Raw genomic sequence first — 72,089 nt, forward strand, 5'->3', positions numbered from 1 at the left:
GTTTACTGCCACTCTGATTCTGCTGGGAACAGTAGTACACCGCTCGCTCAGCCAGACTATATACCATTGTTTACTGACACTATATAGCAGACTATATAGCATTGTGTGTACACCGCTCAGCCAGACTATATACCATTGTTTACTGACACTCTGTGTACACCGCTCAGCCAGACTATATACCATTGTTTACTGCCACTCTGATTCTGCTGGGAACAGTAGTACACCGCTCGCTCAGCCAGACTATATACCATTGTTTACTGACACTCTGTGTACACCGCTCAGCCAGACTATATACCATTGTTTACTGACACTATATAGCAGACTATATAGCATTGTGTGTACACCGCTCAGCCAGACTATATACCATTGTTTACTGACACTCTGTGTACACCGCTCAGCCAGACTATATACCATTGTTTACTGCCACTCTGATTCTGCTGGGAACAGTAGTACACCGCTCGCTCAGCCAGACTATATACCATTGTTTACTGACACTCTATGTACACCGCTCAGCCAGACTATATACCATTGTTTACTGCCACTCTGATTCTGCTGGGAACAGTAGTACACCGCTCGCTCAGCCAGACTATATACCATTGTTTACTGACACTCTATGTACACCGCTCAGCCAGACTATATACCATTGTTTACTGCCACTCTGATTCTGCTGGGAACAGTAGTACACCGCTCGCTCAGCCAGACTATATAGCATTGTGTTTACTGCCACTCTGTGTACACCGCTCAGCCACACTATATAGCATTGCGTACTCTGCCAGTCAGTGTGTATATTGCTGGGATCAGTAATACTCCACTCACCGTCAACCACTATATGAGCTCAACATGAGTTCCCCAGAGACCTCCGCTGTGAGCAGCACTCCCAACAACAGCAACAGCCAACGCCCCACGCAAGCTATAACATCCACCCCAGCAGCCAGTGGTCAGCAGCAGCCCTCCCCGGAGGAGAACGTTGTGTCCATCAGTCCGTCGCCAGAGCGATTAATGAGGGCTGCCATTGAGGAGATGATGGGGCCTGATGTGGAGGAGGAGGTCTGGCTCAGGCCAGCATCCCAAGTTAATGTTGAGGACGATGAGGGGTCTGTGTCTGGGGATGTTGGGGTGGCAGAGGTGGTGGGTGGGTCAGACTCAGGAGAAGAGTTGTATGATGAGGATGATGATCGGGACCATCTGTATGTGCCTCAGAGTCCGACCCCGGAAAACATGTTGTATCGTGTGTTTAGGTACTAAAATCTGCGTTCCCTCCCAGTAGTGTTGGGCGAACAGTGTTTGCCACTGTTCGGGTTCTGCAGAACATCACCCTGTTCGGGGTGACTATATAGCAGACTATATAGCATTGTGTTTAATGCCACTCTGTGTACACGGCTCAGCCACACTATATAGCATTGTGTTTACTTCCACTCTGTGTCTGCTGGGAACAGTAGTACACCGCTCACCCGCCACTGTATAGCATTGTGCTCTGTGTCACTGCTGACAATAGTGGTACACCGCTCACCCACCACTGTATAGCATTTCTGTACTGCCACTGTACTGCTGCCAGTCAGCGTGTACTTTAAGGATAAGTGAAATGAGGAAGAAATCCGGTGAAAGAGGGAGGGGCAAGGGAAGAGGTGTTTCCCCTGACGGTTCACGTACAGGCCACAGGGGAGCACCCAAGAAAACCCACTCAATACTGCCCATGTTGTCCAGGACAACAACCCTCACAGATCCAAAAGAACAGGACCAGATAATTACTTGGATGACCTCTCAAGCGTCCAGCAGTGGGTTAAGCAGCACCAGCACATCACGCACGAGGTCCGAGTCCTCAGCCAGTTAAAGTCTGGGCTTTCTTTGAAGACTGCACTGAGGATGTTACCATGGCGATTTGCAAGGTGTGCAAGACCCGCCTGAGCAGGGGGAAAAGTATTAACAACCTCTCCACCACCAGCATGAGCCGCCACATTCTATCCAAACATCCCACTCTGTGGGCAAACGCGGCAGGACAGGGTACCACCAGCAACACTGCCTCCCTTGGGTTCACCAGACTCACCACCAGACCCGCCTCAGCAGCAGCAGTAGCCCAGCCATTGCGTGGTTCACAACATTCACAAACATCAGACGATGCTGACACTGTCACTTTCCGGACTAGTGCTCTTGAGGTCTCCCAGTGTTCATCAAACACAACAACCAACAGCCCTTCGGTGTGCAGCGCTACGGTTGAGTTGTCTGTTTCTGAGATGTTTGAGCACAAGAGGAAATTGCCAGCAAATGACCCCCGGGCCGTGGCAGTAACAGCCAGCCAGCATAGCCAAGCTTCTGGCCTGCGAAATGCTGCCATATCGAGTGGTGGAGACAAACAGCTTCAAGGGCATGATGTCAGTGGCCATCCCACGTTACGTGGTTCCCAGCCGCTACCACTTTGCGCGCTCTGCAGTGCCTGAGTTGCATGAGCACGTGGTCAGCTAAATAACCCGAAGCTTGAAGAATGCCGTTGCCTGCAAGGTTCACCTCACCACTGACACCTGGACGAGTGCGTTCGGCCAGGGTCGATACATCTCCCTTACCGCGCACTGGGTGAACCTTGTGGAGCCTGGCAGCGATTCCTCACCTGCTACGGCGCGGGTGTTGCCCACGCCGCAAACAGCTGGATAACAACAGCAGCACCTACCTCTCTGACTCCTTCTCCTCCAACGCATCTCAAAGCTGTACCTCATCCGGAAATGCTAACCCAGCACCAGCAGCAGTAGGATCGTGGAAGCAGTGCAGCACAGCTGTTGGCATGCGTCAGCAAGCGTTGCTGAAGCTGATCTGCCTTGGGGATAAGCAGCACACAGGGGAGGAAATTTGGAGGGGAATAAAGGAACAGACGGATTTGTGGCTGGCACCGCTGGACCTGAAACCGGGCATGAAGCTAGACACCTGGCACGAACTGGCAATGTACGCAATAGAGGTGCTGGCTTGCCCGGCAGCCAGCGTTATGTCGGAACGCTGTTTCAGTGCTGCCGGAGGCATCATCACAGATCGGCGTATCCGCCTCTCCACAGAAAATGCAGACCGTCTGACTCAAATTAAAATGAATCAATCCTGGATTGGAAACGACTACGCAACACTCCTGGACCCCAACCAAGTAACATGACCGATGAACATCTGGGATGGTTTAGCGTTTCCGGTCCCTGTTTATTGAACCTCTCATCTGTATTACATTTATGACTGCATGGCGGCAAAAAGCATTGCTGCTATATCCGCACGCTTTTTGTCCTCATGCAAGGCCTGGGTTGTTGTGTCTCACAAAGCGTGGCCTTCTCCTCCTGCGCCTCCTCCTGTTCCATCACGTGTGCTGCTGCTGCTGCTGGGTTACCGTTGCCGCGTGGTCCCTGTTTATTGAACCTCTTATCTTTATTACATTTATGACTACATGGCGGTACAAAGCATGCTATCCGCACGCTTTTTGTCCTCATGCAAGGCCTGGGTTGTTGTGTCTCACAAAGCGTGGCCTTCTCCTCCTGCGCCTCCTCCTGTTCCATCACGTGTGCTGCTGCTGCTGCTGCTGGGTTACCGTTGCCGCGTGGTCCCTGTTTATTGAACCTCTTATCTTTATTACATTTATGACTACATGGCGGTACAAAGCATGCTATCCGCACGCTTTTTGTCCTCATGCAAGGCCTGGGTTGTTGTGTCTCACAAAGCGTGGCCTTCTCCTCCTGCGCCTCCTCCTGTTCCATCACGTGTGCTGCTGCTGCTGCTGCTGCTGCTGGGTTACCGTTGCCGCGTGGTCCCTGTTTATTGAACCTCTTATCTTTATTACATTTATGACTACATGGCGGTACAAAGCATGCTATCCGCACGCTTTTTGTCCTCATGCAAGGCCTGGGTTGTTGTGTCTCACAAAGCGTGGCCTTCTCCTCCTGCGCCTCCTCCTGTTCCATCACGTGTGCTGCTGCTGCTGCTGGGTTACCGTTGCCGCGTGGTCACTGTTTATTGAACCTCTTATCTTTATTACATTTATGACTACATGGCGGTACAAAGCATGCTATCCGCACGCTTTTTGTCCTCATGCAAGGCCTGGGTTGTTGTGTCTCACAAAGCGTGGCCTTCTCCTCCTGCGCCTCCTCCTGTTCCATCACGTGTGCTGCTGCTGCTGCTGCTGCTGGGTTAGCGTTGCCGCGTGGTCCCTGTTTATTGAACCTCTTATCTTTATTACATTTATGACTACATGGCGGTACAAAGCATGCTATCCGCACGCTTTTTGTCCTCATGCAAGGCCTGGGTTGTTGTGTCTCACAAAGCGTGGCCTTCTCCTCCTGCGCCTCCTCCTGTTCCATCACGTGTGCTGCTGCTGGGTTAGCGTTGCCGCGTGGTCCCTGTTTATTGAACCACTTATCTTTATTACATTTATGACTGCATGGTGGTACAAAGCATGCTATCCGCACGCTTCTTGTCCTCATGCAAGGCCTGGGTTGTTGTGTCTCAAAGCGTGGCCTTCTCCTCCTGCGCCACCCTCCTCCTGTTCCATCACGTGTGCTGCTGCTGGGTTAGCATTACCGGTCCCTTTTCCTGGAACCTCTTATATGTATTACATTTATGACTGCATGCCGACAAAAAGCATGTTACCTGTGCAAAGAAAACAGACATTTCCCGCATTTAAAAGACAGTTTTCCCTTTGAAACTTTAAAATCGATTTTCTCAAAAACTATAAGCTCTTTTTGCTAAATTTTTTTTTCCTCTTGTACCCACTCCCAAGGTGCACATACCCTGTAAATTTGGGGTATGTAGCATATAAGGAGGCTTTACAAAGCACAAAAGTTCGGGTCCCCATTGACTTCCATTATGTTCGGAGTTCGGGTCGAACACCCGAACATCGCGGCCATGTTCGGCCTGTTCGGCCCGAACCCGAACATCTAGATGTTCGCCCAACACTATTGGTGAGGTGACTGAGTGAGTGTCCCCTAGTACAGTAAGTAAGTAGTAACAGTCAGGAAGTACAACTAGCAGTTACAATAATCAGTAGTAATCACAAGTAAATTTAGTGTGTGTACACTCAGACAGTGAGTGCACGCACGCAGGAGCTAGTAGCCTATGAACACAGTGACTGAGTGTCCTAGACTCCTAGTACAGTAAGAGTAAGTAGTAACAGTAAGTAGAACTAACTAATTACAATAATCAATCAGCGATCAGAAGGAAATGGAGTGTGGGTGTGTGTACACTCAGACAGTGAGTGCACGCACGCAGGAGCTAGTAGCCTATGAACACAGTGACTGAGTGTCCTAGACTCCTAGTACAGTAAGAGTAAGTAGTAACAGTAAGTACAACTAACTAATTACGATAATCAATCAGCGATCAGAAGGAAATAGAGTGTGGGTGGTGTGTGTACACTCAGACAGTGAGTGCACGCACGCAGGAGCTAGTAGCCTATGAACACAGTGACTGAGTGTCCTAGACTCCTAGTACAGTAAGAGTAAGTAGTAACAGTAAGTAGAACTAACTAATTACAATAATCAATCAGCGATCAGAAGGAAATGGAGTGTGGGTGTGTGTACACTCAGACAGTGAGTGCACGCACGCAGGAGCTAGTAGCCTATGAACACAGTGACTGAGTGTCCTAGACTCCTAGTACAGTAAGAGTAAGTAGTAACAGTAAGTAGAACTAACTAATTACAATAATCAATCAGCGATCAGAAGGAAATGGAGTGTGGGTGTGTGTACACTCAGACAGTGAGTGCACGCACGCAGGAGCTAGTAGCCTATGAACACAGTGACTGAGTGTCCTAGACTCCTAGTACAGTAAGAGTAAGTAGTAACAGTAAGTAGAACTAACTAATTACAATAATCAATCAGCGATCAGAAGGAAATAGAGTGTGGGTGGTGTGTGTACACTCAGACAGTGAGTGCACGCACGCAGGAGCTAGTAGCCTATGAACACAGTGACTGAGTGTCCTAGACTCCTAGTACAGTAAGAGTAAATAGTAACAGTAAGTAGAACTAACTAATTACAATAATCAATCAGCGATCAGAAGGAAATGGAGTGTGGGTGTGTGTACACTCAGACAGTGAGTGCACGCACGCAGGAGCTAGTAGCCTATGAACACAGTGACTGAGTGTCCTAGACTCCTAGTACAGTAAGAGTAAGTAGTAACAGTAAGTAGAACTAACTAATTACAATAATCAATCAGCGATCAGAAGGAAATGGAGTGTGGGTGTGTGTACACTCAGACAGTGAGTGCACGCACGCAGGAGCTAGTAGCCTATGAACACAGTGACTGAGTGTCCTAGACTCCTAGTACAGTAAGAGTAAGTAGTAACAGTAAGTAGAACTAACTAATTACAATAATCAATCAGCGATCAGAAGGAAATGGAGTGTGGGTGTGTGTACACTCAGACAGTGAGTGACCGCACGCAGGAGCTAGTAGCCTATGAACACAGTGACTGAGTGTCCTAGACTCCTAGTACAGTAAGAGTAAGTAGTAACAGTAAGTAGAACTAACTAATTACAATAATCAATCAGCGATCAGAAGGAAATGGAGTGTGGGTGGTGTGTGTACACTCAGACAGTGAGTGACCGCACGCAGGAGCTAGTAGCCTATGGACAGTGACTGAGTGTCCTAGACTCCTAGTACAGTAAGAGTAAGTAGTAACAGTAAGTAGAACTAACTAATTACGATAATCAATCAGCGATCAGAAGGAAATGGAGTGTGGGTGTGTGTACACTCAGACAGTGAGTGCACGCACGCAGGAGCTAGTAGCCTATGGACAGTGACTGAGTGTCCTAGACTCCTAGTACAGTAAGAGTAAGTAGTAACAGTAAGTAGAACTAACTAATTACGATAATCAATCAGCGATCAGAAGGAAATAGAGTGTGTGTTGTGTGTGTACACTCAGACAGTGAGTGCAGTGCGCACACGCAGGAGCTAGTAGCCTATATGAACAGTGACAGTGAGTGTCCCTACGGGTACAGTAAGAGTAAGTAGTAAGTAAGTACAACTAACTAACAATAATCTATCAGTAATCAGAAGGAAATAGAGTGTGTGTACACACAGACAGTGAGTGAGTGCACACACGCAGGAGCTAGCTAGTAGCCTATAAACAGTGACAGTCAGTGAGTGTCCTACTCCTAGTACAGTATAACTACAATACTATTAGTAAAGGACAGCAGAAATACTGGTATAGATGAGAGAAATAAACAGAGGACAGCTGCCCACAGAGGCAAGGCCCCCCTGAGGCCTAAACCTGTAAGCTTGCAGCAGCTGCCTGTCTCTAATGTAACACACAAGCTACTAACTAAAATACAATGTCTATCTAACTAACAACAATATAGGTGTATATGGCAGGTGTAGGTGAGCAAAAACGCTAGGTAAATGATCACAATAGAGCACTTGCTAAGCCAAAGCACAAAGGAGCAACTCTCTCTCTGTACAAGTCTCAGGCAAGCATGGAGAAACGGAACATGGCGGCCGCTATTTATAGGGTAGGGGCTGGCCAGGGTCCCCCTCTGTGATTGGCTGCCGTCAGAGGGCCTGGGAGCCCTCTGATTGGCTCTAAGGACATCAATCTGGGCTATGACGCTATTCGAGCTCGGTACCGAGCTCGAATAGCGCCGGGTTGCTCGAATAGCTCGAATAGTGAATGGGCTATTCGAGTGTACTCGGATAGCCCATTCGAATAGCTCCAGCTATTCGGAGCTCGAATACCGAGCTCGAATAGCTGAAAAAGAGCTCGAATATTCGAGCTACTCGAATATTCGAGCTCTGCTGAGCACCACTGGTGAAGTCCTAGGTTTCAACACCTGGGATCTAATCTAAGGTCTGAGCTGTGGCGAACATTACGGAAAGTGGTGTGCAATCGCCAACGATTTTCATATGGTCCTGCACAATTACTGTCAGTCCTGTGTAGAATAACACAAATACCTTTCTTTTGCTCTTCTTACTGAGAGCAACAGCCCCTCACCCTCACATCCTGTGTCAGGTTGGAAAAGAATTTCACACCAGGTCAACCCCCCTGGGTAAAGCCATTTGGCTACACAGCTCATCTCCCCCAAGCCAGCTCAAACTGGCTGAGATAAAAGTTCCCTCCAAGCTCATAGACTCAAACAAAGAGAACTTTAATTTATTAATAATTCAAAATAGCCTTGGCACAGCAAGACAAAAATGACATTTCCTGATGCCTAGAAATCAGTTCTATCATTCACCTGAAGTGCAATTTTCTGGCTATTAGGAATCAGTAGAGAAACCACTTTATCCGGCCTGTGTAGAGCTTCGTTTAATAAATATAGTCTGCTTATAAATATAGTCTCGGATTTGCGATGCGCCAATCTGGGGCGGAGTCACACAGATTATTAATAATTGGTACATTTTTTGCTGTGAGTCTGGGGGGCGGCAACCTGCTGATTAAGAGGTAACCCCGCCTTAAACACACCTACTTTCCAGGTAGGGACAGCCCAAAACTCAGGTCCTATAAGAGTGGGGCGGGACCAAACCCACCCAATTCTCCAAATTCCATCGACCAGGAACGTCCATGCAGGCGTTTAAGGAGAGCCAGCGCCTGCTGTGTTCAAGGACTCTTAACCTGAATGCCTACTTTTAAACTGGACTCTTTTTCTTCATTCTTCAAATGGACTGCTCAGCTAACTAAATAAGAATTTTCTGATTTTATTCCTTTTTGTTTTTAAGCTCTGTGTGTATATGTTAATTGGTGTATATAACTGTATGTAATGCAATTTTGTTATTAAACGTTTTAAAAATCGTTTAGTGGTTATGACCTGTTGCTGAACATACACAATCGTACCTATTCTCCTGAAATCACTACCCTGTGCTCAGGTATACATTTATAACCCGTATGCGTGATTCCGGCTCAGATAGTCCGATCTGACCCAGATTCCTGCATACCACAAAGGGTTAACAGAGCATTCTCAAAGTCCTAGTATAATTACAGTAGCGGGCTGTGTGACTTGCTTGGTGGCAGATCTTTGAACTGTATGTGTGAGGTGAATCCGTTGGCATCCGAACGCTCCCTCCGCGAGTCGGTTCATCAAATTGCGAACTCAGGTTACCCTTCATGATGAACAAAATGACCGTGTGAGAGGATTTCTGACGCTGACCGATTGACCCCATCCGCAGACAGGCCTTGCGGTCTGTGACATGAGCGCTAACACAGGAGGCATTCACGACACCAGACAACGCCAGACTGAAGCCCGGAGGCTTAAGAAGCAGAGGAGACCTCACTGGCACGCCCCCTGCAATCAGCCAATCCTGGGCGCCGTGAGTCTCCTCTGAGGTCAGCTGATCCGTCAGTCAGCTGACCAGCCTCCTTCCAGCATAAAGGTCCCGTCTGTACGCGCGCCCGCGCGAGACTGGGACCCCATTACCTAAGTGACGACCCGACTTCGGCGTCCTAGACGCCGGAGGGACGGGTGCGGGAATGGAGGCAGCCGCGGCGGTGGTGCTGTTCGCCGCGGCTGCCTCTTCAGTTGTCACAGTGCCACCCCTCTAGGCATGGACCCCGAACACGCACCACCCGGCCTATCAGGATTCAACCTATGAAACTCCTCCCTGAGTTCCTCCACATGCATGCGAGAGAGTGGTACCCACGATCTTTCTTCTGGCCCATACCCTCGCCAGTGGACCAGATACTGCAAGGAATTACGCACCCGTCGCGAATCCAAGATCTGCTCTATTTCGTACTCGGGTTCTCCATTGACTACCACAGGGGGGGAGGAGAGGAATCCACATACACAGCAGGTTTCAAAAGTGACACGTGAAACGTCCTACCACCCCTGAAACTGGGTGGAAGCGACACCATGTAGGTAACATTATTCACTTTCTTAGAAACAGGATAGGGCCCTATAAATTTGGGACCCAATTTAACAGAGGGCTGCCTTAAGGACAGGTGCCGAGTGGAAATCCACACCAAATCTCCCAGTGCGAATCTCCATTCCACAGAACGTCTTTTGTCGGCTTGCCTTTTCTGGACCGAAAAAGCTTTTCTTAAATTACCTTTCACCTTTTTCCAGATGTTTCCCATGGTCTCTGACCAGTGTTCCAGAGCTGAAAATGGTGATGCCACCACTGGCAGTGGTGAAAATTTGGGTGATCTCCCCGTAACAATCTGGAACGGAGAGAACCCTGATGATGCAGACCTCAAGTTATTGTGGGCAAACTCGGCATAGGGTAAAAACTTAACCCAATCAGTCTGGGTATCAGCCACATAACACCTGAGGAACTGCTCAAGGGCCTGGTTTACTCTCTCGGTCTGACCGTTGGTCTGTGGGTGGTAGCCGGAGGAAATTGATAACTTCATCCCCATTTGATGACAAAACGCTTTCCAAAAGCGAGAAGTGAACTGGACTCCCCTATCTGACACCACATCCTGGGGAATCCCATGCAGCCTGAAGATGTGGAGTACGAACAGCTCTGCCAATTCCTGTGCAGAGGGGAGTCTGTTCAAGGGGATGAAGTGTGCCATCTTACTAAACCTGTCGACCACCACCCATATGACCGTTTTACCCTCAGAGAGAGGCAGTTCACCCACGAAATCCATGGACACATGGGTCCAAGGTTCCTCGGGCACTGGAAGAGGCTGTAAGGTGCCGGCAGGCGCTCGCCTATACAGCCTTGCTCCTGGCACAAACGGCGCAGCTTCCCACGAACTCTTTACAATCAGAACTGATTGAGGGCCACCACACACTTCGACTTAATAATTCCTGAGTGCGAGCCACTCCCGGGTGACCGTGCTGGGCATGAAATGCTTGCAAGACCTTAAATCTGAACTGGAGGGGAACAAAAAGAGCCCCCTCTGGTTTGCCTTCAGGAATCTCCTGTTGAAAAGGGCCCAGCTCTGATGCCCAATCCAACTCAACCTCTTCCCCAGAGGGTTCTAAATCCTGCTCAATGGTTTCCTCTACTTGCGCTTCAGTAGCGGCGAGGGGAATCTGCTCTAAACAGTGTACATGGCAGTATGGTGACCAGCTTATTAACTGTCTGGTACTCCAATCAATGTCCGGGGAGTGTTTCTTTAACCACGGCATCCCCAGGATGAATGTGGATGTGGACATCTCTAACACCAAAAACTGCATTTGTTCTCTGTGCAGGGCCCCAATCTTGCATAACAATACAGGAGTCTGAGTGATGGTGAGTGGCAGTAGAGAATCATCCACAGCAGTAATTTTAATCTGTTCCCCAACAGGAATCAAAGGAAACACAAATTGGTTAGCGAATTTTCTTGACATGACATTTACAGCGAAACCTGAGTCTATAAAAGCCTGAGTAGTGTGAACCTGACCCTCCCAGGTGATAGTACATGGAAGCAACACACGTTTATTATTTAGAGGTAACTCTGGATCGCCTAGGGTAGTACCTCCAGCTACTCCTAGGCGATAGAGTTTTCCGCCTTTTTAGGACAGGCAGAAACCATGTGCCCTTTGTCGGCGCAATACAAACATAGTTTCTCTACACGCCTTCTATTTTTCTCAACTTCTGAGAGCTTGGCCTGTCCAATCTGCATTGGCTCGTCAGCAGGTGGAGAGGAAGGCGTAGGAGCTGAGAAAGTGCAAGAAGAGAAGCTTCTTGAGGGCTTAGACCGAGTTTGCTTTTGATAGCGAACTCGCCTATCAATCTTGATGGCCAAAGATATGGCCTCATCCAGGGTCTTGGGCTCTGGATGACCCAACATGAGATCAGCCACGGCATCAGACAATCCCGATAGAAAGCAATCTAAAAGTGCGTACTGCCCCCACCTGGCTGACACCGCCCATCTCCTGAACTCAGCAGCATAAACCTCAACTGGACTGTGTCAGTGCCTGAGGGTTTTTAACTTCCTTTCAGAGGTTACTGCCAAATCAGGATCGACGTAGATCACGGCCATAGCCTTAAAGAATTCTTCTACTGAGACCAAAGCCTCATGCCCAGTAGGAAGACTATAAGCCCAAGATTGCGAATCTCCAGACAACAATGTTTTAATAAAGGTGACCTTCTGACCCTCTGTACCAGAAGAGACGGGTCGTAATTTAAAATACGACAAACATCTATGCTTAAAATTACGAAAATCCGAGCGTTGCCCTGAGAACTTCTCAGGTGGGGGCACCCTCGGTTCGATCACAGAAGGGGGTGACACTCGAGTATTAGGGTCCAGTAAGCAGTTAACTGACTCAGTTAGTTGTTCAATCTGAGTCTGTTGCGCGTTAACTGTTTTAATAAGTTCATTAACAGTGGTGGCTAATACATCGACCCGACTGCAGAGCGTCTCCATATTTTTCTGGTCTGGTGTTCTGTAACGGTTGGGTGTCGCAGCTCAGATATCTGATTATTTGGTGATCTGCAGAATCACCAATAATGCAGACGCTATACCTGATTATGTGTGATCTGCAGAATCACCAATAATACCAGTATAGCAGCACAAGGATCTGAGTATGTAGTGCTTGGTGCAACCGTGACTAATAATTTGACAAGGCCTCACCAGAGGGGCTGGTGAGGTACTAACAATACACTGACCATGTAATAGAGTTCAGAACTTGAATAGAATAACAAGGCCTCACCAGAGGGGCTGGTGAGGTACTATCGGCTCACTGACCGTGTGAGGGAGTACGATAACTTTAATAGTTTAGCGAGACCTCACCAGAGAGACTGGTGAGATACTATCGGCGTACTGCCCGTATAATAAAGTACAAACCCCAGCACGCTGGGGATACTGGAACTGAAGAGATAGAATCTCCCGAGGAGCGGGTGATTCAGAAAGTACTGCAACCCAGTGATCGGCGATTACAACAATACTGCAATTACAAATCACCTGAGGAGCAGGCGATTAAGGCTGTACTGCAGCCTAGAGGACACCTGAGGAGCAGGCGTTACAAATAACACTGCAATTTCTGATCACCTGAGGAGCAGGCGATTAAGGCTATACTGCAGCCTAGTAGAGCAACTTCACCAGAGGAGCTGGTTAAGCTAACACCTCACCAGTGGCGAGGGCCCACTGGTGAGCAGAATGGTCAAACAGGCAAGGGTCATCAACAGAGAAGACAGTATCAGAGCAGAATCGTAAGGCAGAAGAGTAAACGGAAATCGGGCAGAGGTTCAGCAACTTGAGGCAGATAGGCAGAGGTACAGAATCAGTAAGCGAGATCAGAGTCAGAGTTTAGCCAGAGTCATACACAGGAATTAATAACAATATAAACAATATCCTAGACTAGGTGTAAACTCCTTGGTTTCAACACCTGGGATCTAATCTAAGGTCTGAGCGCTAACACACGAGGCATTCACGACACCAGACAGCGCCAGACTGAAGACCAGAGACTTAAGAAGCAGAGGAGACCTCACTGGCATGCCCCCCTGCAATCAGCCAATCCTGGGTGCCGTGAGTCTCCTCTGAGGTCAGCTGATCCGCTGGTCAGCTGACCAGCCTCCTTCCAGCATAAAGGTCCCGTCTGTGCGCGCGGCCGTGTGAGACTGGGACCCCATTACCTAAGTGACGACCCGACCTCGGCGTCCTAGACGCCGGAGGGACGGGTGCGGGAATGGAGGCTGCCACGACGGCGGTGCTGTTTGCCGCGGCTGCCTCTTCAGTTGTCACACATGGATGTGCTAAACAGTTAGCACGTGAAGTGCCGTTCGCAGACTTTTGCGCACGCAAAGTGCCGCAATTCGCACGATCGCGGACTTTTGCTTGCGCCATTTGCCGTGATAATTGCGCGCGCAAAAGTCCGCGATCGCACAAATCGCGGCACTTTGCGCGCACAAAAGTCTGCGAACGGCACTTCACGTGCTAACTGTTTAGCACACCCGTGCTAAACAGTTTGCACGGCTTTGTGAGTCAAGCCCAAAGTGTGATAACTTGACACTCATCACAGCAACAGCACCAGAGATAGAACTGCTTAGACGTCTTCAAATGTTAAGGTGTTTATTCAGAAAACAGATATACAGATGTGATCAGCAATCTTCGTTACCTCAGCAAAACAATCGGTTTGTAGAATCTTATGCATTCCATGCAGACTTGGGCCATCCCTGGTGAATGGTCCAGGCTTTATCTTATAATCTAGGATACGTTGCACTTAGCGTATATACAGCATACAGATAATGTAAGTTACAAGAAGGAAAGTAGAAAGTCAGCAGTCAGAAGTGGCTCTCTGGAGCCCGACGGCTGTTTTATACTAGCCTCTAAAGAGTTAAACGTGACATCATCCAGCAGGGACGGCCCAGTCCCCATTGCATGCAATTGACTGATAACAGCAGGTGATAGAGGACACGGTCCGCACCTGCTCAGGTGGGACAAGCCAAATATGGCATTCCCTCTCCTATTACCCCGTAAATGAGGTAATATGTCCCTAAGACTATTGTTTAATGCACTTGTGAGCATGTTTTCATAACATTGGCTCATGTTTATCCTGCTGCAGCCTGGAGGTCTGTACATCTGGGCCTGATAAGCCCTCCGGCCGCATTCATACGAAAATGGCGCCTATGAATAATGGCGCACGGCATTGCCGTTAACCCGTATGCGCTTATTGTTATTTACTGTTAAAGACCTTCCTTTCTATCCGGCATGCGCTTATCGTTATTTACCGTTAAAGAACTAACACATAGCCGGGATGCGCTTATCGTTATTTACTGTTAAATATTTTAAACTTATCCTACATGCGCTTATTGTTATTTACCGTTAAAGAACTTACACAGGCGGGATGCGCTTATCGTTGTTTAATGTTAAATATTTTAAACCCCCTATCCTACATGCGCTTATTGTTATTTACCGTTAAAGAACTTACACAGGCGGGATGCGCTTATCGTTATTTACTGTTAAATGACTGCAACTTAGCCGACATGCGCTTATCGTTATTTACCGTTAAAAAAACCTACATTTATCCCGTATGCGCTTATCTTTATGTAACGTTTACCTATTTACATTACATGTAGGCACTTATTGTTGTTTACCTATTTGCTACTTCCTTAACAGGAACATGCTGATCCTTATTTACCGTTAAGGTAAACCTGTATATTATAAAATAATTTTTTTAAATTAAAAAATGTCATAATCAGATTTATTATAAGTTCATTTCTTTCCTGATACCTATTTTCATTGAACATTATCTAACAATATTATCCTTAATAAAAATTTAATTTTAGAAATTATTTAATTAATTGATTAAAGTTATATAATAGTATGATTATATATACTTCCCTTTTCATTTCTTTATTTCTGTTAGTTTGTACTATGAAGCTGCTCCATCCACTTTGTTAAAATTTATACAGTTCTGCATGTTACTCATCTTTATTTTATTATTAAGATTTATAATAAATAATTGTTTCAATTCAGTAGTCAGCATAAGGATAAGCTATAAAATAAAGCATTTTTTAAATGTATGTTTTGTAAAACTATTCCATTGCATTTGCTATGTTTTGTTTTCACACGATTTCACACCCTTTGTTTTTAGATCCTGATAATTAATTTACTCAACACTGTAACATTTTTTTGTTGCATTTATTCAATAATCATTTTTTTATTCCCATACACTTCGGCATACACTTCGGCATATACTGCACTTCATCATACCTACCTACCTACCACCCCAATATCCCTCCTGCACTCTATTTAACCAAACAATGCTGGCATAGGCCGCACTGCATCATACCTACCAACCCACTGTCACTCCTGCACTCTATTTAACCACACAATGCTGGCATAGGCCGCACTGCATCATACCTACCAACCCACTGTCACTCCTGCACTCCATTTAACCACACAATGCTGGCATAGGCCGCACTGCATCATACCTACCAACCCACTGTCACTCCTGCACTCCATTTAACCACACAATGCTGGCATAGGCCGCACTGCATCATACCTACCAACCCACTGTCACTCCTGCACTCTATTTAACCACACAATGCTGGCATAGGCCGCACTGCATCATACCTACCAACCCACTGTCACTCCTGCACTCTATTTAATCACACAATGCTGGCATAGGCCGCACTGCATCATACCTACCAACCCACTGTCACTCCTGCACTCCATTCAACCCCACAATGCTGGCATAGGCCGCACTGCATCATACCTACCAACCCACTGTTATTCCTGCACTCCATTTATCCACACAATGCTGGCATAGGCCGCACTGCATCATACCTACCAACCCACTGTCACTCCTGCACTCCATTCAACCCCACAATGCTGGCATAGGCCGCACTGCATCATATCTACCAACCCACTGTCACTCCTGCACTCCATTCAACCCCACAATGCTGGCATAGGCTGCACTGCATCATACCTACCAACCCACTGTTACTCCTGCACTCTATTTAACCCCACAATGCTGGCATAGGCCGCACTGCATCATACCTACCAACCCACTGTCACTCCTGCACTCCATTCAACCCCACAATGCTGGCATAGGCCGCACTGCATCATACCTACCAACCCACTGTCACTCCTGCACTCCATTTATCCACACAATGCTGGCATAGGCCGCACTGCATCATACCTACCAACCCACTGTCACTCCTGCACTCCATTTATCCACACAATGCTGGCATAGGCCGCACTGCATCATACCTACCAACCCACTGTCACTCCGGCACTCTATTTATCCACACAATGCTGGCATAGGCCGCACTGCATTATACCTACCAACCCACTGTCACTCCTGCACTCCATTTATCCACACAATGTTGGCATAGGCCGCACTGCATCATACCTACCAACCCACTGTCACTCCTGCACTCCATTCAACCCCACAATGCTGGCATAGGCCGCACTGCATCATACCTACCAACCCACTGTTATTCCTGCACTCTATTTAATCACACAATGCTGGCATAGGCCGCACTGCATCATACCTACTTAACACTCAACTGTCACTCCTGCACTCCATTCAAATGTTAAAGAGTGGAACCAAGAACAGGTAACAGGTCCTATGTAATGTAAATTTGATTAAATGAATGAATGAATTATGTATGGGTACGATGCAGGTTAATATTTGAAAATTATACTCTATTTTACATTCTTAGAGCACAATTGAAAAAGGATTCAGGCCTTAGCATTAATAATTTTGCTATATGTAACAGTGATGTGCATGTACTCACAAAGAAAATTATTCAATTCCACCTTTACTACACGTTGGTTCAAGCTCACTGGAAAATAGTTTTATGTGTGATAGATAAGACCTCTGTCTTCAATGTGCACAACATTGTTAGTGGATTACCTGGAGCTGTTAGGCATGGGCATACTAGAGTATAGTAGTGCTGTGTAAGAAAGTGAACCTAATAAGTTCCTCAATGTCCTCCTCTACTACCTTGAGATTTATGTAAAAGTCAAGGTATTTCAATCTGTCTTGAGAATTGTGCATGTACACACAATGTCTCCTTGGGGTACTACACATGCGCACCACTACGGCGCATGTGTACAATCTTAATGCTTGTGTAAGTGGCACGGTGGAAGGATACCACTGACTGGCTTAATTAGCAGGACTCATAGTACAATTTGTATGTGGTGGATTGGGACAGCGATGGACTAATTGACATGAATGTGCATGGGAGAAGACACATGATTTATTATATTACTTGGTTCATAGATAAACAAGGTGCATTATATAACCCATTGTACTGTTTCTCAAACAGCAGCTTATATTTATGTTACAGCAAGTGTTAGTTACTTATTGATAGCCAAATAAAATTGAAAGGGCCTTTTTCCACTACACACAGAATGGATGCAGATAAACTGACTACAATAAATACCTTTGTGAAAATATGAATAAGAAAAATTGCATTTCATGGAATCAGGCCAATACAGTTTGATTTGAGTCAAATTTTCAACATCCATTCGTCATCTAATCAGCATGCAGTGTAAACTAGCCCTAATAGATAGAATTACATAAATGCAATGAAGTACCTGATGACCAACTGAAACATTATTTTAGAAAAAATAGTCATCAAACACTTCACTGTGAAATCTTGTCAAATACATATTTAAAAACAGTGAATGTTAACTTTTAATTTGTACAATAAAAATCGATTGCAATACTATTTTCATCCAAAGAACTAGTGTTTATTGAAAATTACACAATTTTAACATTAGTAATTGTATTGTTCACTGTATTTTCAAACATTTTACCAATGCTCATAATATTGCGTAATTGAAAACAATGCACATGGCCATATTTAGTAATTTACAACATATCCACATCTTGGTGTAACAGGTTTAATATGTATTAACAATGTTTCAATATAAACAATCTTTAACGTTTACAATGCAAAAGGCATAAAAGTAACGCAATGGCCGTAAGGTACATTTAAACACACAACGACGTACAGTTTTTAATACAGCATTTTGCTTAAAATACGAAATTTAAGCCATCCTCTCCAATAAGCATCAGTGTCTGAAATTAGTGAACCTTGCTTCTAAATAGTGTATTTATTGTTAACATGTACTACATAATTTGAGACACAAATATATGTCTTTCGGTTAACTTACGCTACGTCATGAATCGTCTCAAACTTGTCTTATCCTGTACATGCCCTTATATGTAATGTATCCCCACTAACAAAAAAAAAAAATTAAACTTACTCACCTAAGGAGAGGGAATGCTCCGAGTACTAATGAGCCTACCCTCTCCTCTCCCGTTGTCCAGTGCACCCTTTATCCACTTGAGGACCCACCCTTTACCCCCCCCTTAAGGACCAGCGCTGTTTGTTGGGATCTGTGCTGGGTGGGCTCTGCAGCCCCCAGCACAGATCAGCGGGCACGCAGAGCGATCAGATCGCCCCCCTTTTTTCCCCCCTATGGGGATGATGTGCAGGGGGGGTCTGATCGCTCTGGTGGGCAGGCTTGTTGCGAGGGGGGGCACCTCAAAGCCCCCCTCCGCGGCGAAATTCCCCCCTCCCTCTCCTACCTGCTTATCCCCGGTGATCGGGGCTGCACAGGACGCTATCCGTCCTGTGCAGCCAGTGACAGGACGTCCCCTGTCACATGGCGGCGATCCCCGGCCGCTGATTGGCCGGGGATCGCCGATCTGCCTTACGGCGCTGCTGCGCAGCAGCGCCGTACTATGTAAACAAAGCGGATTATTTCCGCTTGTGTTTACATTTAGCCTGCGAGCCGCCATCGGCGGCCCGCAGGCTATTCACGGAGCCCCCCGCCGTGAATTGACAGGAAGCAGCCGCTCGCGCGAGCGGCTGCTTCCTGATTAATTAGCCTGCAGCCGGCGACGCAGAACTACGTCGCTGGTCCTGCAGCTGCCACTTTGCCGACGCACGGTATAAGCGTGCGGTCGGCAAGTGGTTAAGCAAATCCACGGTCGTGGGCACTTCTGAAGTTTTATGAAGCACTTGGGCTCATGAAGGCCGTCTGCTCGATACTGCACATGCGCAATAACGTTACATAGATGCGCCAGCGCATCATAGAGGGCACTCGCACATGTCCAGTATGCGGCGTCACGTCATCATTTGCCAGAGTGCTCCATTCTGTTTTCATTTTAATATAGTCCAAAACTTAAACATGTGGTTCAAATTCAATCAAAACTCTAGCACTTATGCTACATACACACTTGAGATAAAATTATTTGGAAAAGGAAAGACCACAGACCTATTTTAACACATTCCATACAGTATGAGAGCCATACCTACACAGTAGATTATATGGAGCTGAACTCCACATCAGATAAACACTTTCCACGATGCTGCACACACAGATGCCCGTACACATTCTAAAGATCATTATCTGCAATACACCTGTTAATGCAAAAGATCCATTCCAGCAATATGCAGTAATTGTCTATGAGATCTGCAGATCCTCATACACACCTTGATTAACAGATAATCATCTGGAGAACGGATCCACCAGGATGTATTTTCAGATCTGCAGATGAAGTCTGTTAAACAGCGTGTGTATGATGATCTGCAGATCTCATAGACTATGATTGAATTTAGCAGGAATGGATCTTTGGCAGGAACAGATCTTTTGAATTAGTACGGGCATCTTCGTGTGCAGCATCTTGCAAAGGTTGTATCTGTTGGTGGAGTGCAGCTCCATATTATATACTGTGTAGGTATGGCTGTGATACAACATGGAATGTGTTAAAATTGATCTGCGATCTTGCATTTGCCAAAGACTTTTATCTCAAGTGTGTATGCAGCATAACTTTTAAAATTAGTAATTCTTTGCAGTTTTTATTTAACATAAGTAGGTAGAAATAAAATTCCATGCTGGTGTATTTGTCAATGTAAACTACAAATAAAAAGTTCCTTTCTTTTACATTTAAACTGAATTAATAGGTATACATAGTCTGCCAAGTTTACTTTATTCACATCAATAACAGTTGTCGTACATAAAATGTGTTATATTTTAGGCATTATATTCAAATGAACATCACAAATAAGCATGTAGCTAGTCTGGTATGATCGTACTTTAAAGTATGAAATGCAGGATCCGCTGCATGCTTGTTCAGTGCCTATGGATAATATTAGAGGCAGAGGATCTGCAGGCCTACCAGCCAACTGTTATTGTTTACAAGGAAATAAACTTGGGCGTCTCCATATACCTATTTCCTCAGTGCCACTGTAAAGTAAAATGTTTTATACTTTATCGATGGATGAAGTTAAAATTACACTATTAATAGTAAACTCTAAAGCAACTGAACAATTACTGTTTGACAAGGACACTACTCTGAACACAATGAAACACAGATTACTGTGTTCACCCAATGTTGTCTATCAGATTATGGTGAAGGTTTGCGCTTCCCATCCAGAATTGTATTCTGCCTTTGTAAAATCTCAAGCTGATTTTCATGGACATACTTTAGATTTTCTAAGAGTAGACTCATAAGCTCATATATGTTTTTGGAAAGATTTAACATACGGTCCATATGTAAAGTAGTGTTTTTTTGTAACATTGCATCACTAATGTCTTGACTAATACTTTTGGAAACTGGCTCAGTTTCTTTATTGGAATCACTGTTTTCTATACTTTCTACACATTCTTCCTCGACTTCAGATTCTTCAACCACACATCCTGTCTTGTCCTTATTTTTGCCCTGCACTTCTATCTCTTTGGAGGGTGTATCATTACCCAATTTGTCATCGTCATTGGAAGACACCTCATATTCAACTATCCCTGAAACTAAGTTTTCTTTAACCTCTTTCTTTTTTCTTTCAAGACTGTAAACACAAGCATCGTAAACGTATTCATTGCACTTTGTGTAGTTTTTGGTTGCCGAGCGCTTTGGTCTTGTAGAAATTTGGTTGTTTTCTCACTAGCTACTAATTTATTAACCTCTTTTTTTTGTTTCTAATACCTTGTGCATGTCAACAGTAACTGTGATTTTTTTTTTTTTGGATGATTCATTCCCATTTCCAGGGTCTATGTTGTCACACACGTTAGAGTTTCCTTCACTTATGTATTCATCATGAGCATGATTTTCCTCCTCTTTTCTTTTTCTTTCCATGGGTGTCACGGACTCCTGGTTTTCCAGAGTCTGTTTTCCAATTTTTGTACCACTGGTGTTATCTTTCTCTATTTTTCCTTCTTTTCCATTTCCAATTTTATTTTTCTTCTTGTTTTTCGCAGGTAAACACACTTCTTTGCTTTCATGTTCTGTACAAGAAATTTTAGTTAAATTGTTATTGTATAGAACTTATTAACACATTTCATATATATTGATACACTTCAACTCAGAACTGTGTATTCAGACTATGGGCCATATGCAATTCACTTTTTCAAACAACTTTCCTCACAGGAGATAATTTTTAATCTTCTATTTACATAATTTTTCAGCACTTTAAAAAGAAAACAAGTACAAAAAAGTAGTTAAAAGGGTACTATCACAATTTTTTTTTAGTATTTTGTTGTTCTCTGGTGTCTTAAAAGGCATTTTATTGAAAAGTTTCAAAACTTCACCTAGGAGAAAACTCTGTAGAAAAATTAAATTGCATATGGCCCAATGAATCATACTCAAGAACTCGGATTTTGGGAAATCTTCTAAACCATGATTACGATTCAAAATAGTTATTTTCATACACTGATGATTTGTAGTCTAATTAATTTTATACAAAATAAACATAACTGTTAAATATTTAAATAATTAGTGGAAGTAGAGGAGACTAAGTAGTCGAACTACAGGTTTTTGAATTGGATCCATTTTGGGTCACCCTAGTTGGATTTTTTGTCTGAATACTGTTTTTATAAAGTAAGTCGTGACAGTAATACTGAACATTTTTACTAGTGTCCAGTACGTAAAGGTATTAAGGGTAGCGCTGGATGTCATGATATCAATCTGTGCATAAGCTTGTGGGCTACATACAAAGTATGTATAATAGCATAAGAGTACAATATACACGATCAACCAAAATACAAATTTTCAAGTTCTCACACAGGCGAAATGAAGAGAAAGGTCTATGGAGGCTTTCATATTTTTTTAATTTAAGTGTAAAAATTTTTACAGGCAACCATGCTTAGCCACTGTCTACAATATTATAAAAGGTATTACACCTATACTAGCATGAACCAGATACGGATTTGTATTATTAAAAATCATATATTGTATTAATAGCTGCGTTTTTGTCTCATGGGTTATTCTCAGGCTACTGAAGACAAATAGAGCAGCATTGATGCCAGGCAACTGAAATACATTTAAAGCAATTAAACATGGAAGCCTCCATATACCTCTTACTACAGTGGACCTTTAAGTTTCATGCAAGATAACAAATATCACAGACAGCAAGGCAGAAGCCATACTAACTTACAGCTTGTTAAATAAGCCTGATTAATTGTGTGTTCATTCCATTTAAATGAATTTATATCCAATGTGTAAACAAATAATCTTGCTTGTCAAGGCTTAGGTACTCTATTTTGACTATGAGATGCTAGGGATATTGAACTACCAATGAACTGGGCCGAACAGGGTCATGGGTGTACCATTTCATTTTGCGGAGGAACGGAAGTAAGATAAAAATGCTACATATAACATTAGCTATCAAAATTGTAATATTTTAATAGTGCAGCCACTCAAAGTTGTGCTGATTGAACTGGTTTGTTTACTTATTAAACCAATATTGATTTTTGTGTGAACATGAGTAAGACATACAACTAGCTATATTTTACTCTCATTCCATATGTTTTATAACACAATACTACACATTAGACATTATTTAAAAATTTTCTTAAGATTATTATTACATTAAGGGCGTTATCTGTTAATACACAGTGTACTATATAGACTTGTTTCTTACTTTTTTGGTTAAATACACGAGGTCACGATTTCATTATTGCTATTCTTGTTATGGGCATTAGAACAGAGCTACTGTCATTAAATTCTATTTAAATAAAAAAAAGGGCAAAGTAATGATACAAGACGTAAAAATTTGTTTAAATTAATAGGGAACAGACCATCAACTTAGAAGAAGAATGATTTATGTCTCATTATTCCACCCAAAAAAATTTGCTACGTGTTATTTGTACAACTGTCATAATTTTTAAACGTTGTTCTTTTCATTTCCATCACATGATGGAGTCATGTCTGCTTATTGCCAGAAATTTAGAAAAAAAAATTAGAATCAAGTATAAAATTATTGTTACTATATTCACACTGCACTATTGGAATGAGATTAAACTGTACAAAAAAATATGCTTATTGATATGTTAACTATAACATATAGATTGTGATAAATATTAACCTTCTTCATCCAAACTCTCCAAAACTTTGGATGTGGACACCACATTCTCAATACTTTCATTTTCCAAACCTGCTTCATTTTCTGTACTAAGTGCTCTCTTATACACTATCTTCTTTGCTGAGGATTTCTTCTTTCTTTTTGTTCCTATAAAAATAAAAATTTTAGATAAAAAAATTGAACACTGTACACTATGTGTTAATAGTATTTGATACTATATTGAATTTCACAATGACAGTTGATTTAAAAAAATATTTATCAATATAATAAATATTTTCATACCAAAAAAAGGTTTTTTTTTATCCTTCCAGAAATAATTAGGGATTATTATTTTTTTTTTAAAAAACAGTCTGAAAAAATATCAGGGCTGTGGTGTCGGAGTCGTGGAGTCGGAGTCGGAGCAATTTTGGGTGCCTGGAGTCGGAGTTGTAGTTGGGAAATAATGCACCGACTCCGACTCCTAATGAATTTTAAACTGGAATTAAAATAGAAAATATGGTACAATGTTCTATTTCTCAGATAATAGTCATAAAAATAATGTATATATACAGTCAAAATACAGTAATAGCTGTGCTCAGTCCACAAAAATTAAATAAGGCAATCAAAATTAGTTACTTGTGCTGCTTCAATAAAGCAGTCCCCATATTTTTTAAGTCAGATATACGTATCTGATTTTGACTGTACAGTATATATGATGTGTACACAGGAACATCTTATATATATACTACATAACATCTATGCTGTAAGTATAAAGCCTGATGTGTAGCCGTGCCATTAACAGATGGTCAATGAGATGGAAATAATTCAGCATGGATGCTGGTTTATGCAAATGTATGCGCTCTCTTTGCTCATGAAATAAAAAAATTTGATATGTTGTTAAAATTTGGTTTGGTGACTACAAATTACAGGGTACCTGAGACGGATGAAAATTAATTTTTTTTATACACACCTGGGGCTTCCTACAGCCACCTTCAGGCCAATCAGTCCCTCGCTGTCCTCCTCCACCACCTTGATCTTCTGCTATGAGTCCTGGTATTTCAGCCAGTCAGCGCAGTCCAGCCACGTGCCGCTCCCACAGCCAGGAACATTCTGCACCTGTGCAATAGTGCTGCGCAGGTGTAGTACGCTTCAGGCGGCGGAGTGTGTGCATGCGCACTATGACAGACTGGCTCAAGTACCTGGACTCATAGCAGAAGATGCAAGTGGTGGAGGAGGACAGCGAGGGACTGATTAGCCTGAAGGGGGCTTGAGGAAGCCACAGGTAGGTAGAAAACTTTAATTTCATCTGTCTCAGGTTTACTTTGTTACACAGCAGTACTATACTCTACATATGCACTCCCCACAGAGCTGGAGGGAATCCACTGAGAATGTTGTGCACATTGAACACAGAGGTGTTGTCTATCACCCATAAACCTGGTTCAGATTGTGCATGAAGAATGTGTAATAGAGGAAGAATCTCCTCATTCACCTGCAGCGTACCTGCACATCACTCTTACATGTACCCACAGTTACATTGCCTAAGGCCTGATCCATGTTCAGATTGTACATGAATAATGTGTAATAGATGAAGAATCTACTTGTTCCCCTGCAGAGTATCTGCACATAATTCTTACATGTACCCACAGTTACATTGCCTAGGGGCTGATAGATGTTCTTTGTTATGGTCTGTACCTTTTACAAGTTCTCTTACCAAGGACTAGTTTTATTACAAAGTGAATAAATATAGTAGTCTACATATCCTTCACACTTCAGTTGTCTCGTTAAATTCCTAAGCATTGCCAGTTAATAGACGAATTTCACGTTACATACTGTTAATCAACAAAATTGTAATATGCAAATTAAAGGAGTCTGAGTCGTCGAGTAGTTGGAGTTTGTGGAATCCTAAACTGAGGAGTCGGAGTCGGTGGATTTTTGGACCTACTCCACAGCCCTGAAAAATTTTGACCTACATACCCAGGTTATGTTAATATTTTACTCACACTTTACATAACATGTGCAGTAACCACATAACGCCTTGGACATAAGCTTTAAAAATAGATAACTGGTGGCCCAATTTTTGCTGCATGTGCAAATTTATTGCTACGGAACAGTTAGGCAGACACTATAGAAATTGTATATTTACAGCCATCAACATCAGTACAGCAGGAAAATAAAGATGCAATAAACAGGTAAGTTCGAAATATCTTTTATTCCCTGTGCTCGGTTTCATTGTGTACTGCTCAACCTCATCAATCAAAACTATGATAAAATAAATACTTGAGCAGTCAATGTGCCTTCTCACATCCATCGACATAGGTCAGTCTTTGTTAAAAAAATGTACATTCTTACCCAAGCCTGCCCCCATGTGGTTATATTCATGAATTTTTTCAACTTTTGCAATACATAACATTGATAAAGAATACTCAATAATTGAAATTTTAAAACACAACTAGAATAAAAAAATAAAAAAATTTTTATAAAAAATTACAATTTTAGAGAATTACACGCACTTATTTTATGGTCTCCCAGTTATCGGGTAGTCCAAGAGTATCACCTGCTTTTAAAATCCATGATGAGATAGTCTTCAACAAATCCAACGCACTTTGCTGTCTTATGACTGCTAAAGGGGCCCATACACCTAATGATTTTACCAATGATATACAGCCGATCCTATCACAGTGATGAAATCGGCCGTGAAATCGCCGTGCATAACGCTGATAGACCAATCATTGTTCCAGTGACATCAGATGTTCACGTTGAACCATCCGTGAGGAAGAGTTTTATCGATCGCTGGCGGGTCGTGAGTGCATGGCTAGCGTTGGGCAAATTCACAAAGACCAACACAATGCAGCGGATATACATTTTCTGTTCCGCCACTAGCATGTTCACCACTGTATTGCATACGCTCCGAAATATGGACCTTTTCACCAGCTACACAGAACTTTAAAGAGACTCTGTAACAATTTTTTCAGCCTTAGTTCTTCTATCCTATAAGTTCCTATGCCTGTTCTAATCTGCTCTGGCTTACTGCAGTCTTTCCTAACTGCACTGTCTCTGTAATAAATCAATGTATCTTTCCTCTGTCCTGTTTGTCGGGCTAAAGCTTGATTGTGTGGAATGTGCAGGGCTGCTTGTGATTGGTAGAAGCGATACACACCCTCTGCAGGCCCCCTGCATACTCTGAATGACTCATACACTATGCTTAGCTGAGCCTATTAGAAGCTGGTTAGTTTGTTTGTAAACACTGCCTAAAACTGTTAATTACAAGCCAGGATTGCAGCAGAGAGTGGCAGAAACAGCACAGAGGGGCACAGGAGAAAATAATGAATAGAATGGTATGCTTTTTATTGTAAGAATATTAGAGTACAGATTCTCTTTAAGTCCAGGCAGGAAGGGTAAACAGTACAGCGCCATCCACAGTTTAAATTTACCCTAGCCCGGTAGTTCGGTAGCTGAAGGAACGGTCCACATCAGGGAGCGTACAAGAAAACAGCGGGGACCTGGTTAGTTGCGCCGGTGGAACAGGTAATGTATGCGTGTGAAGGGTGCAGCAACTGCAGCAGCTTCACATATTGTGATCTGTTTCAGAATTAAATCCAATCACAATCTGTTTGCAGTAAAGGCAGTCATACGATCTGGATATCAAACAGCATGTCACGGATGTCGGCTAAGCATCTCTCCCTGTCACACGAGTCATGCAGTGACAGTGATGCGTCAATGCAAATACTTTGCCTTTTACGTACACTATCTATAGCCATTATCAAAGTGTCACTCACAGGACAATGTACTGCACTACAGCAGAGGCACAGGTGTGACAAAGTAGGCAGGTAAAGCACGCAATTATGCTTGTGCATCCGCCGTCAGTTTTGTACATTACAAATTTTTTTATTTTTTTTTATTTTTAATGTAAAACAAAATAAAAAATTACCTTTCCTACGGCCTAGAGTTGGATTTCGAAGGATAGCTTCGCGAAGTTTTCTCTCCCATTTATTGTACTGAACTGTAGTGTACTTTTCACGAGATATCTTGTCTTGTACTTTGGACTTGCAGTCCTGAAACCTGCGACAACAGCTGAACGGTCAATTTGTGAAACTGAAGATACCTAAAAAAAAAAAGTCATACATACATTACTTTACGTAATTCTTATAAAAATACAGGTGAAATTAACTGTAAATAGATTAGTTCCCCAAAATAACTGTATAAAGATATGATGCGTTTTCTTGGTGAACTTTACACGTACAGTGAACAATTTCTTTGTATCTGTTTTAGGTATTGACAAGATCGTGGGAGGGGGCAACAAATTGGGCTTGTTATATGCAGCTTCAACGCCTGAATAGCTTCTGGTATAGAAACATTCACTTTAGAATAGCTAGATATGTTTTCAATAAATATGTAAAAGCGTAATAATCCGCACCACCTTCATGCATGTATCTTCATTTATTGGTAGAAAAAGACAAACATATTAAAAAGAACTGCAGGGCAAAACAGTCCGCTGTTTCGGGCTACCTGCCCATCTTCAAGTTGCCCAGTTCTGATTAAAACACATATCAATGCACACATATATATACATCTCATCCAATCGTAGGAGGTATACAAATTAGAGAACCTGATGGAGAACTGATCATTTGCATATATTGACCACACCTATAAGGCCACAAAGTGAGCTGATTGGCTAAAACCGATTTTCAAATTCCCAGTACAATGTAAATACAATAAAGATCGTTCCATATCTCACAGTAATCAGATCTCTCATGATCTATATAATTATATAGATCATGAGAGATCTGATTACTGTGAGATATGCTGATAACGATCTTTATTGTATTTACATTGTACTGGGAATTTGAAACTCGGTTTTAGCCAATCAGCTCACTTTGTGGCCTTATAGGTGTGGTCAATATATGTAAATGATCAGTTCTCCATCAGGTTCTCTAATTTGTATACCTCCTACAATTGGATGAGATGTATATATATGTGTGCATTGATATGTGTTTTAATCAGAACTGGGCAACTTGAAGATGGGCAGGTAGCCCGAAACAGCGGACTGTTTTGCCCTGCAGTTCTTTTTAATATGTTTGTCTTTTTCTACCAATAAATGAAGATACATGCATGAAGATGGTGCGGATTATTACGCTTTTACACTATTGAATCCTGTGGTGTCCGGGATTTTTCTCCAGCACACCTACCATTCCTGACTGGATGGCGTGCCAGTGAGTGCTACTCCATACATAGAACTTCAATAAATATGTATTCGCTTCGTTTTGCTAGATGTTCATGTATAACATTTATTTAAAATCCCCCCCCCCCCCATGAGGTGCAAATGCAAGCCAATTAAGCAACAGGAAGTGCAATTAAGCAGTACATGAGCAAAGGGAATTAGTGCCGGTGTTGTGTTTCTGATTACGCTTCCTGTGGATTTGCACTGCACCGCATGCGCACTAGTAGACTGTGCGGTGGCTTTTACTATTTCATAATGCTGCTGATGGTAACATTATAATTATCTCTGCTTACAAACATCCTACACTCCTAAAATTTTAAAGGTAGGAAGGGGGACCCCAAACTACATCTATAAAAAATTGCAGCCCCCGAGCCCCACTGCCTCCAAAGTTTCATTTCAAGAATCTATCTCCTGAACCACTGGTGCTCGGTGGATGCAATATGGCATACAGTTGGTTCGGGGGATCCATTCCCTTCTATGAAAATTTGAATAGTCTACTATATATGGAAGCATAGATATTTATTATGTTAACATCAGCATCAAAATTATCTTCACACTGTGCATGTGTACTACTCTATGTGGTGGGGAGCTTCAAGTTAGTGCAATCATACATTACACCAGTATTGTGTCCTAGTAGGCTGCCTGTTGATTTGCGCTTCCACACATGTGCAGTTGTAGACTAAGTCCACTATTCCGATAGCATGATGATGCTGGTGTTAAAAAATTGTCCAAAAAAAAATTGCACCAGGAGATATTACACTAATCATATTTTGAGGGTAAGGAGTGAACACCTGAAATACATTAAAAAAAAAAGAGATTGCAGCCTCCCTGATCCCTGCTATTCAAGGAGATAGATTAGTGAAAAGTTTCTTATGAAACATTTGGTCTCTGGTGCAGAAATTGTGTAGAATGTAGTTTGGGCTGTTTCCTCCCTACAATAAATAATATTGTAGTGTAAGAATTGTGGAAGCGTAGTTATGTACAATTAAACCACCAGAAGAAAAATTAAACTCACAGTAAGCATGCATGATACTCGTTATGTAAGGGAGCTTTCGGCCAGGTGTAAAGATTGATAGCACCGGTCGTAAGCTTCCTTAAAAACTACAAAACTTTTCCTACTGTAAATATCTACGCCTATACAACTATTACACTCAGATTATTTTGTGGGTAGAAAGGGGACACCACCATAACTACATTAAAACTATCTTCAGCACCCTAGACCCATTGCTTCCGGAGATTGATTATAGAAACCTATATAGGGAACCAGCTCTGCTCTGCAGCAGAAATTTGCCAGAAAGGTAGTGAGTGGTGTCACTTCCATGCCCTTAATTTGTGGAGTTTAAAAGGTTTTGGAGTGTAGATAGGTTGCTATTTGTAACATCATTAGCATCATTCTAAGTTACATGTGTCCACACATTCTGCTAATGCGCATGCGGCCAGCAAAAATCAGTATTCAGCGTACTTAGACACAACAAAGAAATATTACAATTTATCCATTATAATTCTTCAAATCAACATTACAAGATGTAAAACCTTGAGTGAAGGAAATAATGTGAACACCTGTCAATATCTCTAACTGACATAATAATGTAGTACTGGAAACTTGAATTCTGTAATGTAAATAGTATTGTACACTCAAATACTACTTACTCATACTACTTAAAACTCATATCCCTGCCTACCAAAGCTGTGTCAAACTTCAACTTGCTAAAAGGTTCATTGGCTACTTATGTAGGATAAGGACAACATGAGGTATTAGTATGCAAAATTTCAATCTCCACGCAACGCTGAAGCTAGAGAAAAATTATTTAAAAATATATAGGGAAGCAGTAGGGCATGTGTGGTGGAATTATGCATATAGGTAGTTTGCTCACTCAAAATCATAAATGGAAATGTTGAGTAATGCATTATGTAATTATGCAAACAATTTGATAAGTTAAACACAGAAAAAATTAATGACGTACTTAATGTTCAAGCACAGTATACTACTGGGCATGCGTGGCATATCAACTTAACATGCATCTTAATAGGACACAACACCAGCTTCTAAGACATGACAATATTCACTTTACTATGCATTGCTCTGTATGGATGATTGTAACATTTCTGTGGGTTCTTCGCAACCTAAGCCACACAACAGTGGAGGAAAGAGCAAAGATTTAAATTAATACGAATGCTATTAGTGTAATGATGAATTTGATCCACACTCGTGCACTATGCATTTAGGTACAATATTTAATGTACATAATTGAAAATCCAGTCCGATGCTAGCAAAAAATATATTATTTGTATTTATTCATTAAAAGAAATCTTCTAAATTTTAACATGCAAACATTTTAAATAAATTAATAACTACTAAGTACCTGATTGTAGAAATAAGTATTTGATTTCAATGATGTAGCAGAAACGGTGTAGTGTCAGAACGGGCAGCCCCGCAGGTTGGGCCGCTCTGTTGCTTCTGCGCATGGGGCTATGGGACGTGCGTGCTACGTCATCCTCCACCGCTGCAGTTTTGTGTAGTGTGATGAATGTGTATATTTCAGTGCTGCTCTGCTTTATCACTATACTACACCCCTTGTTCGCCACTGTTATGTCATAATAGGCAGCCCGAGAGCAGCCCAGCTCGCTGCAGAGGAAACGTCATCGCGTACTACAGCATCGGGATACACGTCTTCAGCAGAACAGCGCATGCCCGTTTTTCTGCTGCTCATTTGTATATAAACGTTGTGGCCGCCTCCATCCACCACCGCAGAAGGGGCGGCGAGCAAGGGGTGTACTATAATGATAAAGCAGAGCAGCACTGAAATATACACATTCATCACACTACACAAAACTGCATTGTTGGAGGACGACGTAGCACGTACGTCCCATAACCGCATGCGCAGAAGCAATAGAGCGGCCCAACCTGCGGGGCTGCCCATTCTCACACTACACCTGCACTATCACTCAGCAGAACCAGTCAGTATGCACTCATAACTACGAAGTTATTATACACTATCTACTTCCGTTCATAAGCCACTTCCGCTCATTCTCAACTGTTGGAATCGCCCTCTTACACGCCCCTCTCAGTGTGGTATCACTTGTAGGGGCGTGAATAGGAGGAGTTTCTTTGGCGAATAAGTGAAAAAAGGAATCTCATTTATTAAAACAGCTTAAGAAGAACACAATGCAGTAAACACCGTGTGAACCTTGTGTCCATTTTGTTATTTTAATAAAGTTTTGTATTTAATAGCGCTAGCAGCGGTGTAAATATTCTTACTGTAATACATCAAAGCATATAAAATCTAAATAACATAATTATTTATTATATTATAAACCTCTACAACCCTTTTTTTGGGTAAAAATTAAATAAAAAAATCACATTGTACTCAAATTCTAGTCCAAAAAAAAAAAAAAAAAAAAGTACCGTATATACTCGCCTATGGCCTCGATTCATAAACAGCAGTGCGATAACAAAAATCTTGTCGGGAAAATACTGCACTCGGTATTTTCCCGGTCTGTGTGCTAATTCATAAAGATTTCCCCAGCTGCCCTTGGAGGTCGGTAAATTACCGCAGCCCATTAAGCGGTAGAGTAGAGCAGTGTCCCGATTCCCTCTTTGCCCTGCAGAAATGAATCACACAGACGGCTCTCTCTGGCTCTCCCACTGATGACTCAGACAGATGAGTCACACAGTCTTTCCCTGCCTGCAGAAATTACTCTCACAGCCGGCTCTTTCCACTGATGACTCAGACAGATGAGTCACACAGTCTTTCCCTGCCTGCTGAAATGATTCACACAGACGGCTCTCCTGCTCTCTCCACAGATGAATCAAACAGACTTTCGGATCTCTGCACTTTGCATTAATCAGAGCTGTCAGAGCTGTCGGTAACTTGTTAAGACCTCACCAGAGGTGTCGGTAACTACCGCCAGGCTTACCGCATGTTCAAGGCTTTATGAATTGACATTTGCTGACAATTTACTGACATGTGTTGTCGGTAACTGCAGCCAAGTCGGTAATTTAGCTCCCTGGTCGGTAATGTCAGCTTTTCATGCGGTAACAGCCTTTATGAATTGACATTTTGCTAAGTGGTCGGTAAAGTCTGCTGTTTTCAGCATTACCGCATGAGGTAATGCTTTATGAATCGAGGCCTATAAGTCGAGAAATTTAGGACTGACTCAAACTATAAAAGTGGGGGAGTCGCCTTATACTTGAGTAGTCCTAAATTTCACAACTTATAGCAGAGAATTGTAGGGGAGCCTCTTTCTCTCCCCTTACTCAGTCCTAACGCTGGCAGCTTTCCAGAAATCCCCCCTCCCTCCCATCACCACGTAAAGGATGGTCTTCTCCCCCTCTCTCCCCCCTCTGCCGCAGTCATCTAATGGTCAGCGCTGAAGTGGAAACTCACTGATTACACAACGAGACATCCTCCCTTGTCCCTCTGCTCACGCTGGTCTGTTTACAATACCACAGCTACGGCTCCGATGACACATGAAATCACATGACATCGGAGCCGTAGCTGTGGTATTCTAAACTAACAGACCAGAACGAGCAGAGGGACAACAGAGGATGTCGCGCTGTGTAGTCAGTGAGTTACGTTTCCACTTCAGCGCTGATGCTGCATTGATGACACAGAGGGCTGAGCGAGAGGGAGAAGAAGCCATCCTTTGCGTGGTGACCGGAGGGAGGGGGGCTTTGTGGAGAGCTTCTGGGGAGGGAGTGAGTGAGACGGGGCCCTTTCCTTGGTGGTGGGAGGGAGGGGGGAATTTCAGCAAGCTGTGTGCTGTAGCACTTTGGGGAAGGGGAGACAGATGCTGGCTGCTGCAGCTCCTGTAAAACAGGGAACACACAGCTAGGGGACATAGGGGCCACACAGCCAGAGGGACATGGGCCACATAGCTACAGGGGCCACACAGCCAAGGGGACACTGTGGCCACAAAGCTAGAGGGGCCACACAGCCTGGCGGACACAGGGGCCACACAGAGGGGTCACAGTGACCACACTGAGACATCCTGGTGCCAAGTGCAGTCTTTAACTTTCCTGGGTAGACTTGTACTTGAGTAAATAAAAAAAATCCAGCTTAAGAGGGTCAAATATTGGGGTCGACTAATACACGAGGTCGACTTGTATCCGAGTATATACGGTAAGTCGGATTTCCTAGCCCACATACACAATGCAAACTCATTAATGAGTCTGACGTTCCCCATACGTATTCAACTAGAGAGCAATTAATTTCATATTACACTGTAAAATAATTGATTGTCATTGACAAATACTTATATAAATAAAGTAAAACCACTTGACATAACATATGGAATGTACGATGTCATACCTAATTCGTTACTTTACAAGTTTTTAAAAAGTATTTTTTTTTTGTTAAATATATTTTTAAATAAAGCATTAAAACATATCTGAAAATGGTTTTTCTTAATATATAAATAAAACATTTTTACCTGTATAGCGATGTCCTCCCAGACTTTCTCCTTCTTTCGCAATTCTTCAGCATTTTGTTCTCTGGTGAATATGTACTTAAAACAAGGGCACAAGTGCGAGCATAACTCTAAATTCTCTTCTTCAGTGAATTTGAATGCTCTTTTTCTATTAGTTCCCATAAGCAATGATTGCTCTTTATCACTTTTTTCCTCATCTTCCATTAATAGTACGCTTGATCCAGAATGGATTCACTGCTTGATTCTTCTGTTTGAAATACTTGGTTATCTCTGTACTGTGTTAGATCAAGGACTTTAGTCTGGACATTCTTAGCCATGTTTGTATTCTGGTCTTCTTTGGAATTTTTGTTATCTTTTGGCTTCTTGATAAACTTTTCATCATCATCCTTCAATTTTTCTTGCACTGCTGTACTTTTTCCAGGTTTCTCTTCGGCTTTTTTCATTTGCGATCGGGTGTGTCTTTCAGTGGCACCGGATTTCTCGACATTAAATGTATCTGCACGAACAGTTGTCTTCTTGTCCTTCATTGACACGGATTGTGGATGCTCGGTTTGTCTTCCTTTATCGTTCTTTTTCGTCTGGCCACCGCCCTGCGACTTTAGTCGTCGTTTGATCTTCGGTAGCTGCTGTCTTCGCTTAACGCAAGCTGCGTGTAACAATGAGCGAAGTCAACCACCCCCCCAGACCACAGCCCCTGTGTACTGTATGCATCTATCCCCCCTGATCACCTGTCAATCAGCTGTCAATCAGCCGTCAATCACCCAACAATCACCCCCTGTCACTGCCACCCATCAATCAGCCCCTAACCTGCACCTTGCGGGCAATCTGATCACCAACCCACACCAATAGATCGCCCGCAGATCCAAAGTCAAATCACCTACCAAGTGCATTGTTTACATCTGTTCTCTACCCTAAACACCCAACAATTACACATTAATCACCCATCAATCAACCCCTATCACCACCTGTCACTGTTACCCATCAGATTAAACCATAATCTGCACCTTGCGGGCACCCAATCAAACACCCACATGCACAGATTGCCCTCCGACCCCCCCCCTTATCAATTCACCAGTGCATCTTTTACATCTGTTTTTCCATGTAATAACCCAATGATCACCAGTCAATCACCTGTCAATCACCCCCTGTCACTGCCACCCAACAATCAGTCCCTAGCCTGCCCCTTGCGGGCAATCTGATAACCCACCCACCCACACCAATAGATTGCACGCATATCTGACGTCAGATCTCCTCCCAATTGTATTGTATACATCTGTTCTCTGCTCTAAACACCCAATAATTATCCATCAATCACCCCCTGTCATCACCTGTCACTGCCACCCATCAGATTAGACCCTTATCCGCACCTAGGGCACCCAATCGCCAGCTCATACCCTCAGAACGTCCTCAGACCCCAGTCCTAATAATCACCTCGCCAGTGCATCGCTTGCATCTATTCCCCATACTAATCACACCTTGAGACACCCATCAATCAGCTCCGGTAACCACCTGTCACCACCTAGCACACCTACCCATCAGATCCTACCCTAATTAGCACCATGTCTGCTCCTGATCACTGGACCAAACCCTCAGATCCCCCTCAGACCCCCTTCCGATCACCTCCACAGTGCATTGCTTGCATGTATTTTCCACTCTAACCACCCCCTGAGACAACCATCAATCACCTTCTGTCACCAGGGCCGGGACGAGGCATAGGCTGGAGAGGCTCCAGCCTCAGGATGCAGTGTAGGAGGGGGCGCACAATTAATTCAGCTGTAATTCCTAATTGTGTATGAAGCAGAAAGAAATAAGAAAAGGGGATACATGGCAGTGACTGCAAGCCAGATAAGTAGATATTAAGGTGTTGGGGAGGTTGTGGGTCCTGTGGCCCTCTTAGTCTAATAGCAATCAGTGTGTGACAGCTGGGGTGGGAGGGATGGAGGGGCGCACTTTGGTGTCTCAGCCTTGGGTGCTGGAGGACCTTGTCCCTGCTCTGCCTGTCACCCCCCTAGAACTCCTATCCATCAGAGCAGGCCAAATACAACCTGTCATCTAAGAGGCCACCCTGCATATAACCAGTTCAACAAAATTCGCCCCCTCATAGCCCACCTGTCATCAAATTTTGCAGAGGCTTACACCCCTGAACAGCCATTTTGAGACATTTGGTTTCCAGACTACTCACCTTTTTGTGCCTGTAAAATGCCAGGGCAGTATAGGAAGCCCACAATTGACCCCTTTTTATAAAAGAAACACCAGAAGGTATTCCGTTACTTGTATGAGGAGTTCATAGAAGAGATTTTTTTTTAAAAGTTAGTGTAAATTTTTTGTTATTATTTTTTATACACAAAGTGTGATTTTTCACTAACTTATGATAAAAAATTAAATATTTGATGAACTCACCATACACCGAACGAAATACCTTAGGGTAAAATGGGGTCACTGGTGGCATTCCTATACTGACCTGGCATTTTAGGGGCACTAAACAGTAAGTAGTAGTTTAGAATCCAAATGCTTAAAAATGACCTGTGAATAGGAAGTTAGGCCCCTAAGCACACCTCGGATGCAACAAATTGTCACACATGTTGTATCGCCGTACTCAGAAGAAGTAGTAAAATGTGTTTTGCGGTGTATTTTACACAAACCCATGCTGGGTGTGATAACCCTCTCTGTAAATGGACAATTGTGTGTAAAAAAAAAAAATTGCATTTACTGAAATATTTCTCCCACCCAGCATGGGTATGTGTCAAAATAAACCACTAATCACATTATAGTACTTCTCCTAAGTATGGAAAAACCACATGTGTGTCACTTTTTTTCAGCCTAACTGCGCTAAGGGGCCCACTGTCCAATGAGCACCTTTAGGCTTTACAGCGATGTTTACAATTTAGCACCTCGCAAAATGCAAGGACAGTGAACACACCCCACAAATGACACCATTTTGGAAAGTAGACAATTAAAGCTATTCAGAGAAGAGTATAGTGAGTCTATGGCAGATGTAAATTTTTTCAGAATTTTTCAGAATTTTAAATTGTAATTTTTTTTTAATAAAGTGTCATTTTCCACTACTTTGTGAAAAAAAAATTAAATATTCTATAAACTCACCATGCCTCTCAGTGATTAGTTTGGGATGTCTTCTTTAAGAAATGGGCTCCTTTGGTGGGAATTTATACTAACCTTGAATTATAGCACCTCAGGAAACATGGCAGGTGGCCATAAAACTCAGAGATGCTTCAAAATTGAAAGATTAACTTTTGGCACCATATTTTCTAAATGCTATAACTTTTAGTCTAAACAATCAATATACACTGAATTTTTTATTTTTTCTAAAAGACATGTAGCATAATAACTTTCGTGCTACAATGTATTGGAAATTTGACTATATTTTAAAAATGTCAGCAAAGAAAGTGTAAAAATTAATTATTTTAACAAAAATCATGTATTATTTTATGAATATAATAAAAACCACAAATCGCAGCAGCAATAAAATAGCAACAAAAGAAAGCTGTATTATTGACAAGAAAAGGAGATAAAATTCATTTAGGTGGTAGGTTGTAGGACGGAGCAATAAATCATTAAAGCTGCAGTGTTCTGAACGGAGATTAAGGCTCTTGGCCTGGAAGGGGTAGAAAGACTGTGGTCCTCAAGTGGTTAAACTCTTTTCGTGCAAACAATGACCAGCAAACATCATCACATCGCCCGCAATTACACCTGATTAACTAAAAAGTGCCTGACTTGCATCTACGCCATCCTCTATTCACACACTGAGACAAAAATACATCACCTACTGTCACTAACTAGTAAGTTGATTTGAAAATCAAACTTTAACAAGATTGTAGCCTTGTAGACAAAAAAAGTTGCACCATTTAGTAGCTGTCAGCTTGATGACATCGTAAGTGAAGAAAACAGTGCGTTAATTTGTAATACATGCCTGATTCACGATGTAGCAAACGTTTTGCCGGCAAACGGTTGAAGGCTAACTTTGGTGTTTTGCGTTAGCAATGAGAAGGCAAACTGTAGAAGAAGTTCAATATGCCCAATAGATCCAATTTTGCAAAAAAAAGAGCAAATGTAATTCACACTCAGCAGGAACATTGTTGCCAATTACACTACACTCACTCATAGAGCCCCCCCCTTTTTACAAGTTAATGTCCGTATTGACATTTTACTCACTACTCTGCTTACAGTAATTAGCAAAGGGTCAGCTGATGACAGACTATGCTAGGTACATTTTAGTCATCAAGTGTTGTGAATCATTCCTTCTCTCATGTGCAAGTAATACATAATTCAACTACAAGGCTGTTAATCATCAAAACCCGCCATTGACACATATCACCAACCCTGCGCTCACTATCATGGTTACCTGTAAAATGGCCAATTGAGTTCAACATTGGATTAATGACATTCAAATACTTGCACAATATGGGTCCTGAATACATGAAGGACTTTTTGAAAATGCATCACTCGACCACCAATCGTAGATAAAAAGGACGTAACACAATGGTCACCACAACAGTCCGCCTCAAAACCTTTGGAGACAGAGCCTTTTGTCATGCTGGCCCTACACTTTTGAACTCCCTGCCACACCCAATCAGGACAGCTCCATCCCTGGAAGCATTTAAGTCTAAACTAAAAACCTACCTCGTCAGTCTGGCATTCATGAACATCTGTCTATATCCTCTGTAACACAACCCAGCCTGCAACCCTGTATTAATCTGAGACACAACTATGCGCTTTGAGGCACATGGGAGAAAAGCACCTTTACAAATGTTCTTGTATTGTATTATATTTTAACGATTATCTGATTACTGTACAAACCAACAAAGAAAACTGCAATCCATCAGTAATGCGGCATCAGTAATGAGCCACTTCTAACCTTGCTCTACCAGGGCGGCTGCCCTACTTGAATAACTGTGAAGTTTTAATGTACGTAGTGGAATAAATTTCATGTATAGGTTATCTTTAATGTGCACCGTATATTTTTTCTGTACATATTTACTGCCCAAATAAATTAGGAAAATGCAATGTGACTGTTGTTTAGCTTCATCACAGAGAATTTATTTTGTAATAACTTTTGTACATACTTATGCCCACAGCAAACAACTGTTCTGTAACAGACGTTACATCTATACAAGCACCCTGTTTCTTTTGCTGCAGGGACCTGTGGCCTTACATTGTACTATTCATACTGGATGCCAATAGCTGGAGACTGCGAGGTAAGTTGAAATGTTATTTAAAGCAGTAATTTTAAAATCAGTAAGGCTGTGCTATGGTCAGTTTCCAGGCTAAAATTAACCTAGGGCGATGTCGTTAAAATTACGTTTCATTGCAAACCAAACCCCCCACCACACAAACATGGACCGAGGTATACATGCACGCAGTTTGGGTTAGCCATGTTTAGTTGCACTCGGTGTAGTTATACAGCTATAAGTCCACACAATATAGGTAGCCAGGCATAGTATTGGTAGTCAGCCATAGGTGCACCAGTATATTTGCACACAAAATGGGTTAGCCCGGTCGGTGCCTAAAGCATAAGTACACAGTGTAGTTGCACAAAGTATAGGTTAGATAGTCTCGGGCACACCGTATAGCTTACATAGGTATGTGCACACAGTACATGTTATATTGGTGGATGCATGTAATATATGGTGTTAGAATAGTTCCCCCAAGCATATTTTACATAGAAATTTTAAAAAAATTATAGGTAAGTTAGGTATTTTACACAAATATAGGTAGCAATTAAAGTTGACACCAGTATAGGATAGGTAGGTAAGTGGGTGGCCCCAACACATTTTACATAGGTTAGGTGCCCTCCAGGATAGTTTACATTTTGTAGGTGCACCACAGTGTGGTTACACTCGCTAGGTGTATAGGTTACATAGGTATCTGCCACCCACTATGGAGGGGGAAGTCAGCCTCGGGCAGCGTAGACCGACCTCCCCCTCCCTTCCTCTATGCGTTCCGCCCTACGAGTGTGACTGCAGGGAAGCGCTGTGTACAGAAGAACAACTCTACTCCCTGTTTCAAATAACCGCCATTTTCCAATTTAGACAAATGGGTCCTAAAAATTGCTATCACAGATAATCCTCCATAAGTCTGAGACTTCTCAATATGATCAATGTAAGACTAAGGAAGCAGGAGGAAATAAATTATATATAAAAGTACAAATTTTATTAATGACCAAAATACAAACACATATATATGTAAATCTATTTAAAATTGACCAGAACACACAGGTGGGCCACCATGTCTAGGCCAGATGGAAAGATGTAGGGGATCCCCTAAAAAAATATTGATAGTGTGCAATCCATCAAATATCTTAATGCAAAAAAGGGGGAAGCGACTCCTAGCAGGTAATATTGAAACAAAAGACCTTGGAGAGAAATATATCATTGGTTTTAAAGGCCAAGTGTCCAGGACCTAAATGGAAAAAGACATCCTAGTAGAAAAGCACAGGTGTATCAGATACTGGCTGTGTTGCTGCAATGTTTCATTGGTTTTAAGGGCCAAGTGTCCAGGACCTAAATGGAAAAAGACATCCTAGTAGAAAAGCACAGGTGTATCAGATACTGGCTGTGTTGCTGCAATGTTTCATTGGTTTTAAGGGCCAAGTGTCCAGGACCTAAATGGAAAAAGACATCCTAGTAGAAAAAGCACAGGTGTATCAGATTCCGGCTGTGTTACTATAATATTTCCAGTGATTTGCAGGATCAAAAGGCTGAATAACGGCTGATAGAGAGATTCAATCCATCACAATAGGTGGTCTTACTGCATATGTTATCACAGAATAATTGATGTGCAGGTCCACAGGTCAGGCAAGCTGTCTCATTTATGAGCTATAACAATGGCCAGGTGCACAGAGGTAGATAGATAGGCACACACTGTATGTGGCAAGCACTTCGGGCTAGTAAACAAAAAAATTTATATTCACAGCAAGCCTGACACATCCGCAAGCCCCAGGAGCAACAAGCAATTCACCAGAGTTAGTGCCCCAATCAGAAGCACATTCTGAGACAGATTCACAGGCAAGTGTTTAAACCACAGACATATGCAGGTACGGATGGTGTGATATTAAAGTTGATATAGTTCATTCATGGAACAATCCGCCAGGGTCATCCCTTCAGCAGCATCAACTTGATATAGACAAACTCAAAGTTCCAGCAAACAACAGCATATAGCAGCATATAGGTGCATCCTAGGAAGCTGTTTCAATGATCATATGGTAAACAGTGGTTACTCCATAGGAGGTTGTTTTCAAGTCACCAGTAGAAATGCATATCATTGAGGTATACTCATCTGAGTAGCTGGTCACTGCAAAGTACATCCACAGGAGCCCATGTGCTGCCACCACAAGTGTGTCTGGTCACAAAGAGAGCCTTAGAGGCCAACCGGTTTCACTGGTGAGATTACCAGCATCATCAGGGCAGGCGCAAAACTTTTGAGCCTGCCCTGATGATGCTGGTAATCTCACCAGTGAAACCGGTTGGCCTCTAAGGCTCTCTTTGTGACCAGACACACTTGTGGTGGCAGCACATGGGCTCCTGTGGATGTACTTTGCAGTGACCAGCTACTCAGATGAGTATACCTCAATGATATGCATTTCTACTGGTGACTTGAAAACAGCCTCCTAAGGAGTAACCACTGTTTACCATATGATCATTGAAACAGCTTCCTAGGATGCACCTATATGCTGCTATATGCTGTTGTTTGCTGGAACTTTGAGTTTGTCTATATCAAGTTGATGCTGCTGAAGGGATGACCCTGGCGGATTGTTCCATGAATGAACTATATCAACTTTAATATCACACCATCCGTACCTGCATATGTCTGTGGTTTAAACACTTGCCTGTGAATCTGTCTCAGAATGTGCTTCTGATTGGGGCACTAACTCTGGTGAATTGCTTGTTGCTCCTGGGGCTTGCGGATGTGTAAGGCTTGCTGTGAATATAAAATTTTTTGTTTACTAGCCCGAAGTGCTTGCCACATACAGTGTGTGCCTATCAATCTACCTCTGTGCACCTGGCCATTGTTATAGCTCATAAATGAGACAGCTTGCCTGACCTGTGGACCTGCACATCAATTATTTTGTGATAACATATGCAGTAAGACCACCTATTGTGATGGATTGAATCTCTCTATCAGCCGTTATTCAGCCTTTTGATCCTGCAAATCACTGGAAATATTATAGCAACACAGCCGGAATCTGATACACCTGTGCTTTTTCTACTAGGATGTCTTTTTCCATTTAGGTCCTGGACACTTGGCCCTTAAAACCAATGAAACATTGCAGCAACACAGCCAGTATCTGATACACCTGTGCTTTTCTACTAGGATGTCTTTTTCCATTTAGGTCCTGGACACTTGGCCCTTAAAACCAATGAAACATTGCAGCAACACAGCCAGTATCTGATACACCTGTGCTTTTCTACTAGGATGTCTTTTTCTATTTAGGTCCTGGACACTTGGCCTTTAAAACCAATGATATATTTCTCTCCAAGGTCTTTTGTTTCAATATTATCTGCTAGGAGTCGCTTCCCCCTTTTTTGCATTAAGATATTTGATGGATTGTGCACTATCAATATTTTTTTAGGGGATCCCCTACATTTTTCCATCTGGCCTAGACATGGTGGCCCACCTGTGTGTTCTGGTAAATTTTAAATAGATTTACATGTATATGTGTTTGTATTTTGGTCATTAATAAAATTTGTACTTTTATATATAATTTATTTCCTCCTGCTTCCTTAGTCTTACAACCGCCATTTTCCTCTTATCCTCATAGCCTCTGATAAATGCACAGCTTCCTTTTAAAAATAAAGCACCTTGTGTATCAGCGGCTATGTGGAGAAGACAGATTGTGTCAAATGGACACAGGGAGGTACGTTTAGATGTTTAAAAAAAGCTTTGCTGCAGTCACACTCAGATGGCGTCCAACGGAGAGGAAGGGAGGGAGAGGTAGGGCTGTCCTACAAGAGGTTGAATCCCCTCTCCATTGAAGCATCCGCACTACTTAAGTGCCCATGAACATATAAAAGGTGCTGTCTGTGCTGCTGGAGCTGTAAACCTGTGAAAGATTATAAATGTTATTTTGAAATCTTTCTCTTTTTATCTTTGTGCCAACAGCCTTGAACTGTTCTGTACTGCACGTCCTATCAACCAACCACTTTCTATCTTTCGCTGCAGGGCACTGTGCCCTTCCGTGGGTTTATTCATACCGGATGCCCGTTGCTTGAGCCTGTGAGGTGAGTATAATTGGTGAAGTGAGCCGAATGGGTAAACTAAAGGTGGCCACACACCATACAATTTTTTAAATATCTGTTCAATTTAAGAATTGCAATCAATTTTTCTGACTGATTGTAATATTTCAAAAATATGACCAATGTACCACACACATATGTTAAATTTTTCCCTCAATTATGATAAAAATGATTGAAAACTCAGAGAAAATTGCTAGGGTGTGTATATGACTAAATTAACAATCCAACACACACCATACAATCTTTAGTAGAAATTGAAGAGTAATATCTGGCATTCCAGATCGATTTAAATCGAAAAAAAACGGGAAATCTGATCGGATTTTTCAGTGGAATGAAAAAAAGCTTTCAATTTTTGCGAGAGATACGATCATTTTTATCGAATTACTGTAAAATCGGATCATTTTATTGTATCGTGTGTGGCCACCTTTAGTAAGAATGTGATACTACAGCAGTTCCAGTGTGTATGATAATTAACGAGTAATTTTAATAAGGTATTTACTTCCTTGTGCCTACAGTCTTTTCCTGTTCTGTAAAGGACATTATCTCTCCAAAGCATAATCTTCCTTTCGACTCAGGGATCTGAGTCCTTCATTAATTCTATTTATAACGGATGAACTTTGCCTGAGACTGATAGGTGAGTAAGAATGGTTATTTAAGAATAAGCATGTAACTCTGTGTGGCTGGGCTGTTATAGCTATTAAAAAGTACATGAGATAAATGTGTATTTTTTCCACGGCAGTTTCTAGGGCCGTGCGTCCCATGCGTGTGCCCTGAGCAGTATTGGCAAGGGGGGCACTGTAATGGAAGCAGGGAGCCAGCCGCTGGGAGGGCAGCTCGACATCTCCCTCCCTTCCTCTCCGTGTCCGCCCTCCGAACCCCCCCCCCCCCCTTGGAGGCAGAGTTGGAGGCAGAGTAATTGTATTCGAAAGCGCTAGTCACAACTTAGCTCCCTGCATTGCACTCATGCACACTAAACGCTGGAGGAGTCCTCTCTGACGTAGACGCTGCGTTGATACACATGCTGCTTCCTGTTTAGTCAGAAGCAGTGTGTATCAGTGCAGCTAATAGGCTGAAATGAGTCCTCCAGCGGCTATTGACCGACGAGTGGAACGCAGGGAGGTAAGTTGAGACTAGCGCTTCCTGATACAATTAATATGCCTCGGAGGGGGGAGAACGGAGGGCAGACACTGAGAGGAAGGGAGGGAGAGGTAGGGCTGACCTCCCCGCGTCTGGCTTCAACCTCCACTACGAATTTTAACTATGATTAAGGTCAGATTGAAAGCCCGACACGCGTCAGTTGAACTCTGTGAGTGTATTGCACCTGTCATGTACAATCTTGCAATAAAGAATACCAGCGTTTTTTCAAGCACTGTCTGGTGAGGATCCTTCTGTATATACCTGTGGATTGGTTTGGCTATACAGATCCTGCACCCATTTGTTTCTTAGTAGGGGGTTGCGCATTTAGAACTTAATGTTGCACTATGGAAGGAGGGGGGTTACCTACCTACCTACCGGGGCAGCTACTTAGGTAATCTATACTGGGGGAGGGGAACCTACCTAATGTAACCTATACTGGAGGCATCAACCTATCTAACCTATACTGGGGGAATCAACCTATCGAACCTATACTGGAGGCACCTACTTATGTAACCTGTATTTGGGGCACCTACCTACCTACATAGATTATACAGGTGACAACTATACTTGTTAACTATATTGGAGAAACATACCTAACTAGCCTTTGCTGGTGGAAAATATTCTTGCTCCATATTAGAGGCACCAAAACAGCTAACCTGTACTGAGGGCACCTACCTATGTAACCTATACTAGGGGCACCTGCCTATGTAAAAAATACTGTGGGCAACTTTACCGGCTACCTATACTGGAGTCACCTACCTAGCTAACCTATACTGCGGGCAACTGTACTGGGGCACCTATGCCTGGATACATATACTGGGGGGACCTATAGCTTGCTACCTATAATGAATGCAACTAAACCTTGCTAACCTATACTGCAGACACCCATACCTGGCTCTGCGCGCGGTGTGATGAGGGGGGGCCCAATTTTACACACTCGCACTGGTTGCATTTTAGCCTTGAAACTGCTCTGATTTTTATGGAGGTCTTTACATGCTTGTGCACACAGCCTTAGCCTATTATCTACCACAAATTAGTTCGCCTATGAGCAACCGCTTTCTGTGCCAACAGGGGCCTGTTGCCAGTTAGATAGTTATGTACCAATGGAGTTCGGTTGAGGCAGAGAGCTGAGTTTTATTAATGTAATAAAAACTAATACATTTTTTTTTTTATAAAAAACAAGTATGTTGACTTTATAAAAAACAAGTATGTTACATATATGAATTAATAAAATATAGCAAAGAATTAAGAAATGTAATTAATTAATTAAAAATTAATATAATTATGATTGTACACAAGAAATATTCAATTAAATGTGTGACAATTGGATCTATGTTTTTGTAATCGCTGAGGTTTTGAACATGAAGCTTGTCTGTGGTCCATAAAAACAGGAAAAAAATTTAAATTTAAATTACCTATAGTTTTCTATTTCATCCTGCAGTAGTGCTGGTCACGCAAAGCTCATGCAGTGTCCTCTGTTCCCCCATGCCACTTACTTTGTATTTTCGTACTACTATCTGCCTTCCTTCTGCAACGCTTCAGATTCTTCTGAATGACCCACCGTACATTGGCGTTAAGCTCTTCCATGTAACGAAACACAGAATGTACAGTGTTTCATCAAGAATTTATTTTCCGCAAGTCACATATTTGATAATGCGGAAGAAGATAACGCGTTGCATAAGGAAGAGTGGAAGAGTGAAGAAAAATGCAGTAAGCATCGGAGGTGGGACGGAGTACACTGGCTGACCTGGCCGTGCACAGGACGACTGCAGGAGTCTTATTAAAGCCATTTTTTTTTTATTTATTTTTTTATAAGTTTGTGATAAAGGTGAAGATAAACTTTAGGACTAAGGCAGAAATTGTATATTGTGACACTTGAATAATTAAAAAAAAAAAAAAATTGAATACAGTTATTACAGCGGATAAAAGAAAGTGAAGATTAGAAAGAAATGTGTACCAAATTAGAGAAATGTGTACCGAACTCTGGGAGTAGAGTTGGGAAAGGTGAAAAGGTAGAAGATCATAGTTCGTTGAGAACAGCAACTTTTTAAATAGGTCTACGTGCAGAAGAGGAATTAAAAGTATAGTGTGAAACGTTAATGCATAATATTTTTCCCATCCGTGTGCAGGTGGAGAGATTGTATGATTGATTATCTTGTGTTAATTAGTATATTGGAGCCCACATGCATCCAATTAAAAGATGGAGTAAGGAACAGCATGCATTTCATATGGTCGTTATGCGACAGAAATAATTTACAAACGGAGTACATACTACTGAATTCAAACCGCTGTTTGAACGGGTGTCTTCTTCAGATTGTTGTACTTACTCAATTTAAATTTGTAATACAGTACGAAGAATGAGGTGAGAATGGAGGAGTTTCGGTTGTTTAATTATAAAACCACAAACAGTGTTTAAAAGATTTTTAGAGGTTGCATTATGTATAAAATAAAATAGTATATGTCAATACAAATAATGTTCCTTACATTGTAAAGTATAATTTTTGAATAAATACATATTAGACAGTATTGAATCTTGTTTCCACAGAAACATTACATTGAAATATTGTGCTTCCAGTTCCTGTCCGATGCTTCTAACATCTATATCCATCTTCAAACACTGCATCGTATAAAATCACCCATATTTTTAGTAAGTATTAAGAGAAATGTAAATCATGCATTAATCATTTCATGAAGTATACAAAAATTTACAAATAAATTACATATTAATAATGAAACATACTTTTTTCATAGGCAAAGTGTGAAATCCATTCCTGTGCAAGTCATTTTTCAGTAAACAGCCTAAGCTCCTTTGCATGTCACAGAAAAGTAAAAATGACGGTCAGTTCTTAAAAATTACATGTATAAAAATATAAATTTACATTGTGCCTCTGTTAAAAATTTGAAAAATGAAAATGTACATGACACTATTAAGATCATTTAAACATTATACCACTAGATGGTGCTATTTCGTTGATAGAACATGAATAATAACTAACAATTAACAGTAATTATAAGATATCACAACTACAGCTATGTAGTAAGTCAAATAACGTACAATAGTTTTCTGCATGTTACAATCTATGTAACCGTGCTTTGAATGTAGTTTTGTTATGTACATTTTAATATAATCAATCTTTGAGAATTGTTTGAAAAACAATATTTTAAAAATATTTAGAATATTCTTTTGGGATGGACATATTACTATATACCATAACATCTTCAAATGTAAAATACATAAAAAATATGTAGTACTAAGAAAGTACACCTTGTTTGGAACTTTAAATAAGTTATAGAAATGAGATATGTACGTTACTATGCTTAATAGAAATCTGTATATGTTAGGAACAGAACCCAAAGTTCGGTCACTTCTATTTCTAACTGGCCACTTCGGGTTCTGTCCTGTCAATTTGGGAAATGGCCGCTGCACTAAAGACAATATATTGGCCTCAATTCACTAAGCTTAACTCCTGTCTTTAATAACTCTTCTGAGCTGTTTTACAGTTATCACAATTATATCACCATGGTAGACAGGAGTTAAGTTTAGTGAATTGAGGCCAATGTGAGAAATGGATTATTTCCTGTACCCTTAATGTATCTTCTGGACGCAGCACAGCGTTAAAAAGTTTCACTGTGTTGTTAAGTTAACGAAATAAATCCGGCGCTAATGTAAGAGATGGACCTGCCAGCTTTTTCTCTGCAACTCTATCGTCCACCTCTCTCACCTTCTCTTAAGGCCAGATGGGTGGAGGGGGGGAGTTGTGCCACGCGTGTCACGCCATATTGTTAGTTTGCGGATAGGAATCCTGCCCTTCTTGCATAGTGGGTGCTGGCGGAAGCAATGTCTGCAGCCTCCACGCTCTGCTCTTCTGCCGCGACGAACGACTCTGGGTGACACGCATGTACCCCTACAGGATACGCCCGTAAGAGAAGGAGCGATACCCGGGTGGAGGAGAGAGAGAGGCAGATCAAAAGCATGCGGCTTAATTTCCGCCGGCTTAATTTAATTAAATTATGTAAAATTTGATACATTAGCCCGCTACGCTGCGGACAGAAAATAAATTAAGGTGACAGGAATTATTAAATTTCTCACATTGCCCGCAGCACAGTGGCCAGGTAAAACATTGGCCGGCCTGAACCAGAATTGGCCGGACAGAACTAGAAGTGCAAAAAATGCTGGTTATAGCCGTAACTTATACAATAAAATTGGTATTAATGGATAGTCAGCCATACATGTAGTTGAATACTACTATGCCAAAATTATTCGGAGAGTATTAGATCATGAAAATGCATTACACTAACTATGTAATTACGGTGCACTAACAGTATGCTTGTTACATACTGTATAGATATAGCGTATAAATGCACTAAAAAGAAATGCAACAAACACAATGTGTGTAATTGAGCAAGAAAATTTTTTGGGGAATTGTCAGCAACATGATGTTGTAGCATAGCAGTGCAAATTTATCCACCGTCCTATATAGGGTAACATGTCTATTGGTATATTTCTATATATGCATTTGAAAAAAAATACTGGATGGTCTTAGCACAAGCATCCACAACCACTTATCTTTTTGTAATGTTCAACTACATGGATAAACCAAAACAACAACAACAACATTATGATTAGTCCGTCTCTAGAACATATTTAGACAACCAATCCACCCAAAAAATATTCTCCATCCCTCATGAAATAAAAAAAGCTTCATTATTCACCTCCTACATGCTCACAAGAAACTACTAATCCACCCTTAAACTCACCTCCTTCACTCCTACTACTGCTGAGGAAGTCAACCACTTAATGCAGACTTCACATAACACTACCTCCCCCCTTGACCATATCCATTATGATGTACTTCAACCGTTCTTCATGGATCTGTGTGCAGTCTTCAGTACACTGCTTAACCTATTACTATCCATAGACACATTCCACTATGAATTGTAGCAGGGAACAGTAATGCACCTGCTAACGAAACCCTGCCTCGACCAATCGCTAACATTCAAACACCAAAATATCTCCCTCCTTACCTTTGCATAATAACTCATTGAGTGTATAGGTTCACAAACACCTGATCCAGTACCTCAATGCAAAATCACTATTAGACAAAATTAAATCTGGATTTGGGCCTGCACAATGGACAAAAACTGCTCGAGCATAAGTGGTAAATGACCTTGCATTAGCTAAAGCTGAAGGTAAATAATACATTCTCCTACTCATTGACCTTTCATCAGCTTTTGTAACAGTAGAGCATACCCTACTCCACCAGTGCCTCCAATACATGTGGATTCTGAATTTAACCCTGACATGGCTTTCTTCCTAACTTTACAAACGCTCATTCACGTACTCCTTTAATGATTCGTCGTCCAACAGAAAGAACCTCAAATTGGCAGGGCACCAAGGTTCGGGACTTGGGAAATTAGTGTGATCCATATCCACATCCTCCATTGGATTAGTGATCTCCTCCATTGGTTTTAACTATGATCTGTATACAGATGATACCAAAATCAACATAAACACCACTGACATAACCACCAGTAAGATGGGCAGGGTATCTGTAAAGCCTAGCGGAGATAACGCCGCAACAGGGAGCGGCATGCCGGCTATCTCCAAATTTCAACCTGCGTTTTACGCCATGTCCACCTTTCATTAGGCTCGGTATAGGGAGCAATATGGGGAAAATGTTTAACATCTTCTGGGGATCAAATGAGAAACAGGAACATACTAGTGTTCGCATAGAAATATTTTGGAGAAAATAAAACTGGACAATATACATCAAAGTACAACTAAAAACATAACAGTTAATAATGTATTCCTGCATACATCCCCAAAAAAATTGTTAATTTCTAAATCATAAGAATGGTTATTAGTTTAAATAAGTATAATTGTGGAATGGAAAGTAATTGCATGCGTGGAATACTATATATGTAGGTAATAAAAAGAAGATTGTACATTTAATGATAATTGAAATTTGCAAGTAAGGAACAGTACTGTAAAGGTATATAAACAACAATCTACAAATTTGTAGGTAAATTTTCCAAAGTTATTATTTCAGGTATGAAAATAATTGTAAAGTATAAAATAATTACAGATATTTCAAACTTTCCTTTTTTTTGGCAGGACAATACTGAAGGTGACTCATCATGGGTGATTAGTAACAAAGGGGGAGACAAACTAGCACATAACGGATTTCTATACTTTTTTGACAGAATCAACCTTGACCGATCCAAAAAGTTTTGGAGATGTGTTAGAAAATGCTCAGATCCAAAATGCTTAGGGAGGGTGCACACTTCAGTAAGCACAGGGGAGGTCATCAAAATTGTCAGAGAGCATAATCACGGACCAACTCCTGAACTAATTATGGTTTCTAAAGTCCGTAATTCCATCAAGAATAGAGCCAAAAGAACAATGGAGGTGCCATCGGTTGTTATAAACAGTACATTGCGGAATGTGCCTCCCGCCGTGTTGGGCTTACTACCGCCACGGATTTATTTAACCCAGATGATCCGGCCCGTACGCAGGGCACTCAGAATTACTTCTCCGGCACGTACTACTGTTCATGACTTACAAATTCCAGAACAGTATACCAGGTATTGGGTGACAGAGGAGGAGTCTGAGTTGTTCTTGCAGTATGATTCCGGCAGGGAGGATCCACATAGGATTCTAATTTTTGCCAGGAGCACAATCAACTCTTGGATACGTACAGTTAAAGACCTATACGGAGATGGACTGTTTAAGATTACTCCACGCATATTCAAGCAAGTGTTTGCAGGGCCAGATTTGTACTTTTTACCGCCCTAGGCCAGCAATCAACAAACCGCCCCCCTCCATGTGTCTACATGGAAACAAAATATTATATCACTGATTGCGAGCTCCACTGAGGACAGTCAGTAACATGCCTGTAAAGTTCTGCAGAAGATGCCACTGCTATATAAATACATATTATTTTGATAGGACATTAGACTATGACAGGGATTAGATTGTGAGCTCCTCTGGGGACAGTCAGTGACATGCCTGTAAAGTGCTGCAGAAGATGCCACTGCTATATAAATACATAATAATAATTTGATAGGACATTAGACTATGACATGGATTATATTGTGAGCTCCTCTGAGGACAGTCAGTGACATGACTATGTACTCTGTAATGTGCTGCAGAAGATGTCAGTGCTATATAAATACATAATAATAATATGGTAGGACATTAGACTATGACTATGGTAGGATTAGAGTGTGAGCTCCTCTGAGGACAGTCAGTGACATGATCATGTACTCTGTAATGTGCTGCAGAAGATGTCAGTGCTATATAAATTCATAATAATAATATTGTAGGACATTAGGCTATGACTATGGTAGGATTAGATTGTGAGCTCCTCTGAGGAAAGTCAGTGACATGACTATGTACTCTGTAAAGTGCTGCAGAAGATGTCAGTGTTCTATAAATACATAATAATAATATGGTAGGACATTAGACTATTTTTATGGTAGGATTAGATTGTGAGCTCCTCTGAGGACAGTCAGTGACATGACTATGTACTCTGTAAAGGGCTGCAGGAGATGTCAGTGCTATATAAATACATAATAATAATATGATAGGACATTACACTATGACTAAGGTAAGATTAGATTGTGAGCTCCTCTGAGGACAGTCAGTGACATGACTATGTACTCTGTAATGTGCTGCAGAAGATGCCACTGCTATATAAATACAGAATAATAATAATAACAATAATACGGTAGGACATTTAGTGACATGACTATGTACTCCGTAAAGTGCTGCAGAAGATGTCAGTGCTATATCAATACATGATAATATGGTAGGACATTAGGCTATGACTAGCAGAATTAGATTGTGAGCTCCTTTGAGGACAGTCGGCGACATGACTATGTACTTTGTAATGTGCTGCAGAAGATGTCAGCACTATACAAATGCTTTATCATAATATGGTGAAGCTTAGGACTATGGTAGGGATAGATTGCGAGTTCCTGAGGACAGTCAAAATGAGAGGAGGAAAAGTGGAGGAAAGGATAGAGGGCACATGATGAGTGATTAAGACAGACAGGGAACAAGATGAGGAAGAGGGTAGAAAAAGGACAGAAATAGACCTCAAGATGAGAGAACAAAGAGAGGGGGGATGATATAGGAAGGAAAGTGAAAAGAGTGGAGGAGGGAAGGAGACGTTATGGCCCATACTCACGAGGGACTTTTGTCGCCTCAACACGCGGCGCGCGCTTTTGCGGCGACAGGTCGCCCGTGAGTATGGGCCGCGCGCACCCCGAACTGTCGCCCGCAACGGGCACGCACCCCGAACTGTCGCCCGTCACTGATGTCGCCAGGCGATTGAAAAGTTCAATCGCCTGGCGACAGTCGCCGCCGCAACTCCGCCGCAGCTGTCGCTAGTCCGCGTGAGTACGCGGACTAGCGACAGCAACCTCCATTGAGGTACACAGAGCTTCCGGCGGGGGGAGGAGGAACGTCGGCGACAGCTTCCGTCATGCTGCTGGTCCCTCTTCCGCGTGTGTACGCGGAGGGACCTGGCGAGGAGCCGTCGCCGGCCTATCGCCCACACGCTCACGTGTGCTGGCGACAGGCAACATTTGCTGCCCGTGAGTATGGGCCATTACACATGTCCAGTTACTGGGATGGGTAATAAATCAGGCAGGTTGACTGAGACAAAACATTCAGCAGCATCTGGCAAGTCAGCTTATCTATACAGCTACTGGACTCCATTACAGGTCAGTGTGAAAGGAGGGCTTTCATCTGTCACATACCCATGTCTGTTCCTGTACCGCTGCCTGACTGCGGGCCCCTCCGCACATTCAGTGAGTGATTTACAGCCCTGCTCAAGTCACCTCTCCTTCACTAACTTCCCCAGCACTACATACACTATGCTGCAGACAATCAGCAGCGTGGTGGCTCAGTCATTAGAGTCAGCGATGCACAGTGATGAGTCATCACTGTGAGCCACTGTGTGTATGCAGTGCAGTAAGCAAGGGGAGGCGAGCAATGCTAATTTTCACAGACAGACCAGCGGTACAGGGCACAAGTGAAGCACCGCACACAGGGCAATTATGATACAGCTAACTTAGAAGTTGCAATGTCGCCCTAACTCAAGCCCCGCCCTAGGCCTGGGCTTATGTGGCCTGCCCACAAATCCGGCCCTGAGTGTTTGTGCTCGTGGTAAGAAGAGAAGACTTTGTGATTCCGTTAATGTACTGTTTATTACCAAACAAACTTCGACGCACCTACAACAAATTATTTGCCGCAATCCACCAACTATGGCCCGACCTAAACTCTGAACACTATTCCACGGATTTTGAAATTGCAGCCATTAATGCTGTCAGAGATATCTTCCCCTCCTGCAGCAATGATGGTTGTTTGTTTCATCTGACGCAGAATATCAAACGCAAATTGGATTCTTTGGGACTAAGTCAGAAATACATTTCTGACCCACAGTTTGCTTTACGTGCACGCATTGTAGCAGCTATGGCTTTTGTTCCAGTTCTAGATTTAGAACCGGCAGCGGATGCCCTCAAATGTGAAATTGGACAAGACCTACAACCAGTGCTTCAGTGGTTTACTCGAGTCTATGTTGGTGTCAGTGAGGGTAGGCAGATTACACCGATCTTTAAACCAGCTTGGTGGTCGGTGTATGAGCGTACACTCGCTGGCCGGGATCGGACAAATAATGTTGTTAAAGCTGAACACCGCAAGCTCCGTACTGAGCTTGGGATGGAACACAGCACATTTTGGCACTTTGTTGATGGAATACGGACGATTCAAAAAGCACGAGATGCACTGATGGAGCAGTTTGTGAGGGGACAACCTGCTCCTCCAAATAGAAGAAGATACAATGACAGCAACAACCGCATTTTAAAAATTGTGACGGAGTACAATCGTCGCACTTTCATGGAATATCTCCGCGGCATTGCCTTTAACATTGCCTTAGATTAAATTTAAAAAATATATGGGTCTGCTGTTGTTACAAATTATGTATTTTTTGGAATTAAATCCATCAATACTTTTCATACCTAACATAATAAGAAATGGACTTCCATTATCAAAGGTATGTTAATTATTTCCAAAAATCGAATTGAAAGCGCAAGTATTAACAAATTTGTAGCATTATGTGACGCTGAGACATACTTGAAGAAAACTAATTTCATGTTATACTAAACATGTAAACCATGTCGACAACATTTAGATAAAGAAAACTAACTTACGTAGTACAAGAAAAACAAATTTTGTTTTAATATTTGAGACCATGATAAAATAATACATACTTTAAGCAAAGTGATTATGAACATTTAATAATACATCTCTAAACGGTTATGTGGTTGAGTTTAAAGAAAAAAATAATAAAAAATTGATGTTTTTTTGTATTATTTATAAAAATGTGAAGTGAGAGTAAGTAAGAATAAAATACACTTGGTACATAAAAAGATTGTCATTATTAACCTCGTACAGTGTCTTATGTTGTAATGTAACAAAATATCAGAAATAAATGTTTTTGAATGGAAGTTTAAAAATGTGATGTATACCAGGATGGATGTAAGGTAGGTGTAATGCTGGATACACACCATGCGTATCCGAATTCTATGCGTCCGTCGCTACGCATAGATTCGATTATTTCAGACATGTCCGATTCAAGCTTTGAAGGGTCGTTAGGTCGATTTCAATTACTTAACATGGCATTCGACATAAAAAACATCGAGATGCATTTGGAAATGTTCTGAAATAATAGAATCGATGCCTATGGACGGACGCGTGCGACGCGGAAAGTCATGGTGTGTATCCAGCATAAAAAAAAAAACCTACAGAACAATGAGATATGTGTACAGTAGTAGTTGAAACATCAGATATGGATGTATGTTAAATAAAATAAAAAAATAAAAGTATTTAAGATTTACAAAATGTAATTAGTGGTATTACAGTGAGGCATACATGTGTGTATGTAAGGCGTCCATTTAAATATGTGGCAAATGTATGCCGAGAATTGTAAATAAATTACAAGTAAAAATTGTTTTTTCAAGAAAAGTTTCATTTGAGCAGGGTACGCAAATAAAACATGCAAGAGGGTACAAGAATAGGCAATATGGTGAACGGTGCCAGAGGCAGCTGGAGAGAGAAGTGAATAGGCATTGGGTGAGAATGTGTGCTAAGGAAAAGTTTAACATGTCCTGTGCCTGAGATCGGTACTTCCCTCGGCTAATTAACTTCATACTTTGATTGCTGTATTACGGACGCCGTCAACACCCAATCGGGGGGATATAACCACATGATGATTGGACTGCTTAAGGAATACAGCAAAACAACGTAAAAAGTTAAGAAACGGATAGAAGAACCGATGGGCGGAAACGGAAAAGGTTATTTTATAATATTTCAAAAATAGTAACCAATACCTAATCACTGCACTGTACGGTACATCTCAACCCTCCCCCCCCCCCAGCCCCACCCACAATTTTGAACTATCTTTACCATTACAAGAGTAAGGCACACTGATTGAACTATTTTTGTACACTTATAGCGCTAAATAGCATTATATAACTTTAGACTATGCAGAACATATTTCATAAAAATTGAGGTGTGCTCAGTTTTGAACGATCCAGTGTTAACATTATAACTACAGATATAGGGTTGTAAATGAGGTATTTGATACTTGATGTTTATTAGATGGGTGTGAGGATATTTTTAGATAGTAACTCAGAAATTGATGATAGTTACGGTGGATTGATGAACACTGAAAGCATTTTCCTGGGCTGAGTGATTTGAAAATGAATGGAGGCGGAAACAGGAGTAAACAAATAATAATAAAAATAAAGGTAGAAGAGACAATTCAAAAAATTTGATCAAGGGGGGATGATGAGCAGTTCTTACTAAAAATAACAAAACACACAAAGATGAGTGATAACAATAGAATAAGAATAACTACTTCAACAACAACAACAAATTTTTAAACACACATTTAATAGAACGGTTTAAGGGAACCAAAGGCCCAAAAAAGAAGAGTTTATACATACCTGGTTCTTCCTCCAGCACCATACGCACGGATCGCTCCGACGACACCCTCCTCCGCTTCCTGTATACGCAGGGCTGGATTTGTACTCTTTACTGGCCTAGGCCACTGTCACCAGCCGCCCCCTACAGTATAGGTAGCGAGATGACCCCTCCCCCTTCCCTCTAGTGCAGGTAGCCAGATGACCCCTCCCCCTTTCCCTCCAGTATAGGTAGAGAGATGACTCCTCCCTCTTTCTCTCCCGTATAGGTAGCTAGATGACTCCCTTAATCCCTCCTCCTCCCCCCCCTTCAGTATAGGTACCCAGCTTGCCTTAACACCGCATCAGTGTCACTAATTTTTCCACTCGTTTCCAGTGCAGAAGATTCCTCTTCCTTTATGTCTCCAATGCTGCCCAAGTCCATAGCCGCCGGCCACAATGCAATTGTGCACAGAGCGCAAGGTGGCTGCTGCACAGGCGGCAAGCAGCAGAGTACTGCATTTAGGCGCTCATCTGACCTCTTTGCATTGCAGCATTTGCAAGCTTGCAAATGCTGCACCAGTTTAGTCTGCTGCTTTGGTGCCCTTCCTCCTGTGGTGCCCTAGGCCATGCCCTAGGTGGCCTTGGCCTAAATCCGGCCCTGTGTATACGGCTGTACCGGTTCAGGTAGTTTCGGCCTGTCGTCGTCAGCATGCGGAAAATTGTCCGCATCACAGGGGCTCCCAGCATACCCGTACGCGTGCAGCTGCATACTACGCAGCCGCAGGCGTAAGGATAGAGAGCCCCTGCTCTTGCAGACATTTGGCCGCGTCTGCAGAAAATGATGGGACCCGGTACAGGGGATGCAGGAAGCGGAGGATGGCGGCATGGGAGCGATGCAGGCTTATGGGGCTGGAAGAAGCCCGAGGTATGTATAAAATCTTTTTTTCTTTTTAGGATTCCGACGTCTCTGCTTACCTTTATAATGAAATATTAATAGAAGGTTAAGCATTCATGCAAATATAAGACAAATATGAAAGATTATTAAAAAAAATAAAATAGTAAGTAATGGAATGGATAGCACAAATACGACTGTATGAGGTGTAGATAACCAAACACCAGTATCGGAACAGAGAAAAATGTTACTCACAGCAAAGTGAATTTGAATGGTGCAGAACAAACTTAAAAAGGTACGTTTTGTTTAAATTTATTATACAAATTTAGACAGGGGGGGTGGGGGGAAAGAGCAGCTGGAAGGACAGACAGCGTGGTAGACGAATTTTGGTTAGGTGGAGCATTGCTTCGCCTCGCACAATTCCTATCTGGCATCTGTGGCAGTACAGAGGGTTGGTTCCTCTGTTCTCCACACCTCCATGTACCGGGTATAATTACCCTCTACAGGTGCATAGCACCTTTGCTGGATTATATCATATTATACGCTTGTGGAGGATTTGCGCAGTGTAATCGAACATCCTGTACGCTGAAAACTGAAATAATTACAAAATAGTTACAAAAACATCAGGGGTCCACTGGATGCAGTGGAGTCTGATTCCATGCTCCTCAGGAAATGCTTGCCTGCAGTAGTGTCCATATGTCCGGCTTCTCGGGAGATAACTTCTCTGAATACTGTTGCACCGAACACAATACAACATTTGGTGTCCTGTGTCTACATATTCGAGTATTATTGGTGAGTCTGAAGATCAACACATAATCAGGTATAGCATCTGTATTATTATCAGGTAGAACATTATGTATTAATCAGGTATAGCATCTGTATTATTGGCGATACTGCAGATGACCAATAAGAAGAAAAAAATCTGTGTTGCTGACACCAATCGTTACAGTGCCACTCATACATGATTTTGTATACATAAATGATAGTAAAAAAAATATGACTTTTACAAAATAACCGACCTTTGAAAGTCAACACACATGATTGTTTGGATGTCAAATAGGGTGTGTGTACAGTCTGTGTACAGTCTGTCCTTCAAAATTGTAATAATAAGACTAGACATGAGCAATCCTGTTGGTGGATCAACTCAATTCAAGTTTTATAAGGTGAACGACAGACTGTACAAAAGGCCGATCTGACCTCGACACAGAAAATTGTTGGTAAGGTTTGAACAAATTACACATTTTTAATAAAAAATATTTTAATGTAATTCAAGTAATAACTGAGGCAACACTGATGGATGCATATGTGTGAGGTGGAACACTACACAAAGGAATGGCTTATCGCAGCAATAGGTAGCGTTTGCCATTAACAGTTTGTACGCTATTTCAAGAGCGTTTTAGAGAGATATTTGGCAAAGTATATTAATTGAAAAAGCGATTGTGTATAGATCACCAATTAACAATGTAAAATCGGATTGGGCCTTTACATTAATTTTAGATTTTTCAACAATTGCAGTAACTGTAATACGCGACAAAAATCACTCCAGGCAGCTTTTCATGAGCGATTAAGAAACAGGATTATATATATATATATATATATATATATATATATATATATATATATATATATATATATATATATATATATATTTTGCATGTAATTGCTAACGCAAAGAAAACAAAAGATGAACAACTTTCACAGTTTGGGGATTCAAAAGTGCTACAGAAAAAATAGACACATTACATTATATTTGCTGACGATAAGGACAAAACTCTAGCGTTGTTTAACCATCAAACTAAAAAAAATGCTCCCCAAAAACACATTGAGGGTTACAGACCTACTATTTCTTAAAAAGAAACATGGGATCGGTTGAAAAGGGCGCCCGAGCTGCCTGTATGAAAAGGGCGCCGCCATAGACATCAATGTTATTTCTGGAAATATGGGCTACAAGGTATAGAAAAGGGCGCCCGAGTTTTGATATAGGCTACAAGCGGGCTCCCCTTTGTAGCCCATATTTTTTCGGCTACAAGGTTTTCGGCTACAAGCGGGCTCCCCTTTGTAGCCCGTATTTTTTTCGGCCACAGTAAGGTGCCCCTCTGTAGCCCATATTATTGCCTTTTTTTTGTAGCCTAAGTTTTTATATGGGCTACAAGCACTGTAAGCCGAATTATTTCATTCCCCCACTATCCATGGCGGCCTGTAGGGGGAATAGTAATTAACACATCCCGGAGTTTTTTTCTAGCCGAAGTTTGTATATGGGCTACAAGCGCTGGAAGTCGAATTATTTCATTCCCCCACTATCCATGGCGGCCTGGAGGGGGAATAGTAATTAACACATCCCGGAGTTTTTTTCTAGCCGAAGTTTTTATATGGGCTACACCCGGCGCCTTTTTTTTTTGTAGCCGAAGTTTTTATATGGGCTACACCAAGCGTCTTTTTTGTAGCCGACGTTTATATGGGCTACACCAGGCGCCTTTTTTGTAGCCGAAGTTTATATGGGCTACACCAGGCGCCTTTTTTGTAGCCGAAGTTGGTATATATATGGGCTCCACCAGGCGCCCTTTTTTACCGGCGCCCTTTTCATGTAGACCCAGAAACATACATACAAAAAATTAAAAAAGGTTTATGAAATGAGAAAAGAGTACCAGTCTTGAATACCATATGACATTCACACTTTTATTTGTAAAAAATAGTATAATAATATTAACATATAAATTAACATATATACATGTTAACATATAAATTACAATTGTATGTCGTTAAGATTTAAAATAATAAAGTTTAATAAAAGGCACTATTGAAAAATAACGATAGAACACAGGCGATATAGGAATAAGCATATAACGGTAAATAACAATAACATTTTTATTTGTAAAATAAATATTATTAACGATAAAAACTAAAATCTATTTTTAATAACGTTAAATTACAATAATGAACAAGGCGCTATTGAAAAATATAGATAAAGCACAAAAGCAAGGGATATAACGGTAAATAACAATAACAAGTTTATTTGCAAAATAACAAATATTAACGTTAAAATAACAATTATAATTTTGTGTCTTAACGTTATATTACAAAAATTAAAATTTTAGACAAGGATCTATTGAAAAATGCAGGCAAATTACTTAGGCGCTAACGAAAAATATAGATAGGGCACTGATGCAAAGAAAAAAACTTACCATGCGCCATTATCGATGCCTATTAACGATAAATAACGTTAAGCGGTCAATTTCAATGCGGCGCCATTAACATGCATATGCGGCAGGCGCCATTTTTCACTGTCCCCCTCCGGCCTTGTGTAGTCAGAAGCACAATGTTCTCTAGTGCTTCTGGAAATACTCTTTAAAGGGAGACTCTGCTGAGCAAGTCCTTTTACTAGGCCTCCCAATTCAAGCATATCATACTTAAATTCTAACAGCCTCCCTGAAAAAGGCTTGATCTGCAGATCCCTTCTTCTGGTTCAGACAGCACCCATGATTCTTTTCTTTATGTTTCACTTTTTGATGCTCGTGCTCACTCACGCTCTCTGCTTTAGGTGGTTATCCCTGGGAGAGAGAGCAAGACCTCTTGGCCTCCTTTTAACCAGGATCTCTGGGGATGCCCGACTTCTAGGTCCCTATTGACCAAACTCTCAGAATTTGCGTCACATGCGTATTCCTTACAAACTTGCATGTTCATGGAAAAGTTAAACTTGTTTGTCTGTTAAGCAACGGAGCAGTGTCAGGTGTCTTCTAAAAAAACACCTTCAAACAATCAGCTCCATCATAGGTACCGCTGAAAGCTAGAAACCTAACCTTGTATAATGTAGCTTAGCTTGGAAATATGGGCGTATGAGATGTTTATTTGACATACATCAATCTCTTAACTATGTTGATTTGTTTGCGTAATTTCACACACAAACTCACCTGTGTAATGATGCCTATGATTGTAATCCCCATCATTAGGACCAGTGGGTGTAGAAAGAAGTTTTGAACTGCAGAGGCCCAGTCCGAGTGTCCCTGGAACACCGCAGAAACCTGGTCAGACTGGAACTCACATGATTATATTTGTGTTCAACCTCTTTAAGATCACCTTGATCATGGTGAAATATCACCTTTAGTTTAGTGTTCTGTTCAATTAACCTTTGTAACAAAGCGTGGTCTTGTGTCAAAACCTGTACCCATTTGTTCCATGGCGTGTTATCTCTCAGGATGGGTACTTCCTGTAGAGCTTTGAACTTTAGAGTTCTCTTTTGAGGAATAACGTAGTCAAACCTTGACGATTGGATCCATATGGGATCTCCGCTCGCGCAATAAGTTCCCCTTGGGAAATCAAACTTGTCGGAACAATTATAAAAAGTAAAAGGAATGTGCCAGTAGACATCATGTAACAAACTTATCCTTCAGCCACTGGAGATATTGGTTTATCTTTAGGATAGATCTTTTGAATGGCAGCTGTGCATTCTGTGCTATTGAGCCAGCATGCTTTGTCACTGAATCTGATTTGCCCCGGCAAACCCAGGTACTTATATGAGAATTGCCAGCATGACAACAAGTCTACTTGTTTCACCTCTCCATCTAGTACCAAAAAATGTTGACCTCTCAGGTCATGGTGTAAGACATGTGTGGATGAAACAGGTGTCCCTAGTGATACTACTGGAAAAACTACCTGTGTTTTTCCACCGGTAGGAACTAAGGAAGTAGCAGTGCATAAAGAATTATTGCACCCTTTCCACCTGTTTAACCAGACATCTCGGTGCATCCATTCAAAAGATCCTTCCCCAGGAAAATCGATAAATCTCTCCTTGTGTCGTCTCAGTTGTAAAGGAGTTTTACCTTCTGATAAGGCTTGAGCCATTATCTTAAAATCCGCTGATAACTCAGTCTGCATAGACAGGCATGCTGTTTCCCATGCAGTACCCCTAGCATGTGCAATCATCAAGGCCGGGCTGAGGCAGAGGCGAGAAAGTCTCCAGCCTCAGGGCGCAGTGTAGGAGGGGGTGCAGGGTGGGGCAGAGGCAAGAGAGGCTCCAGCTTCAGGGCGCAGTGTAGGAGGGGGCACACAACTCACTTAGCTATCATTCCCCTATTGTGTTTGAAGCAGAGAAAAAAAAGAGAAGAGGATACATGGCAGTGACTGCAAGCCAGATACCTAGAGATTAAGGTGTTGGGAGGGCCCTGGGGCGCCTCTTAGTCTAATAGCAATCAGTGTGTGACAGCTGGGGTGGGAGGGATGAAGGGGCGCACTTTGGTGTCTCAGCCTTGGGTGCTGGAGGACCTTGTCCCGGCTCTGGCAATCATCTTCTGAAAAATTATTTGAATGTGCCTTTGAGTGTACCCCTGAACTTTATAGGTGTTGTGCGTTAACTGTTCCAAAACCAAATTTCATGGCACAATGTTGGTGAAAGGTAATGAGGGTTAAGTGTGCTGGAAGTGTGATGTGAATGGCAGCTTAAATCTGCTCTTGAATGTCACACTCCCGGAGCCAACCCACTGATCCAAAGTCTTGTTATGCAGAATGGTGAGTAAGGAGGGAGTTTGTGCTTGTAATTTATAGGTGAAGCGATTTTTGTTCCATATAGATAGTGTATGGAAGGTGAGGGGTGAGATGTGATGCAATTTCCCCTGACCCTTGGCTGAGGCCCATAGTGAACCTTTCCATGAGAAGGGCGAGAGTATTGCGTCTTCAATTTCAACCCATACTGGGCTTCTGTGTTCAGCATATATGAGCGGGATTTGGGCCAGCTGGGATGCTATGTAATATTTGTTTAAATTGGGGACTGAAAGTCCTCCTGATGATTTATGCCAATGCATACATGCTCTTGGGATACGTGGTCTATTGTGTGCCCATATAAATGAAAATATTTGTTTTTGGAGCATTAAGATGTCTTGTTTGATAATTGGGATAGGGAGGACCCTGAAATAGTACGTTAGTCTTGGGAGAAGCGTCATTTTAACCGCTGCGATGCGCCCTGTCCAAGAAAGCTTATAGGTATGCCATGTATGTAGATCTTTCAATATTTCGGGTATGACCCTGGCATAGTTCCATTTGTATAGATCTGTTAATTTGTTGCAGATATTAACTCCCAGGTATTTAAGATAATGCGGTTGGAATTGGAAGCCGAAACGGTCAGCAATACTTTTAGCTTCAGAGGTTGGGATATTACATGAAATCATTTCAGTTTTATCGATATTAATCTTAAGACCTGATATTTTTTCAAATTTCTTTAGTGCTACTAGTAGTTTTGGGATGGATGATTGAGGTTGCTGAATTGTCATTAGTATGTCATCAGCAAATAAGCTGAGTTTGGGTTGGATCTTGCCAAGGTCATACCCCTGTATGCCAGGGTAACGCCTAATGTGGGAAGCTAGGGGTTCCATTGCTAGTGCAAAAAGGGCTGGGGATAGGGGGCATCCCTGACGGGTGCCCCTACATATGGAAATTGGCTCTGGGTTTTCACATGGTATTTTGAGTGTGGCTGAGGGGGAGGAATAGATTTGTTCGATAAGATTATGGAAGGTACCAGAGATACCCACCACTCTCGTTACAGCAGATAGAAAGGGCCAGGTGAGGCTATCGAATGCTTTTTCGATATCTAAACTTAGTATTACCAGGGGTTTGTGGGTTTTGTTAGCTTGTTGGATTAGGAGCAAAGTCCGCCTGATGTTATCTGAGGCTTGTCTGTTAGGGATAAACCCCACCTGGTCCCTTCCCACCAGCGAAGGGAGTAGCTTGTTAAGGCGCTGCGCCATTATTGCAGTTAAGATTTTGTAATCCAGGTTTAGAAGGGAGATAGGTCGATAATTTTTGGCTTGGAGGGGGTCTTTTCCTGGTTTGGGTATAAGAGTAATCCTGGCTTCTAAAAACTCAGGTGGGGGTTTGCGGTTGGACTTTGCTAAGTAGTTTAGTGAGCGGGTGAGTGGGTCTGCGAGTATGTCTCTAAATTTCTTGTAGTATACAGAGGTGTAGCCGTCCGGGCCGGGGGCCTTCCCATCTTTTAGATGTTTTATGACCTCAAGAACCTCCTCTGTGGTTATGGCCGAATTTAGTGCTTTGATAGAGTCTGAGTTTAGTCTGGGGAGCAGACTTTGTCGTAAGTATTTTGTTGTGTCCTCAAGGAAGTCGCTCTCAGGACTTTTGTATAGATTAGAGTAAAAACTATGGAAGGCTTGGTAGATTTTTGTAGGGTCACTGGTAATTTGACCTGTGGGCGATTGGATTTTATGTATGGTGTTTATCCTCTCTTGTTGTCGTAATTTTCTTGCGAGCCAGGAATCTGGCTTATTAATATATTTATAGCATTTTGCCTTGGTCCATTTTAGGGCTTTCTCCACATGTCTGGATAAATTAATATTAAGTTGGAGCCTAATGTCCTGGATTTGTTTGGCTAAGTAGTTTGAGGGAGTTTGTTGGTTGACTAAAATTAGTCTATGGAGCCTATGTTCCAAGTTATTTGGGGATTCTGATTCTTTTTTCTTTTTTTGGCTAGCCGCTCTTATTAGTCGTCCCCTGATTACAGCTTTATGAGCTAGCCAACAGGTAAGAGGGGACACATCATCTGTATTATTGTCTAAAAAGTAGTTATTTAATTGTTCAGTGAGGTCAGTTTTAATATTGGGGTCAAGCAGCAGAGATTCATCTAGTCTCCATGTTTTTCTTACTTTAAGGGTGGAGTTCAGGTCTAAATTTAGGAGAAGAAGGTCGTGATCAGACCAGGAGACATGGATATGTCGCATATAAATAAGCGCCTTAATTAATGCTGATGAAATTAGTATGTGGTCTATTTTCGAGTAGGTATTATGGGATGGGGAGAAGTATGTGTAACTTCTGGTGGTGGTATAGAGTTCCCTCCATGTATCTGTTAGTAATTCTGATCGTAATAGTGAGTTAAGGAGGGCTCTTTTTCTTTTAGTCAGCTTGTCAGCTGATGCGTATGATTTATCTAAAGTATCATTTAATGTCATGTTGAAGTCTCCACACCAGATTATATGGGTATTGAGAGGGGTATTTATATTACGTATTATGAGTTGAAAGGTGTTAAAAGCAGTTTCGGGGGGAGAGTAGCTATTTATGATACATATATGTTGGCCTTTGAGGACTCCCTTGAGTATTACGTATCTGCCATTTTTATCTCTGTTTAACTCATTTATTTCCAACGCGAGAGAGTTTCGGATGAGGACGGCCACACCTCTGTGCTTTTTAGTTGCAGTTGCTAGGTAGTGTTGGGTGTATTGGTGGTGCAGGAATGCTGGGTAGGATGAAGAGGAGAAATGGGTCTCCTGGAGACATATTATATCTGGGTTATGTTTTTTATAATCCAGGAAAGCTTTTTTACGTTTATGTGGGGTGTTAAAGCCTCTAACATTGTGAGATAATATCTTAAGGACCATATAGGGGGTGTAACAGATATGCTAGTAAACCGGACAGGTGGCACTTGGTTGACAGGAGTGTGTCTGGGGGTATCTGGAGTATCTTATGTTCCCCTGGCCTGGGGAGAGTGTTCACTTGACAGTCAACCCGTAGGAGGACGGGTTGGGTCACTCTGCCTGGGTAGGCAGACTTTGAGGCTGTTAGGGGGTCTAGTCCCCCGTCTGACCTCTGGAGGTAGGGCAGCATTACTTTACCCACCGGAGGTAGGAGGTATATGCGTTTTTTTTTAAAAAAAAGAAGAAAAATGGGAACAGGGAACAGATAAAGTAACTCAAAGTAAACCTGTTTTCAATGAAAATATTGAAACCTTAAACCTTTAACCCCCAATCCCCTTTAACATACCAGGTGCTCTTAGGGCGTAGTTTGTTGTATTTACGCCGGGGCCTCTCCAGTGGTCACTGCACGCGTCCGTGAAGCGGTGGTGTCCCCAGGCGGGTTGGGCGCCACCGGTAGCGCCCTAGGGGCCCCCCGGGGGGGCACGCGGACGGGGGGGGACCCGGCACCAAGGGGGGGGGGCAGGGCGACAGCACCCGCCCCAAGGGCGCAGGCCCCCCCCGCCCCCCCCCCCTGGGCACCGCCCCCCCCCCCCCGGGCCCGAGCCCCCCAAGGGGGCCCCCCCCCCGGACACCCACATACATCAGTCATTGCAAGGGTATACGCCAGGAACCAAGGCAGCAGCCCCCCACCCCGCCGCCCCCGGAGAGGGCCCCCCCCATCCCCCCACCCGATTACGGCGGGAGGCGGGGAGGGCAGGGCGGAGAGAGGGGGGGGGGGGCCAGAGCCAGGGGCCCCCCCCGGCAGCCCCCCCACACACCGCCCCCCCCCCGACGGCGCCGGAGCGGGGGACCACCCACCGCCCGGTCCCATCACAGTGTCTCATTGTTGCCATTCAAGGCCATAGGCACATTCATTAAAATTCCAGGATAAGAGAATACTACATATACAGTCTGGATCATAACAAAGCACACCCGCAATCATGAGTATAGATTTAAATGTAGACGTGGGGACCATAATGGCCTGCTGTTGTTGTAAATGCATAGTCCATTCCGCATTTAGAGATACGTTGTGCTCAGCCTTCGGAGCCGTATGGCCGGGACATGCAAGGGCCCCCACGTCGACCTGTAGAGGGGCAAAAAGTATCTAGTAGGCTATGGATGCAGGCCCCGTACGTGGCCAGGCCAAGGCCTCCGGAACATGGCGGAGGTTAGTTCGCATACAAGGGATACGGAGGGCGAGTCCCGGCCGATAATAGATAAGATCCATGCTAGTTTTGGCCCCAGAGTCAGTGGCAACAAGAAAAAGGCAAGGGGATAGGAGAGTCAAAAAGTCAACTGACATCTTACTTGAGGTTATGATCTTGGAGAACTATGTCCCACCTCAGACCATTCTCTCGTAGGCCGCGGGCCTCTTTGTGGTAGGGAGGCGGACTCCGAGCCGGCCGCGACATTTTCAATGGTTATGTTGGCCGCTGTTAGTATAGCCTTACCGTCAGCCAGGGAACGGATGATATGGGCTTGATTTTCTAGCGTAAAGCTCAAAGAGAAGGGGAATCCCCATCGGTAGCGGATTTTTTCCCGGGTGAGAGTTAGGGTGATTGGTCTCAGGTCTCTTCTCCTTTGGAGTGTTATGGGCGATAGGTCCGCATACAGATGGACTGAGTTAGGTAGTCCTGGGAGGCTTGTGAGGTCCCTTGCTGCCAACATGATCTGCTCTTTAATTTCCCCATAGTGGAGCTTCAGGATTACGTCTTTTGGTGTGTTCGGGGTTCTGGGTTTCCCCAGAGCCCTATGGATTCTATCCATTCGGAACATTTCTTCGTTGACTTGTGGGAGAAGTGAGGAGAAAAGGTTCTTAGCCACCTCCCTTAGGGCAGTGTATGATTCCGGTAGCCCGCGAATTCTTAGATTGGATCTGCGAGCGCGGTTTTCGTAATCTTCTAGCTTGGATTCCGCCTGGTCAAGCTTGGCTTCCAGAGCTTCTATACGGTTGGTGTTATCATTCACTGTGTCTGATAGTGAGTCCAGGCGGGTTTCGAGAACTCCCACTCTTTGGCCTATTTCGGTGATTTGGGCCGTTATGTCCTTAACTGCAAGCGTGAGCTCGGACTGGAGCATCTTCTTGATGTCGGCCAGGAGTTCTTGTTTATCCCAGGAACATTGTTGTTGGTCCCCTTGCGAGGGTGACCTGGGTGGGCTATCAGTCTGTATTAATTTAGATTTCTTAGCCGGCTGGGGTGATGTACGCTCCTGGGCCGTCGCCGCCATCTTGGATGCGCTACGCAGTTCTGGCCTCACCGAGAATAGTGACGGTAAAGTATGTTTAGGCTGCTGCTTTTTCTGCTTTGGGGCTCGGGATCCCTTCCCTGGCATATCATACGTGAGGTGGGGTAGTTGGAGCTCGATTCTGCTTCCCCGTTTGTTGATTAGAAGCCTCCTTTCCTCCGGTCAGGAACGGAGCTCACTGAGTGCACGTCATGCCTCGTGAGCGCCGCGCATGCGCCCAAAGTCTTGTTAAAAGGTACATTGCAGTACAATGAGTACATGCAAAAGGTGGAGTGTGTTGTTCAGGATTACCTTGTCTTGGTGCTCTGGAGTAGGGTCCTTCTACACTGGAGAGGAACGGGCAGTAATCGTAAATGTCCTTTCTCCTCCAGGAGAGAAGCGGGGAACCATACCACAGCCTGGAGTGGCCAACAGAGGGTGTCCCTGAGACAAATATATATATATATATATATATATATATATATATATATATATACACACACACAAAGGCCGGAAAGCAGAAGGGTTTTGGTTCTTGGAACAAGTCATAAGAATTGAGAACCAGCCACATTTTCAGGTAACCGAGAGGGTGGGGAGAGCAACCACGAGGAAGGGAGAGTCAACACAGGTAACACCATCCTCACTACATGGTTCACCATACGAGACAATCCCGCACAATCCATATTCAGCCACTTATCCTCATTCTAGATGGGTAAGTGAGGAGGTACTCTTAATTGAAAGATTGCAGAGAGTACATTCTTCCCGACCTAGAGTATGAATTTTCCCTCAGGACATAAGGGGGGCAAAGGTCCAATCAGGACAGTTGAGAACATCTTTTGTCATTGAGATGCTAATCAATTTCCCAGAAGAAAGAATACCAACTGTATTCTTCTGGGGAGGGCCACAAGGGTTAGCATGGGAGGTGAGTTTAATGGATCAGGGAACTTTTTGGAGTAGAGAGATAGAATCCTGGGATACAGATATAGATAATGTAAGTTACAAGGCCGGCTGTTTTATACTAGCCTATAAAAAGTTAAATGTGACATCCTCCAGCAGGAACACCCCAGTCTCCATCGCATGCAATTGGCTGATAACAGCAAGCAGGGGCGTCGCTAGCCCTATTTGGGGGGGGCACGTACCCCCAATCTGTCCTGGGGTGCCACGGATCTCCGCCCAGCCGCCCCCTCTGTCAGCGGCTCCCTCCAGCCGCCGCCGCCGCGTCACTCAGACCTCAGGATCAGGCGGCGAGCCGGCGACCAATCGTGCGGGCGCTAGGACCCAGCGCCCGCACTGATATGCGGAAGTGACATCACTTCCGCATATCAAGCGGGTGCGTCCGGCGCCCGCTGGTACTGGTCGGGTCGCTGCTGATCATGAGGTCTGCTGCGAGGTAAGGGGGGGGAGCGGCGGCGGCGGCTGGAGGGGGGGCCTCCCTGTCACTCACTCACTCAATAAAGGGCCTCCCTGTCACTCACTCACTCCCTTAAGGGGCTCCCTGGCACTCACTCACTCCCTAAAGGGCCTCCCTGTCACTAACTCACTCCCTAAAGGGGCTCCCTGGCACTCACTCACTCCCTAAAGGGGCTCCCTGGCACTCACTCACTCACTCCCTAAAGGGCCTCCCAGTCACTCACTCACTCCCTAAAGGGGCTCCCTGGCACTCACTCACTCCCTAAAAGGGCTCCCTGGCACTCACTCACTACCTAAAGGGCCTCCCTGTCACTCACTCACTTCCTAAAGGGGTTCCCTGGCACTCACTCACTCCCTAAAGGGGCTCCCTGACACTCACTCACTGCCTAAAGGGGCTCCCTGGCACTCACTCACTACCTGAAGGGCCTCCCTGCCACTCACTCACTCCCTAAAGGGCCTCCCTGTCACTCACTCACTCCCTAAAGGGGCTCCCTGGCACTCACTCCCTAAAGGGACTCCCTGGCACTCACTCACTACCTAAAGGGGCTCCCTGTCACTCACTCACTACCTAAAGGGCCTCCCTGTCACTCACTCACTTCCTAAAGGGGCTCCCTGGCACTCACTCACTCCCTAAAGGGGCTCCCTGACACTCACTCACTGCCTAAAGGGGCTCCCTGGCACTCACTCACTACCTGAAGGGCCTCCCTGCCACTCACTCACTCACTCACTCACTCACTCCCTAAAGGGCCTCCCTATCACTCACTCACTCACTCCCTAAAGGGGCTCCCTGGCACTCACTCCCTAAAGGGGCTCCCTGGCACTCACTCACTACCTAAAGGGGCTCCCTGTCACTCACTCACTACCTAAAGGGGCTCCCTGGCACTCACTCACTCCCTAAAGGGGCTCCCTGGCACTCACTCACTGCCTAAAGGGGCTCCCTGGCACTCACTCACTCCCTAAAGGGGCTCCCTGGCACTCACTCACTGCCTAAAGGGCCTCACTGTCACTCACTCACTCCCTAAAGGGGCTCCCTGTCACTCACTCACTCCCTAAAGGGGCTCCCTGGCACTCACTCACTCCCTAAAGGGGCTCCCTGGCACTCACTCACTCCCTAAAGGGGCTCCCTGGCACTCACTCACTGCCTAAAGGGGCTCCCTGGCACTCACTCACTGCCTGAAGGGCCTCACTGTCACTCACTCACTCCCTAAAGGGCCTCCCTGTCACTCACTCACTCCCTAAAGGGGCTCCCTGTCACTCACTCACTGCCTAAAGGGGCTCCCTGTCACTCACTCACTGCCTAAAGGGCTCCCTGTCACTCACTCACTGCCTGAAGGGGCTCCCTGGCACTAACTCACTACCTAAAGGGCCTCCCTGTCACTCACTCACTGCCTGAAGGGGCTCCCTGTCACTCACTCACTCCCTAAAGGGGCTCCCTGACACTCACTCACTGCCTAAAGGGGCTCCCTGGCACTCACTCACTGCCTAAAGGGGCTCCCTGGCACTCACGCACTGCCTAAAGGGGCTCCCTGTCACTCACTCACTGCCGGAAGGGGCTCCCTGCCACTCACTCACTGCCTGAAGGGGCTCCCTGACACTCACTCACTGCCCGAAGGGGCTCCTTGGCACTCACTCACTGCCTGAAGGGGCTCCCTGGCACTCACTCACTGCCTGAAGGGGCTCCCTGGCACTCACTCACTGCCTAAAGGGGCTCCCTGGCACTCACTCACTGCCTGAGGGGGCTCCCTGGCACTCACTAACTACCTAAAGGGGCTCCCTGGCACTCACTCACTGCCTAAAGGGGCTCCCTGTCACTCACTATTGGGGTCCCTGTCACTCACTACCTAACTGGAGGCGCCTGTCACTCACTAGCTAACCTGGGGGTCCCTGTCACTCACTACCTAACTTGGGGGGCTACCATATTAAGGGAGCATTCTGCCTATTTATGTGAAATGCTGTCTATTTATGTGCCTCATGACTGCTGAATTCGTCTTGTTGGGAGCCTTATGATTTGTTGGGGGCCTCAAGATTGCTGAATTTGTCTTGTTGGGGGCCTCATGATTTGTTGGGGGCCTCATGATTGCTGAATTTGTCTTGTTGGGGGCCTCATGATTTGTTAGGGGCCTCATGATTGCTCAATTTGTCTTGTTGGGGGTCACGTGATTGCTAACTGCGAGACTGTGGGAAAAGCTGAATCCTTATCATATGAAACAATAGCATTAAACCTACTTTTTTAGCTTTTTAAAACAGAAAATAAAACTGGGAGGTTCTAAAAAAATTGAATACATTTTTCAGGAGTAGGATGGATGAAATTGTTTATCTTCACAGTTTATTTTCAACTTGGATTTTCCATAATGTTCATGTATGAGTTAAAACGTTTGTACAGTATTTAGTTTAAATTGCTGTTGCCACTTTGCGATAGATAAGTGACTTTTGGGTTGCAGTTTGGGCACTCGGCCTCCAAAAGGTTCGCCACCACTGTCATAATCTAATGTCCCA

General features: G+C 43.1%; 2 long non-coding RNA genes across 2 annotated transcripts; one reads left to right on the top strand and one right to left on the bottom strand.

Moving 5' to 3' along the window:
- Positions 1 to 20,027: 20,027 nt before the first annotated feature.
- On the bottom strand, positions 20,028 to 33,280 carry LOC137570939 (uncharacterized). The gene is made up of 4 exons (XR_011031246.1): positions 33,216 to 33,280; positions 27,538 to 27,711; positions 23,634 to 23,777; positions 20,028 to 21,555 (listed from the first exon to the last, which is right to left on the bottom strand). It is a non-coding gene; the product is annotated as an uncharacterized lncRNA (long non-coding RNA).
- Positions 33,281 to 33,341: 61 nt separating this feature from the next.
- LOC137570940 (uncharacterized) lies at positions 33,342 to 54,825 on the top strand. Its single transcript, XR_011031247.1, has 7 exons — positions 33,342 to 33,395; positions 39,351 to 39,470; positions 43,375 to 43,493; positions 44,024 to 44,142; positions 47,191 to 47,292; positions 47,397 to 47,483; positions 50,761 to 54,825. It is a non-coding gene; the product is annotated as an uncharacterized lncRNA (long non-coding RNA).
- The last annotated feature ends 17,264 nt before the right edge of the window (positions 54,826 to 72,089 follow it).

Source organism: Hyperolius riggenbachi, chromosome 4 (assembly GCF_040937935.1).
Source record: "Hyperolius riggenbachi isolate aHypRig1 chromosome 4, aHypRig1.pri, whole genome shotgun sequence".
Lineage (NCBI taxonomy): Eukaryota > Metazoa > Chordata > Amphibia > Anura > Hyperoliidae > Hyperolius > Hyperolius riggenbachi.